This window comes from Electrona antarctica, assembly GCF_951216825.1.
Source record: "Electrona antarctica genome assembly, chromosome: 16".
Taxonomy (NCBI): domain Eukaryota; kingdom Metazoa; phylum Chordata; class Actinopteri; order Myctophiformes; family Myctophidae; genus Electrona; species Electrona antarctica.
In genome coordinates, this window is record NC_136797.1 from 6553251 (window position 1) to 6625339 (window position 72089).

The following is a 72089-nucleotide window of genomic DNA, read 5'->3' on the forward strand; positions in this document are numbered from 1 at the left end:
AAAAAAACATTCCCAAAAAAGCAAAAAAAAAACATTTTCAATTTTTTTTTCTCAGCAATGTCAAGAAGAAATAAAATCGATCTACAAGGTCACAATGTGGCGCTTCGCGCCACGTTGTGAGCCTGTAGATCTGCTATTTTCGCTAGTTTGGTTCCCGGTCGAATGTCTAATTCATGTTTTGGGTCACGGGCTGATCAAACAAACAAACATAAAAACAGCAAAGTTATGTTTTGATGTTGTCACAGTAGCCTCGTGTTCATTCATTGGCCGGTTCTTGGGAGGCGTGTCGTCAGTGCCTCAGGCTCATTGGCTGCTTCTCGGAGGCGTGTCGTCAAGTGTCTCGCGTTCATTGGCCACTTCTCTGAGGCGCGTGTCGTCAGTGCCTCGCGCTCATTGGCTCCTTCTTGGCGGCGTTGAAAATCCTCAGCTCCTGCTCGGTCTGTCTGCGAATCACCTGCAAAACGTCACAGTTCAGTGTTAGTGCTGTTGTTATTATTATTATTAGTAGTAGTAGTAGGCGGTTGCTCAGGGGTAGAGGCTGCCTGTTCGAACCCAGGCTCCCCCAGAGTTAGTGTTGAAGTGTCCTTGAGCAAGACTCTGAACCCCTAATTGTTCCCGATGTGCAGGTTGGTGCCTTGCATGGTTACCTCCGGCATCTGTGTGTGAATGCGTGGTCTCTGGTGATAGGGTAGTGGGTAGTGTATAGTGTATATAGGATAGTGTATATAGGGTAGTGGTAGTGTATACTATACACTGTATAGTGTATATAGGGTAGTGTATAGTGTGTAGTTACCTCCAGGTCTCTGGTGATAGAGTGGTTGGGACCATGTGACACCATGACGATGCCGTAGGCCTGGCAGATCAGGGCGTGGCCCGCCTCGATCAGCCCGGCGTGCCAGTGGGCGACACCCGCTCGCATGGCCGCCACAGCCAGCTGCCCGTTGTTGGGGTGATACAGCTTCCTGTCACGTGACACATGACACATGACACTTAAAGTCACAGCAATTTTGATTGACTGATTGATTTACATTTTTATTTCACAGTATGTAGAATGGGTACTTGTACATCAAGCTGCCTCACGCTACAGAAACAGGAGATAGGCTCCTGCCCTATGGGCCTCATGGCTACAGAAACAGGAGATAGGCCCTATGGGCCTCATGGCTACAGAAACAGGAGATAGGCTCCTGCCCTATGGGCCTCATGGCTACAGAAACAGGAGATAGGCTCCTGCCCTATGGGCCTCATGGCTACAGAAACAGGAGATAGGCTCCTGCCCTATGGGCCTCATGGCTACAGAAACAGGAGATAGGCTCCTGCCCTATGGGCCTCATGGCTACAGAAACAGGAGATAGGCTCCTGCCCTATGGGCCTCATGGCTACAGAAACAGGAGATAGGCTCCTGCCCTATGGGCCTCATGGCTACAGAAACAGGAGATAGGCTCCTGCCCTATGGGCCTCATGGCTACAGAAACAGGAGATAGGCTCCTGCCCTATGGGCCTCATGGCTACAGAAACAGGAGATAGGCTCCTGCCCTATGGGCCTTATGGCTACAGAAACAGGAGATAGGCTCCTGCCCTATGGGCCTCATGGCTACAGAAACAGGAGATAGGCTCCTGCCCTATGGGCCTTATGGCTACAGAAACAGGAGATAGGCTCCTGCCCTATGGGCAGGGCTCGACGCTTAGCATTTTTCCAAGTAGCACGTGTGCGACTAAGTTGAAAAATCTAGTAGCACACAAATTATTTTAGGAGCACGATGAAAAGTTATCAAATAATGTGTTTTTGAGGGGCGCTAGCCCCTCCTATATACAGCTGTAGTCCCCACACGTCTCAATATCTTGACAATGAAAGGAGAAATTAGGTCAAAATTCCGCTAAATATGACGTAAATTAAACATCAAAACATTAAACGCCATTGACATTGAAAGGACAATGTATGTCATATGTAAACGAGCAAATCAGCTAACCAATCACAGGCAACAGGCATTCTGATTGGCCAATATGAGATGATTCATGATGATGTATGATGATAAGAGCGCCCCTCACTTCACACAGGTGTGATTTTTCTTTAATACAGTGATATGAGGTAGGGGGTGGGCAATATGAAAAATCTTTCAGAAATGATCACAATATTGATATTCATCTGGATTTGTTTGTTTTTATATAATCTATATAATCAATTTGTTTTTATGCTGATAGTCTATTAGTTTTTTATGCAAATAGATAGAGGGATAGATGGATAGATAGATGGATAATCAATTCATTTTATGTTGCTCATGTATGGACAGACAGACAGACAGACTTTCTATCCGTTTTTATCCTGCTGTTCTATCGTGTGAGATTCGGTGCAGGGCGCAGGCTACTCGATGGTACTATTAGTATTGTAACATTCTCCTTGGCTTTGACTGCTTCAGTTCAGACCATCGTACATAGGCTATACACCTCGGCGTGGTGGAAGGAGGTAGTGGGGGGGATCTTTGCCTTTTTTCCGTCGCTCGTTATGCAGGCTACTGACTAATATGTACCCAGCCAAGTCGGTCATTCGTATTATCATTTGCGCTGCGCACACGATTTTGTAAGCGAGGTGCTGAGCGATGGTTGTTTTGGTAGAATCCGTGCACACGTGCACTCTTTGCGTGCACGGCCGCACGCTGTTTCACCCACGTTTGGTTAAAAGTTATAGAGTGATGTTTGAACATTAAACTTTCCAAATAACTTTAGTATTCAACGTGTCGGGGTCCTAGCAACTCCTTCTGTGCTATCATGCTATCCTGCTGCGTTCGCTGCTGACAGGGAAGAGAAGTACTGAACAGCAACACATGGAGGGGCGGGGCGGTGGGAGCAAAAGGGACAGATCTTCAAATGAACGCCGCATTGAGTCTCGACACGTTGTTAGCTTGTAGATCTGCTCTTTTTGGCGATCGACACCGCCGTACTATATAAATATAAATGTAGGTATAGAACCGTGACTATAGACTGTGCACTTGCTGTAGAGCCTTGTCTTTATCACGATTGAACGGTCAAATTCTGTAGTCGCACGGGTGCTACAAAGTGAATTTGACAACTCGCACGGTGATATTTTAACTCGCAAATGCGAGTACCTAGTCGCACTGTCGAGCCCTGCCTATGGGCCTCATGGCTACAGAAACAGGAGATAGGCTCCTGCCCTATGGGCCTCATGGCTACAGAAACAGGAGATAGGCTCCTGCCCTATGGGCCTCATGGCTACAGAAACAGGAGATAGGCTCCTGCCCTATGGGCCTCATGGCTACAGAAACAGGAGATAGGCTCCTGCCCTATGGGCCTCATGGCTACAGAAACAGGGGATAGGCTCCTGCCCTATGGGCCTCATGGCTCGGCAAGGCTACTACAGTATGTAGAATGGGTACATTTTCAAACGAAAGCACAAGTCAATACAAAAACTGCTACTTTGAGGAAGAAACCATGACGAGCACAAGATGTATTTACATCAGGGTTCTCCATTTTCAATTCATCATAACAAATAGACAATTCTATGAAAAACAGGAAATCATCATATAAAGAAAGTACGGTATGAGGGAAAAAAGGGGTGGTACACCTCTGAAAGTCACAGTACAGTGGTACCCCCCCCCCCCCCCGTAACTCTTACATACAAATTAAGAGATTCTCCCCCCGGCCATTACAGGGACAACGCTTTTTTCCTGCAGGAAATGCACAATTGTAACAATATAAAAAATAATGATATGATATATATAAGTTATATTTACGTGTATCCGGCCAGCATGCGGGCTGCGTACTCCGCAGCCTGGGGGAACACCCGCGTCAGGGCCGACCCCTCGAACCCCAGGGCCAGAGTACGGAGAACAAGGAGATGTGTGTCGTCCAGGACCCCAGCCTGTCTGGAGAGGACCTCCTCAGCCACATGGAGAACCTGTACATAAATACATATATAATATAAAATAGAGGAGATGTGTGTCGTCCAGGACCCCAGCCTGTCTGGAGAGGACCTCCTCCGCCACATGGAGAACCTGGACATAAATACATATATAATATAGAGGAGATGTGTGTCGTCCAGGACCCCAGCCTGTCTGGAGAGGACCTCCTCCGCCACATGGAGAACCTGTACATAAATACATATATTATATAATATAGAGGAGATGTGTGTCGTCCAAGACCCCAGCCTGTCTGGAGAGGACCTCCTCCGCCACATGGAGAACCTGTACATAAATACATATATAATATAATATAGAGGAGATGTGTGCACCTGGCTCGCTGATAACAAACTATCTTTACACCTGGGAAAAACTGAATCCATTCTCTTTGGATCTAATAGTAATCTCAGCAAGGCAAATGGCTTCTTGGTTAGAGTGGGTGACAATGTTATCACACGTAAAGATGAAATTACCTACCTAGGTTCCATCCTGGAGGCTAATCTTTCCGGTGATAAAATGGCCACCAACGTAATCAAAAAAGTCAACCAAAGAACAAGATTCCTTTACAGGATCTCCTCACTGGTCGACAAAAACACCTTGAAGACCTTAACAGGAGCCCTTGTACAAGGCTTCTTTGACTATGCATGCACCTCCTGGTACCACAGCACCTCAAAGGCCCTTAAAACTAGGCTCCAGACCTCCCAAAACAAACTGGTCAGGCTCCTACTTGGCCTCACCCCCCGAACCCACCTCACCCCTGCCCACTTTGACAGACTGGCATGGCTTAGGGTCGGCGACAGAGTACAGCATCTTGCAATGGGTCTGGTCCACAAGATTCGATACTCCACCAAGATACCCATGTACCTGTGTAGATACTTCCTTAATGTTAACGAAGTCCACACCCACAACACCAGAGGGAGTGCAACTAATCATGTTCAACCCAGATTCGGCACAAACAAGGGACTAAATTCTTTTCGCTCCTATGCCACCAAAATGTGGAACGCCCTACCAACAGTCATTAAGACATGCGAATCCCTTGACTCCTTCAAAACCGCTCTCAAAGGGCACCTACGGATGGCTGCAATTCGAAACTGGCCCCCGTAAAATCTGAATCCCCCCCCACCGCCCCCCCTTTTTTCCCCCTCACTGTATATGTTTCTTTTCCCTTTTTACCTCCATTATGATGAATTCCTGTACTGTTCTTTGTCTATATAGAAGTGTCTATTTGTACGTCTCTAAATGTTTTGATGAATTGAACATGGTGGACCCTGTTGTAAACAAGTGTAATGCTTAATTGGGTCGTCCACTCACAGTTAACAGCCTTTGTATTTGAGTTTGTGCTTGAAATGTACTGTAATTCTGCAAACTGTTAATAAAATCAATCAATCAATCAATCAATCAGTCGTCCAAGACCCCAGCCTGTCTGGAGAGGACCTCCTCCGCCACATGGAGAACCTGTACATAAATACATATATAATATAATATAGAGGAGATGTGTGTCGTCCAAGACCCCAGCCTGTCTGGAGAGGACCTCCTCCGCCACATGGAGAACCTGGACATAAATACATATATAATATAGAGGAGATGTGTGTCGTCCAGGACCCCAGCCTGTCTGGAGAGGACCTCCTCCGCCACATGGAGAACCTGTACATAAATACATATATTATATAATATAGAGGAGATGTGTGTCGTCCAAGACCCCAGCCTGTCTGGAGAGGACCTCCTCAGCCACATGGAGAACCTGGATTCATAATAATATAATTAGACCGAGGAGATGTGTGTCGTCCAGGACCCCAGCCTGTCTGGAGAGGACCTCCTCAGCCACATGGAGAACCTGGATTCATAATAATATAATAATAATATAGTGAATACATATATAATATAATCTAGAGGCCTCATCGCTGAGGGCCAGAGTACGCAGCACGTTCCCACTGAGCAATAATCGCCTATTAGACGTCTGTCTAAAACTGGGCTAAGCCTAAAACTCTAAAAGTGACTAAAACTAAATTAAACGTTTTCAAAAGACTGACTAAAACTAAAATCAAAATTTGCTGCTACAAACAACACTGATAGAGGGTATATACTACTAGGACAGTGGTTCCCAAACTGTGGTGCGTGCACCCCTTGTGGTGCGCAAGCGCCTTCTAGGGGGTGCGCGACATGAAAAGTCTAATGGTGGTGCTATGGTTTAATTTTAAAATATATTAACATATGCCAATATATGGCAAGTAATGCAGAATATAGCCTATGCTGCATATATTATGCCATATTCAGGTTCATATATGTGGATAAAAAGGAAATATGTCTCTAGATGGCTTATGCAATTTATATTTCCATGTGGGGGGTGCATCAGCTAGGTCAGGAGGTAACAGCGGTTGCAAGGCCAAAAAGGTTTGGGAACCGCTGTACTAGGGTATAGTAGGAAGGTACCTCATGGAAGTTCCCTTTAGAGCGGAAGGCGTCCATCTTGTCCAGACTGTCCTTGCTGAACGCCATCACCTCTGCCGCTGCCGCCTGAATATAAAACATGATGTATAAAATATAATCTGAATTAATAACACATCAACCAAACTGGGCAGCCTTGAAATTAAAATGGTTGAGAATCACTGCCAGCGAACAGCGAACCGCTTCTCTTATGGGGGGTCCTTGGCATATCTTTTCAAATGGGGGTCTGCGGGCTAATAAGTGTCAATTCCCTGATGAAGGCTTAACCACCGAAATGTTGGATTAATTTGTCTTAACCTATTTTGGGCGGTTTTACCCTTTTTGGTGTTTTAAACATTATGTTATACTTTAGATATTGAAAAATAGCAGATCTATAAGCTCATAGCGCGGCACCGAGTGCTGCGCTATGAACTTGTAGGTCTGCTATTTTTGAAAAAATCAAGATTCCCTCTGCCGTGGGCCGGCACCGCTAAAAGGACTTTGGTGTGCGTTAGCAGCATCTTTTGTACACAGAATTTGGGGGTCCTTGAAATGAGAAAGTTTGAGAAGCAGTGATTTACCTTGTCCAGTGCTGCCATCATCAGGTCATCCTTGGTATGGTCCGCACAGTGCTGACAGCCACATGTGAAGTGGTAGCGCTGCTGCAGCGCCACCTGGCGGTCGGCAGACAGATTGAGGAAATCCACGTAGCTCACAGTCAGCTCAGTGCCTTCTGCGATGTTCTCCAGAGCTCGCAGTTCCACCCTGGAACATGTATATCATTATAGTCCATACCCGCTCTCTCTCTCTCTCTCTCTCTCTCTCTCTCTCTCTCTCTCTCTCTCTCTCTCTCTCTCTCTCTCTCTCTCTCTCTCTCTCTCTCTCTCTCTCTCTCTCTCTCTCTCTCTCTCTCTCTCTCTCTCTCTCTCTCTTCTCTCTTCTCTCTTCTCTCTTCTCTCTCTCTCTCTCCAGACAGTGGCCTTGTGGTTAGAGTGTCTGCCCTGAAACTGGGAGGTCGGGAGGTTCGATCCCCGGCCAGGTCATACCAAAAAGACTGTAAAAATCACACCCATGTGAAGTAAGTGGTGCAACTCTGTGAACGCACCCAGGGTGCCAGCCCGATTCCGGCGAGCCGCCCCGCGTCCGAAACGGTTGAGAAATGACAGAGTTATCGTGTGGGGGTCCCTCTACTGTCCACTCTACTGTACTGTCACTGTACTGGCACACCCAAAATCACCATATATACAGTTAATATGTGCGTGTGTTTGTGTGTGTGTTAGGTTGCGCACAGGTGGTGAAAAACAACTATGCTGTTTTCGTGCTCAGACACACCCACCCAGCCAGCCACCCACCCACACACATAGTCACTTAAGGAAGTGTTTGCACCACTTAAAAATGGGACCCAATGCCTCCCTGCTTGGCACTCAGCATCAAAGGGTTCGATTGGGGCGGTCAAATCAACTAATCAAATGATTCCCGAGCGCGGCACGGCTGCGGCTCAACCGCTCCAAGAGATGGGTCAAATGCGGAGAACTTAATTTCACTGCGGTAACGTGTGTGACAAATCGTTTGACTTTGACTTTGTCTCTCTCTCTCCCCCCTCTCTCTCTCTCCCCATTCTCATGTGGCCCATTTAAACCCTCCTCTTATAGGGTTACATTTATACATACCTCCTCTTGGAGTGGAGAACAGAGTTCACCGCTGACTGGCTGCATGGAAAGAAGAATTTATTACACAATTTTATACAAAAAAACAAAAATCCAGCTCAAGTGGAGTTAGAAGCTTTTGGCTGAATACTTTTATACTAATACTTTTCATTGGTCCAATATTTTTGAGGGGCTCTAGCCCCTCCTATGCCCAGCTTTGGACGGTACAGTATATAGATTTATCGTGTATAAATACATATAGTACCTACTTCCCATGGTTCAGTGTGACGGTACGGGCATTAAGCAACTAGTCGACTAGTTTACTAGTCGACTAGTAAATCCACTAGTCGACCTTGTTGGTACTAGTTGACTAGTTGATAATAAAAAAGATTTATTTTTCCCCTGATTTTGTAGGCCTCAAGATCAGGTAGATTATAGTTATAGTCACCATGTACACAGTTTTTCAATGTACAAATATTTATTTCCAAAAAAAAGAATAGGTACTTTTACGTTTACTAGTCGACTAGTCGACTAGTAAACTAGGCAACTAGTAAAAATGACTAGAAGTAAATGCCCTACGGTACAGTTGTATTATTATGTATATAGATATAGTCATATAGTGTATAAATACATATATAGTTTTGTATATGATTTCTATAGATCATAGTGTATAGATATATCTAGATATAGTACTTACTTCCCGTGGTTCAGTGCGATGGTACAGTTGGGCCAACAGTTGTGGTTGACCAACGCCAGGTTAGGAAACAGACCCACACCGACACTCTGCTGCCCCCTCTGGTCACTGAGATTCACAGCGTTGCTTTTGATCTGTGGACACACCAGATATGGACATTTAATCTGTGCTGTTGTATTTTGTACTGTATATTTGATTGCAGGTTGTATTTTTGAGGGGTGATATTCAGCTATTGGTGTAGATTTTTGCCTTACACAAACATTAAATTCCCATTGACAATGAATGGAGAGTTTACGTCATGTGTGGACGAGCAAATCGACATGTTACGTCATGATGATGTACGATGATAAGAGCGCCCCTCACTTCACACTGGTGTGATTTTGTACTGTAAATTTGATTGCATTGTATTTTCTTATTTCTACTGTATGTGTGATTGTATATCTGAGGATTCCAGGTTTATACGTGTTTATCTGTGTTGCAGGGTACAGTCGCAGTACACACCCCATCATGATCAGGTGAGAGATGTTGACGTTATAGTATGAAAACATAAATTATTTTAGTGTTAGTCTTAGTCAACAACATCAACACTACGACCATCTCCCACAGTAACTTACACATTGTAACATGGATATGGACTCTGACAATAAGCCTGTCCGACCTCCCTACTCACTCACTCTCTCACTCACTCTCTCACTCATAAAAGCTGTCGTGTGAGGTCCTCAAAGTTCTCCGTTACAACAGCAATGTACATATTAGCAACAGCAGTTTCCCTGTAGGCGGGTTAGGGTTAAGCTTAAACAGCTGGTGGATGGAAATTACGCTAGTGCGTGGCTTCAACTTGTAGCTACAATTTACAATTTTGGCATTTAGCAGACGCTCTTAATCCAATGCGAATTATAGTAAGCAAGAACAAAAAGCATGGTCAAAACATAACAAATCACACCCGTGCGAACTGAGTGTAAGGTCTTATATAGACTGATCAGCTGTGGTCTGACGTAATGTCTGACGTAATGAAATCACACCCGTGTGAACTGGGTGACCATAGCAACCATGCTCATTTTTGAGTGGTGTAAACCACTCCTACAACTGGCTTTTGTGTGCAGAAAAAAATGAGCATGGTTGCTATGTTCAAAATAATTTCTGACGTAATTAAATCACACCCGGGTGAACTGGATGACCGTAGCAACCGTGGTCATTTTCTCTGCACAAAAAAAGCCAGTTGTGAAATCACATCCGGGTGTGATTTCATTACGTCAGATCAGAGCTGATCAGGCTATATAATACCTTATTACGTCAGACCACAGCTGATCATGCTATATAAAACCTTACACCACTCAGTTCACACGGGTGTGATTTTTTTTGGTACGAACAGACACGGGTACATTTTTGAGTGGTGTAAACCACTCCTACAACTGGCTTTGTTGAGTAGTGTAAACCACTCCTACAACTGGCTTTGTTAGTCTGTGCAGAAAAAATTAGCATGGTTGCTATGTTCACCCTGTTCACCCGGGTGTGATTTCATTACGTCAGACATGATTTAATTACGTCAGACAGGCTATATAAGACCTTACACCACTCAGTTCACACGGGTGTGATTCTTTTTGGTACGAACAGACACGGGTACAAAGCCAGTTGTTGGAGTGGTTTACACCACTCAAAAAATAGTCATCATGAATCCTACGTAAGCTTAAGAACAGTGGACATCTATCTAAGGGAAACGCACTATAGAGTGCTATGTCTACATAGAGAGCTGTATTTATTTAAGTTGCATAAATTGAGCCTATGCATACGCCTGCAGGAGGTCGAGGTTAGGGCAAATACTACTACAAGTTGAGTTGAAGCCGCGCACTGGCATCATTAAGGTTAGGGCCTGTAGGAGGTCGAGGTTAGGGCAAGTACTACTACAAGTTGAGTTGAAGCCGCGCACTGGCATCATTAAGGTTAGGGCCTGTAGGAGGTCGAGGTTAGGGCAAGTACTACAAGTTGAGTTGAAGCCGCGCACTAGCATCATTAAGGTTAGGGCGTGGTCGTACCATAGCGAACAGGTGAGACAACAGCTATTCAGGGGTTCGGGGTTTTAACGTAATTATACGTACCATAGCGAACAGGTGAGACGACAGCTGTTCAGGGGGCGGGGTTTTAACGTAATTATACGTACCATAGCGAACAGGTGTGACAGCAGCTGTTCAGGGGGCGGGGTTTTAACGTAATAAGACGTACCATAGCGAACAGGTGTGTCAGCAGCTGTTCAGGGGGCGGGGTTTTAACGTAATAAGACGTACCATAGCGAACAGGTGTGTCAGCAGCTGTTCAGGGGGCGGGGTTTTAACGTAATTATACGTACCATAGCGAACAGGTGCGTCAGCAGCTCGTCGGCCTGGGGTTTCCCGGGCCAGTACTGCAGGAAGTGTTTGATGTCGCTCTGCAGCTCGCCGAGCTCTGCAGCGCTCATGTCCGCCCGGTGGTCCTTCAGCGCGTCCACTGACACCAGCTGGCTGTCGTTGGTGATGCCCGTCTGTTTCTGCATGCGCCACACCACACGGGCCACCAGGCTGGAAGAAATAATATATAATAATTATAATTATAATTATAATAATACACCACACCACACGGGCCACCAGGCTGGAATAAATAATATATAATAATAATAATACACCACACCACACAGGCCACCAGGCTGGAATAAATATAATAATAATAATAATACGCCACACCACACAGGCCACCAGGCTGTAATGTGTGGCAGCGGTGGCCGAACGGTTTGCGGAGCGGTCTTGATACCGGAAGGTCGCCAGTTCGTATCCCCGGACCGGCACGTTAAAATTACCACCGCTGAAGTGCCCTTGAGCAAGGCATTGAACCACTACCATGAAATGTTCTATGAGCAGGGCCTGGCTGTAAACGAGTATCTGATGCTTAGTCCAGTTACCCTGGGTAAATATAGTAACTTTGCTTTGCTTTGAATAAATAATATATAATAATAATAATAATAATATATAATAATAATAATTATAATAATGCGCCACAGCACACGAGCCAACAGGCTGGAAGAAATAAATAATGATGATGATGGATGATGATGATAACTAACAATAACAACTAGAAAAAGTGCCCCTCTGGGCACAGATCTCCACCAGGATAGGACAGTTTTGGGAAAAATGTCAAGTGGGATTTCTTCCTCACCCAGTTTCACCGCAATCGGACGCTGTGTTAATGATTTGCAGAATTTTGTACAAAACGGGCCACTTTGGAAGCCAATCTTAACCAATTAGGATGGAATATGAGAAATCCAACACACCCGTCTTGATCACATTACTATAGAGATCATGTGTAAGTTTTACACAGTTTTGGTGCAGTTAGAGGCAAAAACAGGAATGACATTTTTCAAGTGGCATTTCTTCCTCGGTGTAGTGGGACTGTGCATGCAAAATGTCCCTCAAATTGCACAAATTGGCAATCTTAGCCAATGGGGATTGAATATGGGGAAGTGGACAGGTCCGTGTTGATGACATGACTATGGAGATAGTGTGTACCAATATTTGTGTGATGTATGGATACATTGTGTATGAGTAATGTAAAGAACTAATAGTGGCGCTATAACAGGCCGCTGTTGGCAAATTGGGGCAGAGGTTCGTCGTTGGCATCCTGGGAGTGTGTGTGCACAGTTAGGCATCGGCCAGGCCAACGGTGCCGGAGATTAGGGGCTCCATTTTCGTCACCGCTAAACCCCTTATCCCTAAACTTCTTTGCCTTTTTTTACTATTTTGAAAAACATTTTTGAATTCAACTAGCAAATCTACATTGACACATTGTGAGCTTGTAGACTGGCCATTTTAACTATTCAAAAATGTTTTGCAAAATAGTAAAAAAAGCAAAGAAGTTTAGGGATAAGGGGTTTAGCGGTGACGAAAATGGAGCCCTAGCTGTACACAGACGGACGGACACACACGGATGGACGGACGGAGTGTAAAACATTCTCTCCCCCTGCCTTCGGCCTGATGGAGACAATAATAATTGTTATTTACCGGACATTCGTGTTGGGCGCGGAGCTTCGCCTCTTGAGGGCGTCACACTCGTGCTTGTGCTCGTCCCAGCATGCAGTCTGGCAGGTGCGGTCGCAGTAGCGAGCGAAGTGACACACGGCGCAGGCGTGGAGGCTCGCCTGGCGTCGGAAACAGCTGTGGCACACCTGGGAGGTCACACTGGCACACGCACGCACGCACACACACAGTGAGAGAGAGGGTGTGGTGAAAATTTTTTTTTTTCACACTTTAAGAGCATAAAACAATAGTATTTAATGAAGCTCTATAGAGCTGATTGATTGATTGATTATTTCACAGTATGTAGAAGAAACAAAAGTACAGGTCACTTACAAAAACTTCTACTTGAGGATGGAACCACTAAAAGCACAAATTAAATTACATAAAAATATACACTTCTATGCAAAACAAAAAGGAAAAGTTAAAAAGGGTAAGGAAGGGAAAAAGCATGTACAGTATGTATGGATAAGGATAAAGCATGTACAGTATGTATGGATAAGGATAAAGCATGTACAGTATGTATGGATAAGGATAAAGCATGTACAGTATGTATGGATAAGGATAAAGCATGTACAGTATGTATGGATAAGGATAAAAGCATGTACAGTATGTATGGATAAGGATAAAGCATGTACAGTATGTATGGATAAGGATAAAGCATGTACAGTATGTATGGATAAGGATAAAAGCATGTACAGTATGTATGGATAAGGATAAAGCATGTACAGTATGTATGGATAAGGATAAAGCATGTACAGTATGTATGGATAAGGATAAAGCATGTACAGTATGTATGGATAAGGATAAAGCATGTACAGTATGGATGGATAAGGATAAGGATAAAATGACGGGGGAGGGAAAAGATTATGCTGGCTTTATGTAAAGGTTTGTTCATTATTTTTATTGGAAAGCAATTAAATCCCCCAAATAGACCATAATGGTAGTGCATTAAACAGCAGCAGATGCGTATAATCTGCTAAATGTACTTAGTAGTAATATGAGTACAACTATAAAACAAAACAAAGCAACCAAAGGTATGGCCCAACATATCTTGCACGTCTGATCGTTCCCTACAAACCCTCCCGCACGCTCAGATCAGCCAACGCAGGGAAGCTGGAAGAACATTCACAATAACATATATACATTTTTAAAGGAGTTCGGGATGACATGAGGAGCGTTGTCCACATGTCATCCTAAACTCTTCTCCCTTCTGGCTCCAAACATAGTTTTGGAGCCAGTGCATTCCATAGTGAATGCACTTCCCATTACAATCAGAACTGCAGACTCACTCCCAATCTTCCACCGTAGTCTGAAAACCCACCTCTTCAGACTCCATCTTAGCCCGTAGCACTTGCCCTAGCCTCAACAACCTTACAGGCTGTTAGATAGCATTTTATGTAGACATAGCAATGTTAGATGGATGTTAGGTTCTTAGCTCACGTATGATTGTTGATGACTATTTTTATTTTTTTATATATTACCATGCGTTGTTGTTGCTTACTGTAAATCGCTCTGGATTAAGAGCATCTGCTAAATGCCTAAATTATAATTGTAATTGTCTGTAGTGTCCACCATTTTTGTAATTTTCGTAACGTTGCTGATGTCTGTGGTGGCGGGTGGGTCTTTCAGTACCTTCATTGACATCATAGAAGGTATATGTTTTCTACAGGCAGGTGTTCGGGTGAATTTCACCCATGTTTAGTGATGAAGCGATAGAGGAAAAACCCCATACACCCACAATGGACTTTATTTTATTTGTATTTATTTTTTCTTCACACCAAACTGGACCGTTCTTTAATATAAATGTTGACTAAATGATCTTTGTTTTGTTACATCAACACTAAAGGATGGATCTCATACAGGATTCATTCAGGATTCTACAATGTAAATCTAAATTAAATTGAGCAGAGGATATTGTAGCCAATGTTTGACCCATTTAAGCCCAGTATTGTTTGTTGACTACTTGAGTAAAAGTACAAAAGTATTGGCATCAAAATGTACTTAAAGTACTAAAAGTACTAATTATGCAGTAATGTCCCATTTTAAGTTTTCAAATGTGTACTATAAACATATTTTCAAATGAATGTACATATTATAGGGCTGAAGTGGTTAATGTATGTTTTGTAATAATCAAACTAATAAAGTTTTCAAATAAGTAAGAGTGGAGAAAAAGTACAATACTACAATACTTCTACTAAGTAGTAGATGTATTAGAAATTGGAAGTCAATATTACAAATACCTCAAAATTGTACTTAAAGGACCACTTCACCACTTTTCAACATCTCTTCATATAATAGGTCCTCACTAATTTTCATGATAAAACACCACCATTTTTTCCTACTCAGTCTGTGTCTCATAGGAGGGCTTTGGGCAGTTCGGACACCCGTCCACCAGTGACATCATCACTAGGCAGATTTTTTTTTAAACAAGATTTGTTTTTAAATATATTTAGATTTTTATTATCGTGAGAACGATGGCTTCAACTTTTGCATTGCAACTTTTCAGGAAAAGAAAGCCTGCCGTTTCTATTAGCTTGGATTCACCATCGATGATGTCACTGGTGGACGGGTTTCTGAACTGCCCACAGCCTTCCTATGAGACACAGACTGAGTAGAAAACAATGGTGGTATTTTATCATGAACATTAGTTAGGACCAATTATAGGAAGAGAAGTTGAAAAGTGGTGAAGTGGTCCTTTAAGTACAGTACTTAAGTAAATGTACTTAGTTACTTTCCACCACTGTGTATGATGTCACGTGACTGTAGCTAAATAAAGCCTAAAGTTAGACATAGGTATGTCTAAATGAGACCCACAGGTCACCTGATGACACACGCATGCACGCACACACACACACACACACACACACTCTCACTCACACATGGAAATTGAATGCGCACACGCACGCACTGTCGCACACAATGATTAAGCATTGCAGCACGTTTACAATATATGATTCACCATTTTCAATTCATCACATGCACAGACACACACGCGTGTGCACACACACACACGCACGCACACTGTGCGGCACACACACACACCATCTGATCTAAAGTTATACTTAGGTAAATATGAGCCCCTCCGTCAGCTGATACCACACACGGCTGGGGCGTGTTGGCAACAGAGTGACCACATACAAAATGTTCATTTGAGGGACAGAAGTGGGACACTTCTTGTGAGGGACAAGTGGGAAAGTGGGGCTGGGTTAGCAACGTATTGTGGGACAAGTGGGACAGTGGGGCTGTGGTTAGCAACTTATTACTTAAACTAAAAAAGACATTTCACCACTGGAAGAAACTACAGTCACTCAATGTTAATAGTAGTAGGCTAGATAACAGTAGCACAAATTGAAATGTGCACGCTATGGCCAGAAAACTAATGAAGTCTTTGTGTTTGACCAGGGTTTGACTGGATTGCTGAGTTCCTATACAATGACCATAATAGTCCGGCAGCCGACAGGCTTCTTTTGTTTAAAGTGGGAAATGTGGTAGATAGTCTTTTTTATTGGCCTAACATATTGTCTATATACATACATTCGTGAATCCACTTGCTGACCGGCTGTCACTATTGGGCATTTTTTTTAGGGGTTTCTTGTGACCCTACCATTAACCTTCTATGGCATGAAGGCAAAAATATCAAACTTTCTTTTTGCTTTAAGTAGCATGTGACATGTCATGATTCTGAATCCATTCCAAGCATTAGTTTAGCACAAAATACACTCCTTGGGCTAAAAGAACGACCATAGACGTCATGACAAATGTGATGAGGTCAGCACATTTGGGTTGCTATGCCCCCCTAGTTTGACATGTCACATACTACTTAAAGCAAAAGGAAAGTTTGACATTTTTTACATTTTTGCCTGCCACATGATGTTAATGGTAGGATCACAAGAAACCCCTATAAATCAAATTGCCCAATACTAACAGCCGGTCAGCAAGTGGATTCATGAATATATGTATATTATATAGACAATATTTTAGGCAATTATATTTTCATAATGTTGCTGATGTCTGAGGTGGGCGGGTCTTTCAGTACCTTCATGATGCTCAGTGACATCATAGAAGGTAGGTTTGTTTACCTGCACACATCGATGTTTTTGAGTGGTGTAAACCACTCCTACAACTGGCTTTTTTGTGCAGAAAAAATGAGCATGGTTGCTATGTTCACCCTGTTGTAATGACGTAATGAAATCACACCCGGGTGAACAGGGTGAACATAGCAACCATGCTCATTTTTTCTGCACAAACAAAGCCAGGTAATGAAATCACACCCGGGTGTGATTTCATTACGTCAGACATGATTTCATTACGTCAGACAGACCTTACACCACTCAGTTCACACGGGTGTGATTTTTTTCTACAGGCAGGTGTTCGGGTGAATTTTTGTTTGATTTTTTTCTTCACTGCACCATTCTCACATGTCCCAGGAATGGGTGGACCAAAGGCTCAATTTATTTTTTGTATTCACATTGCTTTTTGAGTGGTGTAAACCACTCCTACAACTGGCTTTTTTTGTGCAGAAAAAATGAGCATGGTTGCTACGGTCATCCAGTTCACCCGGGTGTGATTTAATTACGTCAGAAATTATTTTGAACATAGCAACCATGCTCATTTTTTTCTGCACAAAAAAAGCCAGTTGTGAAATCACATCCGGGTGTGATTTCATTACGTCAGATCAGAGCTGATCAGGCTATATAATACCTTACCTTATATAATACCTCACATCGGACAAAAACTCCAGCTGAATCAACTTCATGGTCACAAATCATCACATCAGAAGACGACCCTACCTAGCCAAAGATCTTTAAAGACGGTGGGAAGCCCATTACGTCAGACCACAGCTGATCATGCTATATAAAACCTTACACCACTCAGTTCACACGGGTGTGATTTTTAATAATATGCATGTTTTTCACAGATGTTGCCCCCTATGATAGTTTTTTTTTGTTTTGTGAAAAGTCATGACATATTAAAGAAGAGTACTCAAGTTGCCATGTATTTGCTGTACTTCAATATATTTTGATGATAAATATTGTTGGAATATTTTACATTGGGAAAAATATACCTGCGGTGTTTGTTTAGTGATGGTGTAAAAACAAAAAATATGTTTAGTGTTCTAGTGTTAAAGACCACCTCATTAATACATGGTTACTCCTCATTCAAATGTGCACTTGCAGTTTGGGCAACTCCAAAGCAAACTCCACATGCCCCAACATTTTTAATAATCTAATCTTTACCTGTCCAGCACCACGGCAGCGTAGCCGGGCTCAGAGAAGACCATCTCATTAATACATGGTTCTAATCTTTACCTGTCCAGCACCACAGCAGCGTAGCCGGGCTCAGAGAAGACCATCTCCCCGGCTCTCAGGTCCTTGGTGCTCCTCAGACCACGTCCCTTCTTCTCCTCAGCCTCGAACAGCTCCGCGTTCTCCATTAATTAATGATGAGCGGCCTTCAAATCCACAGGGGAAAAATACAGACCTTCCAATGCAAGCCTCTTGGGGACAATGGTAGCTCTTTAGAGTAATGTGTCCTCCTAGACTGGAGGTCTGGTACGTTCCAAAAATACACCCCGCCCTCAGCGTTTCCAGACCTGAGCAGACAGGCGCGGCCAAAGGAAGCTGTCTGCCGGCGTCTCGTTGGGTTTTTAGACAGCTGGTGGATGGAAAAGAAGCTCCACCCATGCGGCTGAATGTCGCGACGGCCAGATTCCCGGAAACGCTTGCCCCCCGCGGCAGTCACCCGCCTGGGTGGAGCTTAATTTCCATCCACCAGCTGTCTTAAAAACCTGGAAAAGACGCTGGCAGACAGCAGAAAACGGCCGTGCCTGTCTGGTAGGTCTTGGGGGTCCCAGAGATAGAAATGCCATTAAATGGGAGTCCGTAGCCTGTTGCATATCAAACTGGGGGTCCTTGAAATGAAATGATAGTCACTGCTAGAGCTGTAAAACATCTTCTCTTATGGGGGTCCCTGGCATCTTTTCTAATGGGGGTCCATGGGCTAATGAGTGTCATTTTGGGGTGTCCTTGACATGAAAGAGTTTGGGAACCTGTCCTAAACTCCACCCTGCATGTCCTAAAAAACCACTGGTTCCCAAACAGTGGGTCGGGACCCATTTGTTGGTCACGGACACATTGTTATGGGTCCCCTTTACTTTTTATTTCCTATACTTTTGGTTTTAAATTATTGCAAAACATTTTCCCAAAAAATATTCCCCCCAAAAAACTAAACTTTTCATGAATTAAAAGACAAAATTCAATGATTTTTTCCCCCCCAGTAACGTCATGAACAAATAAAATAAAAACCTCCTCTCCTCTCCTCCCCTCCCCTCTCCTCCCTTCCCTCGGGGGTATTTTGGTGCTACAGCTGTGGTTGTCACTCTGTGAATGTGAGAGGTGTGACGACATCACAAGATTCACAACACGTCTTACAGAAGCAGATCTGTTACCGTGTGAAGTGAGGGGTGCTCTTATCGTCGTAACATCATCATACATACATCATCTCATTCCGGCCAATCACAATTTGCGTCCTCACTTTTGTCTTCAATGTTTGTGTTTGCACAAACATTCAATACTGGGGCCATTCATTGTCAATGGCATTCAATGTTTGTGTTTACACAAACACCCAAAGCTGGAAATAGGAGGGTCCCTAGTGCCCCTCAAAAATACATGTATGACAACACAACACAATGTATTATGTACGTATCTATGTACATAATTAATGATGTATGTATCTACTGTATACAGTATATTGGGGCTGGGACTGATAGCTAATATTAGAGGCTTTATCCCCCCAATGTTACAGCACAATCAATATCATGCACAGATGCGCTCTGTATCAGCTCAGAACCACAATGCAAAGTTTGTTATCAAGAGTATTGCGCACAGACGTCAACCCTGCCAGGTTGTGGGCACCCCTGGGCCCTGCCAGGGTGTGGGCACCCCTGGGCCCTGCCAGGGTGTGGGCACCTCTGGGCCCTGCCAGGGTGTGGGCACCCCTGGGCCCTGCCAGGGTGTGAGCACCCATGCCAGGGTGTGGGCACCCCTGGGCCCTGCCAGGGTGTGGGCACCCCTGGGCCCTGCCAGGGTGTGGGCACCACTGGGCCCTGCCAGGGTGTGAGCACCCATGCCAGGGTGTGAGCACCCCTGCTGTAGGTCAACAGCGTTGGTTACCCTTGCTTTTTGATGGAATAAATATTTGTTTTAGTTAATGAATTAATATTTTTTCTACTTGAACTGAACACAGAGCTGCATTGGACCTCCTTTTAGGTAATTTAAAAAGGCATTAGAACTTTTTTTTCCAAATCATTGTAATACAGAAATTGTAGATCTGCCATTTTCACGTTTGCCCCAGAATATGGGCCAATAATAGGGTTGACTTCAACAAGGCTAAAAAGTGACAGGCAATAAAACTGGTATTGAAACCTCTGTACTGAATCATATAGTTAGTAGGCACTGATTTGTTTTTGCCTGGTTGGTGCTCAACCCCAACCCAGAAATGAATTAAAGCCATTGCACCAACATTATGAAAGAGGGCATTTATTGATGATCTCACAAAAGATATGTGCTACAGGCACTAGCAGAACGCTTATATAACATGCTTTGCATATTTCAATTGTAGAGGAAAACATATCTCACTGTCACACCCGTCTCAGGGGAGGATAATGTAACCTACTACGACGACCAAACATAATGGCAAGGCACACAGTTGGCAGTTAACAGTTAAATTCAATGCAATAAAGTAACAAAACAAAGGATACCATCAGATATCATATCTGAACATAAAATATTCAAAACAAATACTTCAAATGTAAAATGAATCAAGTGTTATAAAATAAAATAAACAAATGATTAGGACAATCACAAAAAAATGCAACAAAAAAATGCAATTTAACCATGGGTTTAACTCAATATAATTACAAAATAACACCTGGAAACAGTGACAGCTCCTGAACACCCCAGTAGATGTGCTGTCACATTAATCAGCCCTCCCCGATACCCCACGGCCACTCCCACCAGACAACCAAATAATCAGGGTCATTTATATACCACTTCTGTTCACTAGCAATAAACCAACACAAAAATACATCATGTACATTAAGTAATCCGACACGTTGTGACAATTACGTAGGCCTATCTGACACTGTCATCGGTGTTATCGCCGTAAAAAGACTAAGGAAAACGTTTTTGAATGTAGCTGCTATAACAGTGCATAATAAAGTTAGACTTGTAGCCCCAAATGGTGGTTTGCTACAGGTGTGTTTCCTGGCAAACCTAAATGACCTGAAGCCCATTTTGACTTTTAGGTTCCACAGCAGAGCTAAGGTGGCACTGCTGGCAGAGTGATGAATGATGATTATGAATCGTTGGTGATTATTTTCTTAAGTAGCTGAAGTCTGTAGGCCTAGTTTGTATCCATACAATTCAATTCAAAGGGCTTTATTGGCATGAGAAAACATACGTTTACATTGCCAAAGCAGAAGACACCCCACACCACCCCACGAGTGTGCACTCTTGATGGGACATGTACAGCAGTTGGCATTGTCTCTTTTCGTGACAATGTGTGGTCACCTTGTTAGTTGTGTCTGTCTCTCTCTCTCTCTCTCACTCTCTCTCTCGTTGACTGCATGTGCCTTCGCTCCCTCGAGTCGGTGCTGCTATCTGCATCATGGATTACTAAAAAAAAATGAAGAAAGAAAATGGAAAGTAAGAAGAAATATTACAACCATGAAAGGGTGTTGACAGAACACATCAGAACTGACTGACTTTTTTTGTCTTTTCGATACAAACGCTATTGCTAATATACAGTAAATTATAGCCTATAAGACAAAGACACGTGAACAAAGCTTACGAGTACATGCAGTAAAAAACATTTGTATTTCACTTACCATTCACATCTTTATGAGGAAGGTGTTCTGTCTTGCAGCTGTGCGATTGATGAACTTATTGGCTATGACATCCAGGTCCAGCTCCCTTGTCAAATCACAGTGACAGTTTAACAGAGCAAGGTGATTGGGTCTTTCTCGCCTCATTCTGGCTAATGATTGCAGATACTCTCCAAGTCTCTCTAGGCCTGAAATGGACCTTTCTGAGCTGCATGATGTCACAGTTACAGGGACAGTCAGCACTTGTTTCACTAGTTTTGTGATCTCTGGTAACGTAGATCTGAAGTAGTCTCCCATGTCGCCTTTCAAGAACTCAACTACGTCGTGAAAAGTGGACAGGCCAACTCCTTTTCGCGTTGCCATGTCCATGCACATGTCACGATGCAGTGTCAGCCTGACTTCATCAAAATCGTTCCCATAGAACTGCACTATGCGTTTGCAATCGCCCTTTCCGACCACAAAGTCCTCGACATCTTGCATGTGTTTGAATACAGAAGCACTCAATCTGCAGTTCAGGGATGCAGATGCTGTGTCGATGACATCAACGTATTGCTGTCTGTACATTTCTTCTGGTGTTTGGACGGTGTGTGGAGGAGCAGCTCCATCTTTCAATCGACGGGGAAACTTTGGCACAGCTGGGCTCTCCAAGTTCAGGTCATTTGCTGCTGCAGTAGTGCTTTCCCAAAATGGTTGAAATCCTTCACAAAGAGACATGATGTATTCTCTGAGTGTGTCCACCATCTGTCCAGCTTTATGAAACTGCAAGGGGTGGTTTTGGAGTTCGGCATTGACCGTGTCCATGCGTGAGAACGTTTTGAGCATGAGTTGCAACGAGAAAAACGTGCTAAACTCCTCCAGTTGCGAAAGCAGACCACCGGCTTTATATCCTGCATTACCTCCATCTTCTTTATAAGACAGGTCCTCAAGATAATCCATTAGGTCACTGTAGTTGGAAGAAATGGATTGTAACAAGGCCGTGTCCATGGTTGTGTGGTGTGTGCGGAACAGGGGTCTCACAGAAGGCTTGTCTTCGCTTTGGTACTCCGCAAACCAGGCTGGTCGGTCTGGCAAATCTTTGGTCAGTGTTATAACTGCCTTCATGTCACGAACAACTGTCATGAATCTACAGTACTCAAGGCTGCTATGGGTGACGTCGTGAACAGCTAAATCCAGAACCTGTGCGGCGCAGTGCGTGTACAGTGCTCGGGGCTCCAGTTCCTGCGCGCGGGCTTGTAGACCGGTTTGGATACCAGAGAGATCCGAAAGGTAGCCGCCGTAAGCGTAACACTGTCCTCTGCATTTACCGATTGGCAGCGAGAATCTCATCAAGACGTCTTTTAACAGCTGGAAGAATGTGTCTGCTGTTGTTCCTGATGTCCGCTGAAATCCAACAAAACGTTCCTCCGTCTCCAGCTTTTCGGTCACAAAACGAATACAGACAGACACTTTTCTCCAGTCAGGGTCATCTACCTCCTCCATGATCACAGAGAAATGCTCAGCAGACCGTACCTCTTCAAGAAGTACTCTCAGCACATCATCAGCCATCATTTCTGTCATTTCGTTAAGGATGTCAGGAGCAACCCATTCACTGTCCTTACGGTCCAGCCATGCTCGCAGCTCTGGGGTATATTTTGCAAACAATTCTAGGAACGGGCTGAAATTGTCACCGTCACCATATTCAGTGTCATCTTCTGGTTCTCTGGTAATGGAAATTCCCTGGCCTGAAAGGAACTGAAGACCGTGTAGGATGGCCATCAAAACTCGTCTTGCATCAGTCATCTGCTTTTGTTCACCTGCAGCGCTGCTGGTGCTGTCCTGTACCGCCTCGGCAGGTCCTCCAGGCGCTGGGTTCTCCTGTAGCGTCTTCATGGTGGAGCTCTCCTTAGCTGGTGGTGCTGCCATCATGTAGTGTAGTACTGATGAGTGCTCAATGCTCCTAGTCCTCTCTGTGCACCTTTTCTACTCAACCTGCCCCATGAGGACACGGAGCCAATGGACGGGCGGCACAGGTATCTATTGTTGTCGGTGGGGGTGGGGGTGGGGGGGGGGGGGGTACTTGGACCCTGATGGCTCGGTTAGGGGTGCCACAAAGTGTAAACGGGCTCCACTAGTGCTGTCTTCAATATAACTCCGTCTCTACACAACTCGGTAGCTCTCACTGTTACTAGTTTCTGCTAGTTGGCTTAGCAACGCCGACTTGGACTTACTGTCTGAACAAACGTCCTTCTGAACTGGCTCCGACTATCACTGTGACTTCTGTTCTGATTGACACCATGTAACAGGCTCTATGACTGAGTACTGTAATATAATAATATATGAGACGGGCGGGGTATCCTTCCAGCGTGGTTTATAACTGTTATGAACGTAACACCGCATGAGTGCATCACATAATGTGTCCCCCGTAACTATACGCACATAGGTTCCTATCTTCACAAAAAGTGCTAGTAGATCACAAAGGCTGTACAGGTTAACATGACATGCCCCTACAGTAGCATTACAAAGTTATATAAAACAATACCCTACAAATTCCATTCCCCCGTCTATTTCCCATTACAGAAAATAGCTGAGTTTTTTTTGCTAATCATGTGTGTCTACAGTGTCTCATAAAGGCCTATCAGTCTCATAACTATCCAGTGATGAATCTTAATGCGGAATACATCCAAAGATTTTGACCCACCCTTAAATAAGTTCAATACAGGGAGAAACACTTCCTAGATAATTCCTTGATGTAAAAGAACAAACATACAGTGGCAATTATATCCATTTAAAATTTAAAATCTTTAGACTCAGTTGTAATAGCAGTCAGTGGGAATGTAGAATTAAACAAGAAGAGATCTGAGCACTCCAAAAATGTGGAGGAGAGGAAATAAAGTTGAAAGAAATGTAATTCTATAAAAGCCAACATGTTTTGATTGCATGGTCTTCCTGATGAAGACCGTAACCGCTCAGATATATTTTTTGTCCTCTTTTTTTTAAGTGTCGATACAGTGTTTTTATTAGTCCATTGTACAGTTACAGTAGGCTATATACAGTATATATATATATATGATCACATACCGGTATATTAAAGTTTTGCCTTCATGGAGTTAGTCGAACACACTTTTTACAAACATTGCAGGGGCTGGGTAAAATGGCATTAATTATAAGAGTTTATATACAACCATCCTAACATATTTGGTGTTTGTGGAGTCAATCTTCCCAATCAAATATATTCTAATGTCAGATTTCTGTATTTGTGGTAGGCAGCCTGGGCCCTGGCGTAGGTCAACAGCGTTGGTTTTTGATGGATTCAATATTTTTTTTAATTAATTAAGTATTGATTTTTCTACTTGAACTACACAGAGGTGCATTGGACCTCCTTTTAGGTCATTTAAAAAGGCATTAGAACTTTTTTTCCCCTTTTTTTTCAAATCATTGTAATACAGAGTCAGACATTGTAGATCTGCCATTTTCACATGTTTGCCCCAGAATATGGGACAATAATAGGGTTGACTTCAACAAGGCTAAAAAGTGACAGGCATTAAAACTGGTATTGAAACCTCTGTACTGAATCATATAGTTAGTAGGCAGTGGCATTGATTTGTTTTGCTTTTGCCTGTGGGTGCTCAACCCCAACCCACAAATTAATTAAAGCCATCGCACCAACATTATGAAAGAAGGCATTTATTGATCTCACAAAATATATGTGCTACAGGCACTAGCAGAACGCTTATATAACATGCTTTGCATATTTCAATTGTAGAGGAAAACATATCTCACTGTCACACCCCTGTTTCAGGTGAGGATAATGTAACCTACTATGACCATAATCAAGTGATATGGCAAGGCACACAGTTGGCAGATTTTAACAGTTAAATTCCCCCAAGTGTCAATGCAACAAAACAAAGGATACCATCGGATATCATATCTGAACATAAAACATATTCAAAACAAATACTTCGAATGATCAAATGTAAAATGAATCAAGTATTATAAAATAAAAAACAAATGATTAGGACAATCAAAATTCTATAATAGAAAAAAATGCAATTTAACCATGGTTTTAAGTTTAACTCAATATAATTACAAAATAACACCTGGAAACAGTGACAGCTCCTGAACACCCCAGTAGATGTGCTGTCACATTAATCAGCCCTCCCCGATACCCCACGGCCACTCCCACCAGACAACCAAATAATCAGGGTAATTTGTACCACTTCTGTTCACAAGCAAAAAAACACAAAAATACATCATGTACATTAAGTATTCCGACACGTTGTGACAATTACGTAGGCCTATCTGACACTGTCATCTGTGTTATAGCTGTAGAAAGACTAAGGAAAACATTTTTGAATGTAGCTGCTATAAGAGTGCATAATAAAGTTAGACTTGTAGCCCCAAATGGTGGTTTGCTACAGGTGTTTCCTGGCAAACCTATATAATGACCTGTCCTGAAGCCCATTTGGACTCTTTTAGGTTCCACAGCAGAGCGATGACTGATGATTGTGAATCGTTGGTGATTCTTTTCTTAAGTAACTGTAGGCCTAGTTTGTATCCATACACCACCCCACGAGTGTGCTCTCTTGATGGGACAATTGGTATTGTCCCTTTTCGTGACAATGTGTGGTCACCTTGTTAGTTGTCACTCTCTCTCTCTCTTGTTGACTGCATGTGCCTTCACACCCTCGAGTCGGTGTTGCTATCTGCATCATGGATTACTAAAAAAATGGAAAGAAAGAAAAAATATTACAACCATGAAAGGGTGTTGACAGAACACACCAGAACTGACTGACTTTTTTGTCTTTTCGATACAAACGCTATTGCTAATATACAGTAAATTATAGCCTAAAAAAAGACAGACACGTGAACAAAGCATACAAGTACTTAGTACATGCAGTCAAAAAAGATTTGTATTTCACTTACTACTATTCACATTCTTTATGAGGAAGGTGTTCTGTCTTGCAGCTGTGCGATTGATGAACTTATTGGCTATGACATCCATGTCCAGCTTGTGTGTCACATCGCAGTGGCATCTTAACAGAGCAAGGTGATTGGGTCTTTCTCGCCTCATTCTGGATAATGACTGCAGATACTCTCTGAGTCTCTCTAGGCCGAAAATAGACCTTTCTGAGCTGCATGATGTCACAGTTACAGGGACAGTCAGCGCTTGTTTCACTAGTTTTGTGATCTCTGGTAACGTAGATCTGAAGTAGTCTCCCATGTCGCCTTTCAAGAACTCAACTACGTCGTGAAAAGTGGACAGGCCAACTCCTTTTCGCGTTGCCATGTCCATGCACATGTCACGATGCAGTGTCAACCTGACTTCATCAAACTCATTCCCATAGAACTGCACTATGCGTTTGCAATCGCCTTTTCCGACCACAAAGTCCTCGACATCTTGCATGTGTTTGAATACAGAAGCACTCAATCTGCAGTTCAGGGATGCTGATGCTGTGTCGATGACATCAACGTATTGCTGTCTGTACATTTCTTCTGGTGTTGGACGGTGTGTGCAGGAGCAGCTCCATCTTCCAATCGGCGGGGAAACTTTGGCACAGCTGGGCTCTCCAAGTTCAGGTCATTTGCTGCTGCAGTAGTGCTCTCCCAAAATGGTTGAAATCCTTCACGAAGAGACATGATGTCTTCTCTGAGGGTGTCCACCATCTGTCCAGCTTTCTGAAACTGCAAGGGGTGGTCTTGGAGTTCGGCATTGACCGTGTCCATGCGTGAGAATGTTTTGAGCAGGAGTTGCAACGAGAAAAATGTGCAAAACTCCTCCAGTTGCGAAAGCAGACCTCTGGCTTTACATGCTGCGCGACCTGACACGTCCTCGAGAAAATCCATTAGGTCACTGTAGTTGGAAGACATGGATTGTAACAAGGCCGTGTCCATGGTTGTGTGGTGTGTGCGAAACAGGGGTCTCACAGAAGGTGCGTCTTCGCCTTGGTAATCCTCAAACCAGGCGGGTCGGTCTGATGAATCTTTGGTCAGTGTTATAACTGCCTTCATGTCACGAACAACTCCCATGAAGCACAAGTACTCAAGGATGCTATAGGCGACGTCGTAAACAGCTAAATCCAGAACCTGTGCGGCGCAGTGCGTGTACAGTGCTCGGGGCTCCAGTTCCTGCACGCGGGCTTGTAGACCGGTTTGGATGCCAGAGAGATCTGTAACTTGGCCGTCATAACATTGTCCTCTGCATTTACTGATTGGCAGTGAGAATCTCGTCAAGACGTCTTTTAACAGCTGGAAGAACGAGTCTGCTGTTCTTCCTGATGTCCGCTGAAATCCAACAAAACGTTCCTCCGTCTCCAGCTTTTCGGTCACAAAACGAATACAGACGGACACTTTTCTCCAGTCAGGGTCATCTACCTCCTCCATGATCACAGAGAAATGCTCAGCAGACCGTACCTCTTCAAGAAGTACTCTCAGCACATCATCAGCCATCATTTCTGTCATTTCGTTAAGGATGTCAGGAGAAACCCATTCACTGTCCTTATGGTCCAGCCATGCTCGCAGCTCTGGGGTATATGTTGCAAGCAATTCTAGGACCGGGCTGAAATTGTCACCGTCGATGTCACCATCTTCATAGTAATCTTCTGATTCTTTGGTAATGGAAATTCCCTGGCCTGAAATGAACTTTAGAGTGTGTAGGATGGCCGTTAAAACTCGTCTTGCATCGGTCATCTGCTTTTGTTCACCTGCAGCGCTGCTGGTGCTGTCCTGTACCGCCTCGGCAGGTCCTCCTGGCGCTGGGTTCTCCTGTAGCGTCTTCATGGTGTTGCTCTTCTTAGCTGGTGGTGCCATCATGTAGTGTGGTACTGATGAGTGCTCAATGCTCCTCTCTGTGCACCTTTTCTACTCTACCTGCCCCATGAGGACACGGAGCCAATGGACGGGCGGCACAGGTATCTATTGTTGTCGGGGGGGGGGGGGGTACTTGGACCCTGATGGCTCGGTTAGGGGTGCCACAAACTTTGTGCCACAAACTTTGTGGCCACAAACTTTGTGGCACAAAGTGTAAATCGGGCTCCACTAGTGCTGTCTTCAATATAACTCAGTCTCTATACAACTCGGTAGCTCTCACTGCTACTAGTTTCTGCTAGTTAGCTTAGCAACGCCGACTTTACGCCGACTTGGACTTACTGTCTGAACAAACGTCCGTTTCTGCTGCTAACAAACGTCTTTCTGAACTGGCTCCGACTGTCACTGTGACTTCTGGTTGACACCATGTAACAGGCTCTATGAGTAGAGTACTGCCATGTAACAGGCTCTATGACTCATAGACTATGAGTACTGCAATATAATAATATGAGAGACGGGCGTGTATCCTTCCAGCGTGGTTTACTTGTTTACAACTGTTATGAACGTAACACCGCATGAGTGCATCACATAATGTGTCCCCCGTAACTATACGCACATAGGTTCCTATCTCCACAAAAAGTGTTAGTAGATCACAAAGGCTGACATGCCCCTAAAAATAATAATAATAAATACTATAAAACTATAACACTATTTTGGCATCTGCCACTTTAATTAATGATAGCCTACTTTATTGATTGACGCCAAAAAAGGGCCTGTCAGCTCAAACCCATAGGCCTACTGCAATATATAGGAGGAAAAAAGAGGAAGAGTACATTTTTGTCCAGAGTTAGAATGCAATATATATGACACAAACGTCAGTACTACAGTAGCATTACAACGTTATATAAAACGTTTTTGCTAATCATGTGTGTCTCATAACTATCCAGGGATGAATCTTAATGCAGAATACATCCAAAGATTTGGACCCATCCGTATAAGTTCAATACAGGGAGAAACACTTCCTAGATAATTCCTTGATGTAAAAGAAAAAATCACACCCGTGTGAACTGAGTGGTGTAAGGTCTTATATAGACTGATCAGCTGTGGTCTGACGTAATGTCTGACGTAATGAAATCACACCCGTGTGAACTGGGTGACCGTAGCAACCATGCTCATTTTTTGAGCACAGACAGACAGACTAACAAAGCCAGTTGTAGGAGTGGTTTACACCACTCAAAAAATAAGAGATCTGAGCACTCCAAAAATGTGGAGGATAGGAAATAAAGTTGAAACAAATTTAATTCTATAAAAGCCAACATGTTTTGATTGCATGGTCTTCCTGATGAAGACTGTAACCGCTCGGATCTCAGATTCTTTTCCCTCTTTCTTTTAAGTGTCTCAGTGTTTTTATTAGTCCATTGTACAGTTACAGTAGGCCTATATACAGTATATATATATATATATGATCACATACCGGTATATTAAAGTTTGCCTTCATGAAGTTAGTCGAACACACTTTTTACAAACAGTGCAGGGTCTGGGTAAAATGGCATTAATTATAAGTTTATATACAACTATTTGGTATTTGTGGAGTCTATATCTTCCCAATCAAATGTATTCTAATGTCAGATTTCTGTATTTGTGGTAGGCTACGGCTTACAGCTCTGTTCTTTTTCCTTTTATTTTTTGCCAGATTTGTGCTTACAGTTTGTGTCCTCCATATGCCAAGTTATGAAATTGCTAAATCTGTCCCACTGACCAACCCAGTTCCCCTTTGGACCAATTTCAAAGATTACCCATGTAAGTACTTGACCCATAGCAGTTATCCCCTCATTTTAACACACTGATTGAATGTATTGCCTTTTTATTAAGGTGCAAAGTACAAATTAAAGTAATCTTTGTCAGGTCCTGGTCATGTAAAGACTTGCCAGAGGAACTAGCAGAAATCTCATGTCTGTATGACGGTGATATGACCACAGCATTGAGTTACACAGTGAATGCATGACACATATTCTACCTACGTAAGATCCCGCTGAGATCCCAGCACATGGGTGCAGAAACACCTTCCTGGAGATTATCATTCAAGTTCATCAAGTACCTTGATGCCCTGACAGACATGCTGTCTCCTCCCGATATATAACTTGTATGGTAAATCATTGAGCATATACACCTTCAGAAAATGCACCAATTATTAGAGTTAAAAACAAAAACTTGTTTTTAACTAATAATTGCATGCACTTTTGTTTTGAATACTTCAGTATCATGTAGAACTTAAAAATGTAAGTGCTTAACTTCAATCTGGTAAAATTAGACTTTTCCACAATATAGTAGCCTAAATACAGTCTACAGTCTAAATACAGTCAATCTAAGCTAAAATGTCCCAACCCCGGAGAAATTGTAATAGCAATGTCTGTTTTTTGCAGAAGAAATGACCTCAAAGTATTGCTATGTTGGTACATTTCTTCTAAAGAAAGAAAGAAAGAAAAAGAGCTTAGTGAGAAAAAAAAAGAGTAATAAAAGGAGGAATCTACCAGTGTTCATTTTGACAGCCCATTTTGATTTAGTTTCATCTTCTGAATACATTTTCATTTCGTTTAGTCATATTTTAGCACTTCAAATAAGCACATTTTCTGAAATCCAGCCTATAGTCATCACAGCTGACTGAATACAATGTTTAACTGTATATATACACTGCTACAACCTGTCATAAAGGACTCTGCTTCCATCTAGTGGAGACAGAAGTACAGTAGCAGACCAATATCTCATTAACCTAGACTAAACCCTGGCTTACACAGTTGACTGGAGTCCCACGGCCACCAGGGTCTATATTATTATTGTCTGGATACCCTCCTTTGACTGGAGTCCCACAGGGGTCTATATTGTCTACTCTAGAGCAGTAGTTTAACCCTTTGTTATTCTGCATTTGAGCCACAGATTTGATGAGGTTTAGCCTTGCAGACCCAAAACTAAAGAATATGTACACATTTCCATGCTGATGTTGGTACCATTAGGAGAGATAACATAGGCAAACGTTGATCAGAATAATAATTCTTCTACATTCTCTAATTGTGTAGACTTCTTATAAATGTACTTAAGTAATGCAGATGTTTAACAATAATTGACAGGTCCATTTGGTTACATTTTTTTGAAAGAGTTAAAGATCTAATAACTCTCCATCATTTAGCTGGGGACTACCTGGAACCTCCTCAAGGACCACTGGTGGTCCCTGGACCACTGTTTGAAAACCACTGGTCTAGAGATACCCTCATGTTATACCTTTAGCTATTGAAAAATAGCAGATCTGCTATTTTTGAAGGAACATGAAAATGTGGCGCACATCTTTGAATATATATTCTTTCAGAGCGAGCGTTTTTAACTCAAATATTTCCTTCTGAGGGGGTCCCTGGAACAACATATTTTCAGATGGGGGTCGGTGGCCAATTACATATATTTTCTGGGGTCCTTGACATGGAATATTGAGCACCACTGATAATAGAAACATAGGTATTTCAGAAAACTGTCAGAATTTAGAAGCCACACTTAGTCACACTAGCCTGTGACACATTGCAATTACACTGTTAACTTCAGTGTATTGCGATGCAAATCATTGCAATACAGAGATTTGCAGATCTGCCATTTTCATGTAATGTTTGCCCCAGAATATGGGACAATAATCGGGTTGAAGTGAGTGGTTGGTTAACAAGGCTAAAAGCAGTGACAGGCAATTCAACTGGTATTGAAACCTCGGAATTGACTCATAATAGTTAGTAGGCTTTTTCTTTTTTGGCTTTTGCACAACTCCAACCCACAAAGTAATTAATTAAAGTCATTGCACCGACATTATGAAAGAAGGCATTTATTGATGATCTCACAAAAGAAACAAATACTTCAAATGATCAAATGTAAAATGAACCAAGTGTTGTGAAATAAAAACAACATTCTATAATAAAATCAAAATACAATTTAACCATGGGTATAACTCAATATAATTACAAAAAACACTTGGAGACAGTGACAGCTCCTGAACACCCCAGTAGCAGACTGTCATATTAATCACCCCTCCCTGATACCCCATGTGGCCCATCCCATCCGACAACCAAATAATCAGGGTGATTTATATCACTTATTTTTACTAGCAGTAAACCAGCACAAAAATACATCATGTACATTTAATTTAGACTTGTAGCCCCAAATGGTGGTTTGCTACAGGTGTGTTTCCTGTTTTAGTTTCCACAGCCGAGCTAAGGTGGCACTGCTGGCAGAGTGATGATGATTGTGAGTCGTTGGTGATTCTTTTCTTAAGTAACTGAAGTCTGTAGGCCTAGTTTGTATCCATACACCACCCCACGAGTGTGCACTCTTGATGGGAAATGTACAGAACTTGGCATTGTCCCTTTCCGTGACAATGTGTGGTCACCTTGTTAGTTGTGTCTCTCTCTCTCGTTGACTGCATGTGCCTTCACTCCCTCGAGTCGGTGCTGCTATCTGCATCATGCATTACTAAAAAAAAAATGAAGAAAGAAAATGGAAAGAAAGAGAAAATATTACAACCATGAAAGGGTGTTGACAGAACACATCAGAACTGACTTGACTTTTTTTTGTCTCTATCCATCTCACATTATCACAAACAACAAAGTGTGCTCCATGGTTCTGATACAAACGCTATTGCTAATATACAGTACATTATAGCCTATAAGACAAAGACACGTGAACAAAGCATACAAGTAGTACATACATGCAGTACTTATTCACTTACTACTATTCACATCTTCTTTACGAGGAAGGTTTTCCGTCTTGCAGCTGTGCGATTGATGAACTTATTGGCTATGACATCCAGGTCCAGCTCCCATGTCACATCCTTGTGACAGTTTAACAGAGCATGGTGATTGGGTCTTTTTAGCCTCATTCTGGATAATGATTGCAGATACTCTCTGAGTCTCTCTAGACCTGCAATGGACTTTTCTGAGCTGCATGATGTTACAGTTACAGGGATAGTCAGCACTTGTTTCACTAGTTTTGTGATCTCTGGTAACGTAGATCTTAAGTAGCCTCCCTGGTCGCCTTTCAAGAACTCAACTACGTTGTGAAAAGTGGACAGGCAAAGTCCTTTTCGCGTTGCCATGTCCATGCACATGTCGCGATGCAGTGTCAACCTGACTTCATCAAAATCATTCCCATAGAACTGCACTATGCGTTTGCAATCGCCCTTTCCGACCACAAAGTCCTCGACATCTTGCATGTGTTTGAATACAGAAGCACTCAATCTGCAGTTCAGGGATGCTGATGCTGTGTCGATGACCTCCATGTATTTGTGTCTGTACATTTCTTCTGGTGTTTGGAAGGTGTGTGGAGGAGCACCTCCATCTTCCATTTTTTGGCGAATCGTTCTTGGTATATGGGGCAAAGCGGGGCTCCCCAAGTTCAGGTCATTTGCTGCTGCAGTAGTGCTTTCCCAAAATGGTTGAAATCCTTCACGAAGAGACATGATGTCTTCTCTGAGGGTGTCCACCATCTGTCCAGCTTTCCGAAACTGCAAGGGGTGGTCTTGGAGTTCGGCATTGACCGTGTCCATGTGTGAGAACGTTTTGAGCATGAGTTGCAACGAGAAAAATGTGCTAAACTCCATCAGTTGCGAAACCAGACCACAGGCTTTATATCCTGCGTCACCTCTGTCTTCTTTAAATTTAAAAGACAGGTCCTCGAGAAAATCCATTAGCTCACTGAAGTTGGAAGAAATGGATTGTAACAAGGCCGTGTCCATGGGCGTCTGTGTGCGGAACAGGGGTCTCAAAGAAGGTGTGTCTTTGCCTTGGTACTCCTCAAACCAGGCAGGTCGGTCTGGCGAATCTTTGGTCAGTGTCATAACTGTCTTTAAGTCACAAACAACTCCCAAAATACTGCACGCATCGCGGCAGCGGTAGTCACGATGGACGTCCCGAACAACTAAATTCAGAACCTGTGCGGTGCAGTGCATGTACAGTGCTCGGGGCTCCAGTTCCTGCACGCGGGCTTTAAGACCGGTTTGGATCCAAGAGGGATCCGCAACGTGGTCATAACATTCTAACAGTCCTCTGCATTTACTGATTGGCAGTGAGAATCTCATCAAGATGTCTTTTAACAGCTGAAACAGTGTGTCTGCTGTTGTTTCTGATGTCTGCTGAAAGCCAACAAAAAGTTCCTCCGTCTCCAGCTGTTCGGTCACAAAACGAATACAGACAGACAATTTGTTCTTGAACCAGTCAATGTCATCTACCTCCTCTATGATCACAGAGAAATGCTCAGCAGACCGTACCTCTTCAAGAAGTATTCTCAGCACATCATCAGCCAAAATTTCTGTCATTTCGTTAAGGATGTCAGGAGAAACCCATTCACTGTCCTTACTGTCCAGCCATGCTTGCAGCTCTGGGATATCCGCCGCAATCATTTCTAGAAACGGGCTCAAATAATCTTCTGATTCTCCGGTAATGGAAATTCCCGGACCCTGGCATGAAAGAAACCTGACAGAGGATAGGATGGCCGTCAAAACTCGTCTTGCATCAGCCATCTGCTTTTGTTCACGTGCAGCGCTGCTGGTGCTGTCCTGTTCCGCCTCGGCAGGTCCTCCTGGCGCTGGGTTCTCCTGTAGAGTCTTCATGGTGGATCTCTTCCTAGCTGGTAGTGCCATCATGTAGTGTAGTACTGATGAGTGCTCAATGCTCCTCTCTGTGCACCTTTTCTACTCTACCTGCCCCATGAGGACACGGAGCCAATGGACGGGCGGCACAGGTATCTATTGTTGTCGGGGGGGGGGGGGGTACTTGGACCCTGATGGCTCGGTTAGGGGTGCCACAAACTTTGTGCCACAAACTTTGTGGCCACAAAGTGTAAATCGGGCTCCACTAGTGCTGTCTTCAATATAACTCCGTCTCTATACAACTCGGTAGCTCTCACTGCTACTAGTTTCTGCTAGTTAGCTTAGCAACGCCGACTTTACGCCGACTTGGACTTACTGTCTGAACAAACGTCCGTTTCTGCTGCTAACAAACGCCTTTCTGAACTGGCTCCGACTGTCACTGTGACTTCTGGTTGACACCATGTAACAGGCTCTACGAGTAGAGTACTGCCATGTAACAGGCTCTATGACTCATAGACTATGAGTACTGCAATATAATAATATGAGAGACGGGCGTGTATCCTTCCAGCGTGGTTTACTTGTTTACAACTGTTATGAACGTAACACCGCATGAGTGCATCACATAATGTGTCCCCCGTAACTATACGCACATAGGTTCCTATCTCCACAAAAAGTGTTAGTAGATCACAAAGGCCGACATGCCCCTAAAAATAATAATAATAATAATAAATACTATAAAACTATAACACTATTTTGGCATCTGCCACTTTAATTAATGATAGCCTACTTTATTGATTGACGCCAAAAAAGGGCCTGTCAGCTCAAACCCATAGGCCTACTGCAATATATAGGAGGAAAAAAGAGGAAGAGTACATTTTTGTCCAGAGTTAGAATGTAATATATATGACACAAACGTCAGTACTACAGTAGCATTACAACATTATATAAAACGTTTTTGCTAATAATGTGTGTCTCATAACTATCCAGTGATGAATCTTAATGCAGAATACATCCAAAGATTTGGACCCATCCGTATAAGTTCAATACAGGGAGAAACACTTCCTAGATAATTCCTTGATGTAAAAGAAAAAACATACAGTGGCAATTATATCCATTTAAAATCTTTAGACTCAGTTGTAATAGCAGTCAGTGGGAATGTAGAATTAAAAAATAAGAGATCTGAGCACTCCAAAAATGTGGAGGATAGGAAATAAAGTTGAAACCAATTTAATTCTATAAAAGCCAACATGTTTTGATTGCATGGTCTTCCTGATGAAGACTGTAACCGCTCGGATCTCAGATTATTTTCCCTCTTTTTTTTTTTAAGTGTCTGTGTTTTTATTAGTCCATTGTACAGTTACAGTAGGCCTTACAGTATATATATGATCACATACCGGTATATTAAAGTTTGCCTTCATGAAGTTAGTCGAACACACTTTTTACAAACAGTGCAGGGTCTGGGTAAAATGGCATTAATTATAAGAGTTTATATACAACTATTTGGTATTTGTGGAGTCTATATCTTCCCAATCAAATGTATTCTAATGTCAGATTTCTGTATTTGTGGTAGGCTACGGCTTACAGCTCTGTTCTTTTTCCTTTTATTTTTTCTGCACTGACCAACCCAGTTCCCCTTTGGAACAATTTAAAAGATTACCCATGTAAGTACTTGACCCATAGCAGTTATCCCCTCATTTTAAAGATATTTAATGATAGAAAACTTTCATCGTCATACAAGAAAAACATATAACACACTGATTGAATGTATTGCCTTTTTATTAAGGTGCAAAGTACAAATTAAAGTAATCTTTGTCAGGTCCTGGTCATGTAAAGACTTGCCAGAGAGGAACTAGCAGAAATCTCAGGTCTGTATGACGGTGATATATGACCACAACATTGAGTTACACAGTGAATGCATGACACATATTCTACCTACGTAAGATCCCGCTGAGATCCCAGCACATGGGTGCAGAAACACCTTCCTGGAGATTATCATTCAAGTTCATCAAGTACCTTGATGACCTTATAGACATGCTTGTCTCCTCCCGATATATAACTTGTATGGCAAATCATTGAGCATATACACCTTCAGAAAATGCACCAATTATTAGAGTTAAAAACAAACTTGTTTTTAACTCTAATAATTGCATGCACTTTTGTTTTGAATACTTGAAATGAAATGATTACTATATTTACCCAGGGTATCTGGGCTAAGCTCAAGAACTTGTTTCCAGCCAGGCCCTGCTCATAGAACATTTCATCGTAGTGGTTCAATGCCTTGTTCAAGGGCACTTCAGCGGTGGTAATTTTAACGTGTCGGACCGCTGATTCGAACTGGCGACCTTCCGGTATCAAGACCGCTCCGCAATCCGTTCGGCCACCGCTGCCACTTAAAAATGTAAGTGCTTAATTACAATCTGGTAAAATTAGACTTTTCCACAATATAGTAGCCTAAATACAGTCTAAATACAGTCAATCTAAGCTAAAATGTCCCAACCCCGGAGAAATTGTAATAGCAATGTCCGTTTTTTGCAGAAAAAATGACCTCAAAGTATTGCTATGTTGGTACATTTCTTCTAAAGAAAGAAAGAAAGAAAAAGAGCTTAGTGATAAAAAAAAGAGTAATAAAAGGAGGAATCTACCAGTGTTCATTTTGACAGCCCATTTTGATTTAGTTTCGTCTTCTGAATAAATTTTCATTTCGTTTAGTCATATTTTAGCACTTCAAATAAGCACATTTTCTGAAATCCAGCCTATAATCATCACAGCTGACTGAATACAATGTTTAACTGTATATATACACTGCTACAACCTGTCATAAAGGACTCTGCTGCCATCTAGTGGAGACAGAAGTACAGTAGCAGACCAATATCTCATGAACCAGACTAGACTAAACCCAGGCTTACACATGTTGACTGGAGTCCACCAGGGTCTATATTATTGTCTGGATACCCTCCTTTGATTGGAGTCCCACAGGGGTCTATATTGTCTACTCTAGAGCAGTGGTTTTCAACCATTTTCATGTTATTCTGCATTTGAGCCACAGATTTGATGAGATTTAGCCTTGCAGACCCAAAACTTAAGAATATGTACACATTTCCATGCTGTATTGATGTGGTACCATAGGCAAACAAACATTGATCAAAATAATTCTTCTACATTCTCTAATTGTGTAGACTGTGGCTCAAGAGGTAGAGCAGGTCGTCCAATGATCCATGGGTCGGCGGTTCGAATCCCGGCTCCTCCTGTCTACATGTCGAAGTGTCCTTTGGCAAGACACTGAACCCCAAATTGCTCCTGATGTGCTGGTTGGTACCTTGCATGGCTTCCGCTGCAATCGGTGTATGAATGTGTGTGTGAATGGGTGAATGTAATGCACAATCTATGTAAAGCGCCTTGGATAAAGGCGCTATATAAATGCACCATTTACCATTTAGACTTATTTTAAATGTACTTAAGTAATGCAGATGTTTAACATTAATTGACAGGTCCATTTGGTTAAATGTTTTTGAAAGAGTTAAAGATCTAATAACAATCCATCATTTAGCTGGGGACCACCTGGAACCTCCTCAAGGACCACTGGTGGTCCCTGGACCACTGTTTGAAAAACCACTGGTCTAGACTCTAGATATAACATGGGGGTCTCATGAGGGTATCTCTAGACTCTAGAGATACCCTCATGAGACCCCCATGTTATACCTTTAGCTATTGAAAAATAGCAGATCTGCTATTTTTGAAGAAACGTGAAAATGTGGCGCACATCTTTGAATATAAATTCTTTCAGAGTGAGCGTTTTTAACTCAAATCTTTGCTTCTGAGGGGGTCCCTGGAACAACATATTTTCAGATGGAGGTCGGTGGCCAATTACATATAGTTTCTGGGGTCCTTGACATGGAATATTGAGCACCACTGATAATAGAAACAGAAAATTCTGACAGAAAACTGTCAGAATTTAGAAGCCATTTTTTTTAATTTCGACGTCAGGTCTAATGGCATTGCCAAAAAAGGTCACACTAGCCTGACACATTGCAATAACACTGAGTGTTAACTTCAGTGTATTGCGATGCAAATCATTGCAATGCAGAGATTTGCAGATCTGCCATTTTCACGTAATGTTTGCCCCAGAATATGGGACAATAATCGGGTTGAAGTGAGTGGTTAACATGGCTAAAAGCAGTGACCAGCAATACAACTGGTATTTAAACCTAGGAACTGACTCATAGTTAGGCTTTTTTTGTTTTGCTTTTGCTCAACCCCAACCCAAAGTAATAAATTAAAGTCATTGCACCGGCATTATGAAAGAAGGCATTTATTGATGATCTCACAAAAGAAACAAATATAAAATGAATCAAGTGTTATAAAAAAACAACAACAAATGATTAGGACACTCAAAATTCCACAATAAAAAAAAATGCAATTTAACCATGGTTTTAACTCAATTAATTTTCTTAAGTAACTGAAGTCTGTAGGCCTAGTTTGTATCCATACACCACCCCACGAGTGTGCACTCTTGATGGGACATGTACAGCACTTGGCATTGTCCCTTTTCGTGACAATGTGTGGTCACCTTGTTAGTTGTCTCTCTCTCTCTCGTTGACTGCATGTGCCTTCGCTCCCTCGAGTCTGTGCTGCTATCTGCATCATGGATTGCTAAAAAAAAATGAAGAAAGAAAATGGAAAGAAAGAAAATATTACAACCATGAAAGGGTGTTGACAGAACACATCAGAACTGACTTGACCTTTTTTTGTATTTTCTATCGATCTCACATTATCGCAAACAAAGAGTGCTCCATGGTTCTGATACAAACGCTATTGCTAATATACAGTGAATTATAGCCTATAAGACAAAGACACGTGAACAAAGCATACAAGTAGTACATACATGCAGTACTTATTCACTTACCGTTCACATCTTCTTTACGAGGAAGGTTTTCCGTCTTGCAGCTGTGCGATTGATGAACTTATTGGCTATGACATCCAGGTCCAGCTCCCATGTCACATCCGTGTGACAGTTTAACAGAGCAAGGTGATTGGGTCTTTTTAGCCTCATTCTGGATAATGATTGCAGATACTCTCTGAGTCTCTCTAGACCTGCAATGGACTTTTCTGAGCTGCATGATGTTACAGTTACAGGGATAGTCAGCACTTGTTTCACTAGTTTTGTGATCTCTGGTAACGTAGATCTTAAGTAGCCTCCCTGGTCGCCTTTCAAGAACTCAACTACGTCGTGAAAAGTGGACAGGCCAACTCCTTTTCGCGTTGCCATGTCCATGCACATGTCGCGATGCAGTGTCAACCTGACTTCATCAAAATCGTTCCCATAGAACTGCACTATGCGTTTGCAATCGCCCTTTCCGACCACAAAGTCCTCGACATCTTGCATGTGTTTGAATACAGAAGCACTCAATCTGCAGTTCAGGGATGCTGATGCTGTGTCGATGACCTCCATGTATTTGTGTCTGTACATTTCTTCTGGTGTTTGGAAGGTGTGTGGAGGAGCACCTCCATCTTCCAATTTTTGGCGAATCGTTCTTGGTATATGGGGCAAAGCGGGGCTCCCCAAGTTCAGGTCATTTGCTGCTGCAGTAGTGCTTTCCCAAAATGGTTGAAATCCTTCACGAAGAGACATGATGTCTTCTCTGAGGGTGTCCACCATCTGTCCAGCTTTCCGAAACTGCAAGGGGTGGTCTTGGAGTTCGGCATTGACCGTGTCCATGTGTGAGAACGTTTTGAGCATGAGTTGCAACGAGAAAAATGTGCTAAACTCCATCAGTTGCGAAACCAGACCACAGGCTTTATATCCTGCGTCACCTCTGTCTTCTTTAAATTTAAAAGACAGGTCCTCGAGAAAATCCATTAGCTCACTGAAGTTGGAAGAAATGGATTGTAACAAGGCCGTGTCCATGGTCGTCTGTGTGCGGAACAGGGGTCTCAAAGAAGGTGTGTCTTTGCCTTGGTACTCCTCAAACCAGGCAGGTCGGTCTGGCGAATCTTTGGTCAGTGTCATAACTGTCTTTAAGTCACAAACAACTCCCAAAATACTGCACGCATCGCGGCAGCGGTAGTCACGATGGACGTCCCGAACAACTAAATTCAGAACCTGTGCGGTGCAGTGCATGTACAGTACTCGGGGCTCCAGTTCCTGCACGCGGGCTTGTAGACCGGTTTGGATCCAAGAGGGATCCGCAACGTGGTCATAACATTGTCCTCTGCATTTACTGATTGGCAGTGAGAATCTCATCAAGATGTCTTTTAACAGCTGAAACAGTATGTCTGCTGTTGTTTCTGATGTCTGCTGAAAGCCAACAAAAAGTTCCTCCGTCTCCAGCTGTTCGGTCACAAAACGAATACAGACAGACAATTTGTTCTTGAACCAGTCAATGTCATCTACCTCCTCTATGATCACAGAGAAATGCTCAGCAGACCGTACCTCTTCAAGAAGTATTCTCAGCACATCATCAGCCATCATTTCTGTAATTTCGTTAAGGATGTCAGGAGAAACCCATTCACTGTCCTTACTGTCCAGCCATGCTTGCAGCTCTGGGATACCCGCGGCAATCATTTCTAGAAACGGGCTCAAATTGTCACCATCATCTTCTGATTCTCCGGTAATGGAAATTCCCGGACCCTGGCATGAAAGAAACCTGACAGAGGATAGGATGGCCGTCAAAACTCGTCTTGCATCAGCCATCTGCTTTTGTTCACGTGCAGCGCTGCTGGTGCTGTCCTGTGCCGCCTCGGCAGGTCCTCCTGGCGCTGGGTTCTCCTGTAGCGTCTTCATGGTGGATCTCTTCCTAGCTGGTGGTGCCATCATGTAGTGTAGTACTCATGAGTACTCAATGCTCCTCTCTGTGCACCTTTTCTACTCTACCTGCTCCATGATGACAAAGCCATACATTTTCATGCCTAATGGGAGAGAATGGACACGGAGGGCGGCACAGGTATCTATTGTTGGGGTGCCAGTGTACTAGCGCTGTATGCTGTCTTCAATAGAACTCAGTCTCCACAACTCGGTAGCTCTCACTGATACTAATTTCTACTCTGCTAGTTAGCTTAGCAACGCCGACTTGGACTTACTGAACAAACGCCCGTTTCTGCTCTTAACCAGCGCCCTTCTAACTGGCTCCGACTGTCACTGTGACTTCTGACACCAGACTCTATGAGTACTGTAATTGAATAATATAGATGAGACAGGGCAGGCGTGTATCCTTTCAGCGTGGTCTGTTCACAGGGGTCTGTTATGAACGTAACACTGCATGAGTGCATCATCTAATGTGTCCCCGGCCGTAACTATACGCACATATGTTCCTATGTATATCTCCATAAAAAAGTGCTAGCTCACAAAGGCTGTGCAGCCTGCAGGTAGACATGACATGCCCTGATGCCCATCAAAATATATATCATTTAAATATAAAAACTATTTTTGGCATCTGCCACTTGGATTAAGGATACTTTATTGATTAACACCAAAAAGGACCTGTCAGTTAGTTTGGCCAGAGTAGAATGCAGTAACTTTGTTATAAAAGAATATACAGCTGCAATAATATCAATTTGTAAAATGTAAAATCTTTAGTCTCAGTTGTCATAACAGCATGTAAAAGCACTCTAATCCCACACTTGGGTGTTAATTGGTGAATTTATCAGAGCAAAGCCGTCTATATTCTTGCATCCACTTAGAGGAGGTTATGTTAAAGCCACCAATCTGCTCCATTGTGGACAAGATGCAGGCATCTTTATTTACATTCATGCTGCATGCATCAAGTCCATTGTTGACTGAATCTCGTGCAAGCAGGCCTGGCTTTACCAGACACATAGGCCTATAGGGCTACACACTCACGCCTCTATGAGGAGGCGTGAGTGTATCCACGCTATGTGTCTGGCTGCTCTGGCACTGGGTCATTTTATCATTGCACACAGTGCTTAATTTAAATCTGGTCAAATTAGACTTTTCCACAATATAGTAAATAAATCCATCTAAGTGAAATGGCCCAATAAATTACAATAGTAATGTGTCATAGTTTTTCTTTTTTGCAGACAGAAAACACAACCGTGGGTGCTCACATGAGATTAAAAATGTCTTGAAAGTGGGAATGTAGACTTGACGTAAAACAAAAAATAGACAATTTGCTCGTCCACATATGCATTTTCCCTTCATTGTCAATGGCATTTAATGTTTGTGTTAGGACAAGAATCTACACTAGACTATAGCTGAATATAGGAGGGTATTTGCGCCCCTCAAAATAAGAGATGTTTTGATTGTATGGTCTTCCTGATGAAGACCATCACCGCTCAGATCTCAGATTCTTTTTTTAAAGTGTCATAGTTAGTCTCTTGTACGGTATATAGTATCACATACCGGTATATTAAAATGTTGCTGGGTCATGGGTAAGATGGTATTAATTATAAGAGCTTATAGCCTATAGGCTACAACTATTCTAAAATATTTGTTTGTGGAGTCAATCTTCCCAATCAAATATATTCTAATGTCAGATTTCTGTAGGCCTATTTGTGGCACACTCACCCTCTCTGTTCTTTCTTCTTCTTTGCCAGATTTGTGCTTACAGTTTGTGTCCTCCATGCCACGTTATGAAATGGCTACATCTGTCCCACTGACTAGGGGCGACTGTGGCTCAATATGGGGCGACTGTGGCTCAAGAGGTAGAGCAGGTCGTCCAATGATCCATGGGTCGGCGGTTCGAATCCCGGCTCCTCCTGTCTACATGTCGAAGTGTCCTTGGGCAAGACACTGAACCCCAAAATTGCTCCCGATGTGCTGGTTGGTACCTTGCATGGCTTCCGCCGCAATCGGTGTATGAATGTGTGTGTGAATGGGTGAATGTAATGCACAATCTATGTAAAGCGCCTTGGATAAAGGCGCTATATAAATGCACCATTTACCATTTACTGACCACCCAGTTCTCTCTTGGACCAAATTCAAAGACTTCCCATGTAAGTACTTGACCTTGAAATTTTAATTCACAGTGTGTAGAATGGCATTGGGTATACAGGTCCATACAAAAACTGCTACCAGGATTAAAACCAGAAAAGGCTCAAATATACACTTCTATGAAAAAAGGGAAATCATCATATACAGTTAAAGAAAGGGAAAAAAGGGAAAAACATGTACAGTATGGACAAGTAGGGGGGACCTTTTTTTTTTTTTTACATGGGAGGGGGGTTTTGAAGGAGTCTAGGGTTTCACATTTCTTAAAGGCTGATGGTAGGGCGTTCCACATTTTAGTGGCATAGGAAGGAAATTAATTTAACCCCTTGTTTGAGCTGAATGAATCTGGGTTTGCATGTGGTTTGTTGAACTCCCTCTGGACTTTGTTGACATTAAGGAAGTATTTTGACGGGTATACATACATACAGTACATGGGTATCTTAGTGGTGTAGTGACCCATTGCAAGTTGCTTCAGATTCAGATGCCTTTATTTGCCATTGTGTAAAACACATAGGAATTTGTTTTGACATTAGCGTGTTTTGATTGATTGATTGAAGAATTTATTAACAGTTTGCAGAATTACAGTACATTTCAAGCACAAACTCAATACAAAGGCTGTTAACTGTGAGTGGACGACCCAATTAAGCATTACACTTGTTTCCAATAGGGTCCACCATGTTCAAATCATCAAAACATTTAGAGACGTACAAATAGACACTTCTACAGACAGAACAGGAATTCATCATAAAGGAGGTAAAAAGGGAAAAGAAACATATACAGTGAGGGGGAAAAAAAGGGGTGGGCGGTGGGGGGGATTCACATTCAGCTCCGTTAATTTGTTTGTTTTCCTTGGAGGAGCTGCGTTGGGTCCCCAAGTCGGCTCCGTGGCCGTACCTTGAGTTGGCTGTGTGGCCGTGACCGTCTCTTGTGTTGTCCTTGTGTTGGGTCCCCAAGTCGGCTCCGTGGCCGTACCTTGAGTTGGCTGTGTGGCCGTGACCGTCTCTTGTGTTGTCCTTGTGTTGGGTCCCCAATTCGGCTCAGTGGCCATACCTTGAGTTGGCTGTGTGGCCGCGACCGTCTCTTGTGTTGTCCTTGCGTTCGTGTTTGAGGGATTCCGATTTTACAGGGGCCAGTTTCGAATTGCAGCCGTCCATAGGTGCCCTTTGAGAGCGGTTTTGAAAGAGTCAAGGGATTCGCATGTCTTAATGACAGTTGGTAGGGCGTTCCACATTTTGGTGGCATAGGAGCGAAAATAATTTAGTCCCTTGTTTGTGCCGAATCTGGGTTGTACATGGTTCGTTGCACTCCCTCTGGTGTTGTGGGTGTGGACTTCAATTCCTGTGTGTGCATTCCTTATTCCTTTTTTCACATATAACAAAAATAACAACAACACAAATGCAACACTGTGCAGGAAGTATAAATATAAAGTGCAGAGTTTATGGAGCATAGTGCAAACATGTCCGGTGACACTCCCTAGGGGGCCGGGGTGGGAGGGAAACCAGAGTCATTTAGCAGCCTGGCGGCTGAGGGGAAAAAGCTCAGTCTGTGGCGGACTTTTGTAGCCTTCGGCAGCCGCAACCGTCTCCCAGAGGGGAGCAGGGTGAGGAGGCCGTGGCCAGGGTGGGAGGGGTCAGCCATGATCTTTCTCCCTCTCTTCAATCCTGTACTCTGTCGTCAACCCTGAGCCATTCCAGCCTATCAAAATGGGCAGGGGTGAGGTGGGTTCTGAGAGTAAGGCCACATTTGTTTTGGGATGTCTGGAGCCTTGTTTTAATGGCCTTTGATGTGCTGTGTGGTACCATATGGTGCATACTATAGTCGAAGAAACCGTGTATTTGAGGGCTCCTGGGTCTTCAAGGTATTTTTGTATTTGAGTTGATTTTTTGTATTTGAGGGATCCTAGGGTATTTCCCCCAGGATGGAGCCTAGGTAGGTAATTTCATATTTTCTTGTGATAATATTGTCACTTATAGGCGGCGGTGGCTCAGGGGTATAGTGCCTGGATGGTAACCGCAAGGTTGCCAGTTCGAACCCGGGCTCCCCCAGATTTACTGTCGAAGTGTCCTTGAGCAAGACACTGAACCCCTAATTGCTCCCGATGTGCTAGTTGGTGCCTTGCATGGTTTCCGCTGCCATCGGTGTATGAAGTGTGTGTGAATGGGTGAATGTAATGCACAATCTCTGTAAAGCGCCTTGGATAAAGGCACCATTTACCATTTACCCATTATATTGCTGAGATTACTATTCGATCCAAAGAGAATGGATTCAGTTTATCCAGGTGTAGTGAAAGTTAGTTATCATCGAGCCAGGTGCAGATTCTACCGAGTTCAGAGCTGAGGGCCTTTTCAATCTGCAATAAAAAAGAATACAAAAATACAATTTGCCTCTGAGATGTAGTAGTGGAGTAAACATATAAAGTATTGGACATTTTAAAAACTAAAGTGTAGTGAAAGCGCCTGGACCCCACTTTGAAAACCACTGCTATGGGGACTGGTTGCTCTCTTCTGGATTCAACCACTATGGGGACTGGTTGCTCTCTTCTGGATTCAAATTCCAAAAATAGTAGAATATTTACACGCTCGAAACTGTTGGCTTGCAGATATTCTACTTTTGATTTGGGACAGAATATGGGACAATAATCGGGTTGAAGTGAGTCAGTGGTTAACAAGGCTAAAAGCAGTGACAGGCAATACAACTGGTATTGAAACCTCAGAACTGACTCAAAATAGTTAGTAGGCACTGATCTTTTTTGCATTTGCTCAACCCCAACCCACAAAGTAATTTAAGCCAATGCACCAACATTATGAAAGAAGGCATGTATTGATGATCTCACAAAATACATGTGCTACAAGCACTAGCAGAACGCTTATATAACATGCTTTTCATATTTCAATTGTCTCACTGTCACACCCCTGTCAGTGAGAGTAGTATGTAACCTACTACGACCAAACATAATCAAGTGATATGGCAAGGCACACAGTTGGCAGATTTTAACAGTTTATTTCCCCTGAAGTGTCAATGCAATAAAGTAGCAAAACAATGAGAACATAAAATATTCAAAACAAATACTTAAAAATGATCAAATGTAAAATGAAGTGTTATAAAATAAAAACAAATTATTAGGCCAATCAAAATGTTATAATAAAAATAAATGAATTTTAAATTCAAATAATCAGGGTGATTTATATCACTTCTGTTCACTAGCAATAAACCAGCACAAAAATACATCATGCGTATTTAGGTGCGTTTCCTGGCAAACCTAAATGATGACCTGAATTTTGATTATTTTCGGTTGAACAGCAGAGCAGTGGCACTATCCGCAGAGTGACGATTGTGAATCGCTGCTGATTGTTTCCTTGAATGAAGTAACTGAAGTCTGTAGGCCTAGTTTGCATCCATACACCACCCCACAAGTGTGCACTCTTGGTGGGGCATGTACAGCAATTGGCATTGTCCCTTTTTGTGACGTGTGGCCACCTTGTCAGTTGTCACTCTCTCCCTCTCGTTGACTGTGCCTTCACTCCCTCGAGTCGGTGCTGCTATCTGGATCATGGATTGCTAAAAAATGAAGATAGAAAATGGAAAGAAGGAAAAATATTACAACCATGAAAGGACAACAACTTGTCTCCATGGTTCTGATACAAACGCTATTGCTATATACAGTGAATTACAGCCTATAAGACAAAGACACTTGAACAAAGCATACAAGTACATGCAGTAAAAATCAAAGATTTGTATTTCACTTACCATTCACATCTTCTTTATGAGGAAGGTGTTCCGTCTTGCAGCTGTGCGATTGATGAACTTATTGGCTATGACATCCAGGTCCAGCTCCTTTGCCACATCCTTGTGACATCTTAACAGAGCAAGGTGATTGGGTCTTGCTTCCCCCATTCTGGCTAATGACTGCAGATACTCTCCGAGTCTCTCTAGGCCTGAAATGGACCTTTCTGAGCTGCATGATGTTACAGTTACAGGGACAGTCAGCACTTGTTTCACTAGTTTTGTGATCTCTGGTAACGTAGATCTGAAGTAGTCTCCCATGTCGCCTTTCAAGAACTCAACTATGTCGTGAAAAGTGGACAGGCCAACTCCTTTTCGCGTTGCCATGTCCATGCACATGTCACGATGCAGTGTCAGCCTGACTTCATCAAAATCGTTCCCATAGAACTGCACTATGCGTTTGCAATCGCCCTTTCCGACCACAAAGTCCTCGACATCTTGCATGTGTTTGAATACAGAAGCACTCAATCTGCAGTTCAGGGATGCTGATGCTGTGTCGATGACATCAACGTATTGCTGTCTGTACATTTCTTCTGGTGTTTGGACGGTGTGTGGAGGAGCACCTCCATCTTCCACAGCTGGGCTCTCCAAGTTCAGGTCATTTGCTGCTGCAGTAGTGCTTTCCCAAAATGGTTGAAATCCTTCACGAAGAGACATGATGTCTTCTCTGAGTGTGTCCACCATCTGTCCAGCTTTCTGAAACTGCAAGGGGTGGTCTTGGAGTTCGGCATTGACTGTGTCCATGCGTGAGAACGTTTTGAGCATGAGTTGCAACGAGAAAAATGTGCTAAACTCCATCAGTTGCGAAACCAGACAACCGGCTTTATATCCTGCGTCACCTCCATCTTCTTTACAAGACAGGTCCTCAAGAAAATCCATTAGCTCACTGTAGTTGGAAGAAATGGATTGTAACAAGGCCGTGTCCATGGTTGTGTGTGCGCGGAACAGGGGTCTCAAAGAAGGTGAGTCTTTGCCTTGGTGCTCCTCAAACCAGGCAGGTCGCTCTGGCAAATCTTTGGTCAGTGTTATAACTGTCATTAAGTCACGAACAACTCCCAAAATACTCCACGCATTGCCGCAGCGATGATGGGCAACGTCCTGAACAACTAAATTCAGAACCTGTGCGGTGCAGTGCATGTACAGTGCTCTGGGCTCCAGTTCCTGCACGCGGGCTTGTAGACCGGTTTGGATACCAGAGAGATCCGCAACTCCGTCATAACATTGTCCTCTGCATTTGCTGATTGGCAGTGAGAATCTCATCAAGACGTCTTTTAACAGCTGGAAGAATGAGTCTGCTGTTGTTTCTGATGTCTGCTGAAATCCAACAAAAGGTTCCTCTGTCTCCATCTTTTCGGTCACAAAACGAATACAGACAGACAATTTTCTCTTTTCCCAGTCATTGTCATCTACCTCCTCCATGATCACAGAGAAATGCTCAGCAGACCGTACTTCTTCAAGAAGTATTCTCAGCACATCATCAGCCATCATTTCTGTCATTTCGTTAAGGATGTCAGGAGAAACCCATTCACTGTCCTTACGATCCAGCCATGCTTGCAGCTCTGGGATATCTCTCGATCTCAATCTTATAAACGGGCTGAAATTGTCACCATCATCTTCTGATTCTCCGGTAATGGACATTCCCTGGAATGAAAGTAACCTAACAGTGGATAGGATGGCCGTCAAAACTCGTCTTGCATCAGCCATCTGCTTTTGTTCACCTGCAGCGCTGCTGTCCTGTACCGCCTCGGTAGGTCCTCCTGGCGCTGGGCTCTGCTGTAGCGTCTTCATGGTGGAGCTCTTCCTAGCTGGTGGTGTCATCGTGTAGTGTAGTACGGATGAGTGCTCAATGCTCCCCTCTGTGCACCTTTTCTACCTGCCCAATGAGGACAAAGCCAGACATTTGCATGCCTAATGGGAGAGAATGGACACGGAGCCAATGGACGGGCGGCACAGGTATCTATTGTTGTCGGGGGACTTGAATAAATTATTCAAAGTCCATTGTTGACTGCCTTGTTACTCTTGTGCAAGCAGGCCTGGCTTTACCAGACATACACACTCATGCCTCTTCCCTGCTAAGAGGAGGCGTGAGTGAATCCACACTATGTGTCTGGCTGCTCTGACACTGGGTCATTGCATACAGTGCTTAATTTAAATCTGGTAAAATTAGACTTTTCCACAATAGGCTATAGTAAATACGTCCATCTAAGTTAAATGGCCCAATTACCCAGGAGAAATTACAATAGTAATGTGTCGTAGTTTTTATTTTTTGCAGAGAGAAAACACAGAGGTCAAGTAACCATGAGATTAAACATGTCTTGAATCTTCTAGGATCAGTGGGAATGTAGACGTAGTAAATAAAAATCACACCCGGTATCTAGACTCAGTTGTCATAACAGCATGTAAAAGCTGTCTAATTCCACAGCCAGGGACATGGCTTGGATGTGGTGTATTAAATGGTCAATTTATCGGAGCAAAGTTGCTTGTAAACCTTTGTGGTTTACATTCTTGCATCCACTTGGGTATGTTAATGTCACCAATCTGCTCCTTATGTGGACAAGATGCAGGCATCTTTATTTACATTAATGTTGTAGGTCAATGATTCAAAGTCCATTGTTGACTGAATTGTTTCTGGTGCTAGTCTGTCGATGCGTACACGCACGCACGCGCGTGTGCGCGCGCACACACACACACACACACACACACACACACACACACACACACACACACACACACACACACACACACACACACACACTCTCACACACACAAATATGGAGGAGAGGAAATAAAGTTGAAACAAATCCTGATGAACGTAACCGCTCAAATCTCAGATTTGTGTGTGTTTTTATTAGTCCCTTGTACGGTATATATTATCACATATTAAAAGTTTGCCTTCATGGAGTTTATAGTCAAACACACTTTTTACAAAGAGTGCAGGGTCTGGGTACAATGGTGTACAAATATTTGTGGGGTTTGTGGAGTCAATCTTCCCAATCAAATATATTCTAATGTCAGATTTCTGTAGGCCTATTTGTGGTACACCCCCCCCCCCCCCAACCACCCTCTCTGATATTTCTTCTTTCTTTATTTTTTGCCAGATTTGTGCTTACAGTTTGTCCTCCATGCCAAGTTATGAAATGGCTACATCTGTCCCACTGACCACCCTGCAGTTCTCTCTTGGACCAATTTCAAAGACTTCCCATGTAAGTACTTGACCCGTTTAATTGAAATTTGTATTCACAGTTTGACTGAATGGCAGTTCATACCAGAAAATGCACTACTTGTTTACATCAGGCTCAAATATACACTTCTATGAAAAAAGGGAAATCATCATATACAGTTAAAGAAAGGAAAAAAGGGAAAAACATGTACAGTATGGACAAGTAGGGGGGACTTTTTTACATGGGCCTGTTTTGAATTGCAGCCGCCCCTAAATGCTGTTTGAGAGCGAGAGAGAGACAGATACTTAATGATAACAATAGACAAGACCACACCCAACCATTTGCATTATAAGGCCTTCAACGACCCTCTCTCGCATATATAGGTGGTGCCTCAGTCTTCAGCCGTGATGACCACATTTCCTCTCACATTTATTTGTGGAAGTGAGTGAGTGCAGACGTCCTGTGGCAGCCACTGCCTGCAGCCAGCTTGATACCTGCTTTACCAGAACAGGTTTATGTGTGTGTGTGTGGTAGGCCTATATAATTATAGTGTAGTGTACGTGTGTGTTTGTAACTGTTTTTTTAACCATGCAACAAGTGAAATGGGAACATTCGTCCACTCATCTTACGATGGACGGTGGTGTTCTGACCTTCCCACATCCGTCCACGCTACACACATGGGAGGAATCGGACGACAGGACCGAATGGCCCGACGTGACCACAGAGAAAATGTTTTTATACTACTCTGAAATGGCGGCCAAGGTGGACGGCAACGCCATGAGAAACGCAGAGGCCGGGTTACATCATCTTGTCCAAGGCAAAGTCGGCACCGTGCTGATGCACACGCACGGCAGCTTTGTGTATCTGGAGGCGAGCGTTGGACCGACCCAGATGGACGAGTCCTCCTGGTCCTCCACTGCCTGGGCTCTGCTGACGAAGGGCGGAGATGTTGAGACGACAGGATGCAGTTGTGTTGGCGCAGGGCAGGGTCCATCGTGCTGCGTTCACGCTGCTGCAATCCTATGGATGGTATGTACCGGTATACGGTTTATATAGGCCTACATGTGTCTCTGGTTCAATCCTATGGATGGTATGTACCGGTATACGGTTTATATAGGCCTACATGTGTCTCTGGTTCAATCCTATGGATGGTATGTACCGGTATACGGTTTATATAGGCCTACATGTGTCTCTGGTTCAATCCTATGGATGGTATGTACCGGTATACGGTTTATATAGGCCTACATGTGTCTCTGGTTCAATCCTATGGATGGTATGTACCGGTATACGGTTTATATAGGCCTACATGTGTCTCTGGTTCAATCAATTAATACCCTACCCCCTTAGACAGTATTTTAGACTTAGGTCACATTCCCACCTAATACTTCGGTAGACTCGATGCGAATGGGAGGAGAATTGGGACTTCTTGCATATTTAATTTACTGCGTTTTGCCTTCACACTGTCATCCGCAGCTATGGAAACGCAGCAGGGGGACCTTTATCAATGCGTTCCATTCATAAACTATAGCCTACACAGTGAAATATATGGTGATCAAAATTGATTCAAATTATACTCATAACGTGCATGTGTCGTGCCGTCTGGGACTGGACCCCCCCCCCCCCCTCTCTCTCTCTCTCTCGCTCTCTCTCTATACGCACGCAGCCACGCACTGTTCTTTTGGGCATGGGAGGAACAGCGCTGAGCGCACTGATATAACAGACAGCAGCGCAAAATGTTTACAAGTTTATCGAGATGAAAGTCCCTACTCCCCACACAGTGACAGCACTCCATGTTTACGGCACGCACAGACAGACAGAATATTCTCTAGGCTATAATACACTGCAGTGTTTTTATGTGTTTCCTTAAGCAATTGATTAATGTACTCGTCCTCATTTCGATCAGGGCTTCAGTGCTCATTCGACCACGTCTATCCACGGTAACGGGACATCTTTGCGCTGCGTAAAATATGCCTTCTCCGTCTCCAACTGTGTTCAGCTCCTCACCCGCCACATTGTTTGCTTCATTTCCTTTATTTACTGCGGATTGCATTCACACCTGCACTGGTGTGAATGTCACCTTAGGTGACATTCACACCAGAAAGCTTTGCTGCGATTAAAACGAATCCTGCTGCGCATTGTCAGAAAGTGCACTTCGTTTGGCAGGTGTGAAGGCTCATTCGAATCCTAATGCGTATCAAAGAACCGCATTCTACTCCGAGCAAAAACGGGGGTTTCACTTCGCTTCCAATCGCACTAGATTACGATTCGGTGCAGGTGTGAATGCAATCCGCAGTAAATAAAGGAAATGAAGCAAACAATGTGGCGGGTGAGGAGCTGAACACAGTTGGAGACGGAGAAGGCATATTTTACGCAGCGCAAAGATGTCCCGTTACCGTGGATAGACGTGGAGGAATGAGTCTGAAGCCCTGATCGAAATTAGGACGAGTACATTAATCAATTGCTTAAGGAAACACATAAAAACACTGCTGTGTATTATAGCCTACAGAATATTCTGTCTGTATGTCTGTCTGTGCGTGCCGTAAACATGGAGTGCTGTCACTGTGTGGGGACTGGGGAGTAGGGACTTTTATCTCGATAAACTTGTAAACATTTTGCGCTGCTGTCTGTTATATCAGTGCGCTCAGCGCTGTGCCTCCATGCCCAAAAGAACAGTGCGTGGCTGCGTGCGTATAGTGTGAGAGAGAGAGAGAGAGAGAGAGAGGGGGGGGGGGGGGGGGGGGGGGTCCAGTCCCAGACGGCACGACACATGCACGTTATGAGTATAATTGTATCACCATAGATTTCACTGTGTAGGCTATAGTTTATGAATGGAACACATTGATAAAGGTCCCCCTGCTGCGTTTCCAATAGCTGCGGATGACAGTGTGAAGGCAACCCGCAGCAAATTAAATATGCAAGAAGTCCCAATTCTCCTCCCATTCGCATCGAGTCTACCGAAGTATTAGGTGGGAATGTGACCTTAGATAGCATTTGAAACAGACTTATAGCATGTCATGTAGACAGCACAATAACAGTACAGCATAGTATAATATATATGTATAGCTTATATGTATAGTGTCATTATATATATAGATATGTTCTAGTTACGTTCTTAGCTTACGCATGTTTCTTGATAAATGCTGTTTATATATGTGATGTATTCCCATGCTTTTTGTTCTTGCTTAATGTAAATCGCTCTGGATTAAGAGCGTCTGCTAAATGCCTAAATTGTAAATTGTAATTAATTAATTAGGACCTGAGGCCGATTCTACAAATGCCTTCTAAATCAGTAATCCTCAAACTTTTTCATGCCGTTGATTGACCCCCAAAACATAGTATGATTATGTAGGCTACTACTATACCTCCACCAGCTTAGTGGCAGGAACCAAAGACCGGAACCCCCTAGAGATGATTTGTATTAGCCCAAACATTTTTATTTGATTTATATTTTTTTTTAAATCCCCAAAATTGATGGGTGGTCTAGGGACCACCCTGGCCCACCCATAGCTGCGCCCTTGGCACACATGTGACTAACCTTTTTGTGAACCCCAACCCTTTTTTACATGTCTAGAATCTGATGCTGTGTGTTTTAACTGTTATGCTTAATGGGATGTCTTATTTATCATTGTATTTTTATAGGTGGAAAATGCTGTGAGGCGTAACGCTGCGTCCAAAGTGAAGAGTGGTGGTCAGCAGCAGCACAGCGTCAGCAGCGGCATCCGCTTCAAAGTGAAACGCCACAAGAGGAAGACGGTCTGCAAGAAATCATCATCAGTGCCCTCTATCAGAGCTGCCTGCAGGCCCCCTGCTGGTGAGGTCACACACTACACCTCACATGAAGAGTGGAGGCAGAGCAGGCTTCGCACCAGCATGGCACCGTTCTACAGCGGCATCAGCGACAGCCTTGTGTCCACCCACTTCCACTGTGTACCCTAGTCTACTCAATGTGACAGCCTTGGGACCACCCACTACCACTCTGTACCCTAGTCTACTCAATGTGACAGCCTTGGGACCACCCACTACCACTCTGTACCCTAGTCTACTCAATGTGAGCGCCTTGTGTCCACCCACTACCACTCTGTACCCTAGTCCAGTGGTTCCCAAACCTTTTCATGTCAAGGACCCCCAAATTGACACTAATTAGCCCGTGGAACCCCCATTTGAAAAGATACGCCAGGGACCCCAATAAAAGAAGATTGTTATGTTATGATTTTCAACCCGTTTAATTTCAAGGACCCCCAGTTTGACATGCATTAGTCTCGTGACCCCCATTTAATAGCATTTCTGTCTCTGGGACCCCCAATTTATATTGTAAAATCAATGCTAATTCAACTCTGAGAGCGTACAAATGGAACCAAATGGACCCGTTAGGGTTCATTTGGTTCCATTTGTACACTCTCTGAGTTACAGACCCATAATGGTCCATTTGGTTCCAAATTGTACCATTAAGCTCGGTCCCCCCTGGAACTCCCTCAAGGACCCCTTGGGGGTCCCCGGATCCCACTTTGGGAACCACTGCCCTGGTCTACTCAATGTGACAGCCTTGTGTCTGCACCCACTTCCACTCTGAACCCTCTGCTCAATGTGACAGCCTTGTGTCTGCACCCACTTCCACTCTGAACCCTCTGCTCAATGTGACAGCCTTGTGTCTGCACCCACTACCACTCTGAACCCTCTGCTCAATGTGAGCAAGTGATGGAAGAAAGTCACTGAACTTGCTCAAGTATACATATATACCAGCCGGTAGCGTTGATTCAAATGTTGACTGGGACGAAACGGGACGATTTAAAACAAAGGGGGCTTGCTGTGGTTGGTGTAATTTTGGACACGTTGGCTACAACAGAAATTTGCATGCAGACAGAGTGAGAGGCTGCCAATGTCACTCCGAGGTGAGATAGGAGGAGTCTGGTGATGCGAGGTTACTGCCAATGTAGGCTATCTTTTGTTGATTTTTGTTGTTTTTTTCACCCCCGTATTTTAGAAGCTAGACTGGACAAGCTCTCAATTGACTGGGCCTGTGTGCCCGAGTGGTCCAATGGATGCTATACGCTTCTGTACTGTATGTAACAAATAAAATACAAATAAAAAACAAATAAAAAAAACGTATTTTCTATCAATTAGTGACAATTACACACCCCATTAAACCTTGAAAATCTGAGCCAATAATTTGATGAGCTCATTGACTCAAATTATGCAGGTGATCACTTGAGTCTCCTACAGGAGAGGCTGCCATGCAGTCATCAAATTATTGGCTTGGTAAAAACAAAATGATTGGCAATATTAGGCCTATATGGTTGAATACATAGTATATATGTATAGTTAATATGTATAGTGTCATTATATAGATATGTTCTAGTTACGTTCTTAGCTTACGCATGTTTCTTGATAAATGCATGTTATATATGTGATGTATTCCCATACTTTTGTTCTTGCCTAATGTAAATCGCTCTGGATTAAGAGCGTCTGCTAAATGCCTAAATTGTAAATTGTAATATTCAACATCAGGGACGTGCACACATAGACAGCTTCAGCTTTCCAGACCATGAATGCAGCATTTACTATGGTGAGAGAAATGCAAATGCCCTCCTCTCCTTTCCTTGCCATGCCAGAAGGCAGCATTCAGGAGAATATACAAGCTCACAACGTTGTGAGCTTGTATATCAGCTATTTTTTGTCCAAAAGTGCCCTCTTATGGGATTTTAATAAGGCATTAATTCATCCTTTAACCCCCCAACCACACACACACACACACACACACACACACACACACACACACACACACACACACACACACACACACACACACACACACACACACACACACACACACACACACACACACACACACCACATTTTCATCGCTGGAAGAAACTGCAGTCACTCAATATTAATAGTATTTGTAGTAGGCCTAGATAACAGTAGCCTATAGGCTATAGCACAATTTGGAAATTTGCACCCTATGGCCTCATTGGCCTGTGTATCTGTCTAGGGTTTGACTGGACTGTTGAATGCCTACAATGACCATAATGCTTTGTAGTGACTTGTAGTCCAGGAAGGAAGTGAGACCACATTTTCATGACACATTTTGGTCATGAATATGGCGCCATGACTAAAATCTAAAAACACATATTGCACACCGAAAACCCCCAGGAAAGTGTTTCTTGTGTCATTTCTTGTGTCATCAACAAACATCAATCAGTGCAGGGATGAATGCAATCCACTAGGGGGCACAATCGCACAGGAGAAAACGTTAAATTAATTGTTAATAGAGAAAGCCAAGCTGTTGTGCTGATAAATGTATTATTTTCTATCAGTGGTTCCCAAACGAGTCTCCTCAGGACCCAAACCCAGTTCAAATGTGATTATTTTGGTGAAATGCTGCATTAGTATATATATATATATATATATATATATTTTTTTTTGCTGGGGTCCCCGGAGTCGACGCCACTCTGAGAACCCAATGCTCGCTCTACTGACCTCCAATCAGTTCATTAGATTTCATTACATTACAGAGAGAACACAGAACCATCACTGTTTTCTGTCAGATCGATACTAGCAGCTGTGATGACAACACTGAGCTGGCTTTCGTGTAGTGTTTTCAGAGTGTACGTCACCCTGTTGCTATATGTGAGAACCGCAGGCTCCCACATGTGAGCATGTGGTGGAAGAATGTGTCATTCCAATCATGCATTAAAGCCCAATAATATGATATTGTTGATGGAAAACTCAATTATGCCGGTGTATGTTTCGTGTCCTCCTTCACTGCCTGTGTGTCATTAAGTATGTTTCGTGTCCTCCTTCACTGCCTGTGTGTCATTAAGTATGTTTCGTGTCCTCCTTCACTGCCTGTGTGTCATTAAGTATGTTTCGTGTCCTCCTTCACTGCCTGTGTGTCATTAAGCAGCAGATCTCGGTGCACCTGCACTGTGTCAGCTAATGGAATCTGGCATCAGCTGATTCACTAGCATGGACTAGCATGGACCGTTTTTCTTTTTCCAAGAAAAAGGATGAGGGCACAGTGTTTTTTAAAAGTACAAACAGTAATAATCAGGAAAACAATCCAATATCTTTTCCAAATAGTTTCAGAAACAAATGAAAATGTGAAAATATATATGCGTTGCAAAACTTGTAGTCGTAGATGGGCTCCTATTTTTTTCATAACACAGGGCTTCATAACATATTGTACTATTTTTGTAAACCTACAAGAAACTGTAGCTCAGTGCTGTCAGCACAACTGCTTGTATTCATCTGATAGAAAACAGTGAGACTTTAAAAACATGGTTCTCTTCTCTCTGTCTTCTTCTTTTGTGTTTCATCCTCAAATGTCTTATATCCGCTGACTGTTCATACTGTATATTTTTCTTTGTGTGTGTCTAATAAACTAGACTGTACAGTATGTGCAATGCTCTGGTTCTCTGCGAGCACGACGTCACTCAGCTCACCCACCACCCCTTTGGTTTAGATGGAGACTCATGAGGTCAAACTAAATCACAACACTGAGATTATGTTTTCACCCCTCTCTCTCTCGGTGTGTGTGTGTGTGTGTGTGTGTGTGTGTGTGTGTGTGTGTGTGTGTGTGTGTGTGTGTGTGTGTGTGTGTGTGTGTGTGTGTGTGTGTGTGTGTGTGTGTGTGTGTGTGTGTGTGTGTGTGTGTGTGTGTGTGTGTGTGTGCGTGCGTGCGTGCGTGCGTGCGTGCGTGCGTGCGTGCGTGCGTGCGTGCGTGCGTGCGTGCGTGCGTGCGTGCGTGCGTGCGTGCGTGCGTGCGTGCGTGCGTGCGTGCGTGCGTGCGTGCGTGCGTGCGTGCGTGCGTGCGTGCGTGCGTGCGTGCGTGCGTGCGTGCGTGCGTGCGTGCGTGCGTGCGTGCGTGCGTGCGTGCGTGCGTGCGTGCGTGCGTGCGTGCGTGCGTGCGTGCGTGCGTGCGTGCGTGCGTGCGTGCGTGCGTGCGTGCGTGCGTGCGTGCGCGTGCGTGTCTCCACTCCAGGCCTCAACCTAGAAGCATATATTTGAGAACCCATACAACAGTGTGTAGGAGAGTATAGGCTGTGAACTATGAGCCCAAATCCAGCTCAACTGGAGTTAGGAGGTGTTGAACATGAATGTGGAGTTGTTTTGTCCATCATTGATCAGAGCAGTGGCGTGCACAGATAGACACGAGGGGGTGCTAGAGCACCCCCTGCCCTTTTTCCTCTGGACAAATGTGCCCATTTGAAAAAGAAAAAAAAAGCTTTTTAATTTATTTTTTACAGTGTACAGTATGTGGACCATGGTGACATTGATCAATTATTGATAAAAAAGCTTCTAATATATTATTTAGGTCCCAAAATCTATAAATCTCACACTATTAAGGCAACCGGCCGGTTCCACACGCTGCACAAGGTGCCCTTTTTTCACTTGAGCACCCGCCCCTCTAAATGTCTGTGCACGCCACTGGATCAGAGTAGGAAGTCAGACAGGTGAAACAAAATCACACATGTGATGTGAACTTGAGGGGCGCTCTTATCATCATACATCACATTCCGTGCTCAGCCGAGCAGAGGCATTCCATGTTCATATACACACAAACACACAAAGCTGTGCATGGGAGGGGTTGGAGACCCTCATAAAACCTGAATTGGAGTTAAATGTGGTTTTGACCGATCGAGGACCAATGGTTTAGTCAGAAGCGCCTTTTAATTCCCCACACACAGACATAACAAAGAGTGTTCAGACAAACAATAGCACTGATTTATTGAAGAAAAGGTGCTTTCTTGACCCATGCTTTACAACTTGAGTGGTGTGTTTTTTTCGTGCCCGCCCACCCAACTGTCCTTTCTGGGTACCGTGTGGGTGGCCCCTGAAAAATATCACTGGCCAGGGGCCTCCATGAGGTCTTAATCGTCCCTGGATGAAATATAAATCAGGCTTTAATGTCACAGTGAGTGATATAACGGACTTGTACCACCAGTCTGAGCTTGTAGATGAGACAGGAGGCAGGAACTAAATCCTCTGCTGCAGCAATGCTTCACAAACATTTCAGCTTTGAGATCCAAAAGATGAATATCAACAAATTGCAAATAGTACGTATACAGACAATTACACAAGTAATGCTAAAAATAATACCACAAAAAGCCCTGAGGGCTTGTTTCCGTTGTGGTCCCTCACCCCCTGTACGCCGCCACTTTGAGAATTACGTTCATTATTGGCTTACATCACACTACGAATTCCCACCCAAGCCCTGGTCTATCTCTGCAGCTGAATACTGTGCCCCAGTCTGGTGTAGGAGCGCCTCACATGTCAAAAAAGGTAGATACTGTAATCAACAACTCTCTTCGAATCATAACTGGCTGGCTGCCTGAAACCCATTTACTGTGTCCTATACCTGCCAGTCCTGGCATGGGAATTGTCCTGGCCGGCCTCCCGACTTGTCCAGAAGTGGCTATAGCGACAACCTGGAAGTCTGCCCGTATCCACCGCACCGCTACATGTGTGACCCAGGTGATGGCGTTGAAGAAGGGAACCTACAACGCTGGCAAAGGTACAATCAGTTATGAAGAAGTGAGGCTTGACAGACAGAGCAGTCTGCCGAACACATAACACCTGACCTGCCCCCTTGTACAGAGTACCTTCGGAGGCCGGCCTCGTCCAATTGGAACCAGATACAAGGGCGTGGCTACATGATACTGAGTTTGGACATTTGAGGATGAAACACGAAAGAAGAAGACAGAGAGAAAGAACACAGAGAAGAGAACCATGTTTTAAAGTCTCACTGTTTTCTATCAGATGAATACAAGCAGTTGTGCTGACAGCACTGCCACTGAGCTATAGTTTCTTGTAGGTTTACAAAAATAGTACAATACGTTATTGAAGCCCTATTGAAAAAATAGTCCATCTACAAGTTTTGCAACGCATATATATTTTCACATTTGTTTCGGAAAAAAATATTGGATTGTTTTCCTGATTATTACTGTTTGTACTTTTAAATGGGTCCTGACGTTGGACCAAGGAAGGACCCCCAATTTAAAAGACTTGGGGCCAATGTATGCACCCCATAAGTGCAAAGATTTGTGCTGGTGTTAAATATTTTAATAATAGCCCTACAAATAAAAAATGTTTTTCCCCAAAACGACAGATCTACAGGTCGTCAATGTGGGCTTTAGGCCTAGAGATCGTCTCTATTTTGAGTGGTGCAACCACTCCTATAGACAGCTATGTGTGTGGCTGTGTCTCTGTCCCTGTGTCCGAGCACGAAAATAGCGTTTGTTCACCACCAAGTGTCACTGTTTCACAGCCTAACACACAGACACACACAGACCAGGGAGGAGGGATTGTACAGTACAGTACAGTACAGTACAGTACAGTACAGTACAGTACAGTACAGCACCACTCACTTCAGACAGGTCTGATTTTTCTAATTTACGCAGCAGATAAACTGATTTAATAATAGACCTATTAAGTCATTTTGAAGATGACCACCTGGCTGGCTATAGGCCTGGGACCCCTCGATGACCACTTTGGTCATGACCTAAAAGACCTCAAGAAAGACCATCCATAAAATACAGCTAGCCTATAGGACAGGCACTGCAACTGCACTGCACTTTACTGCACTGTGCACTGCACTGTGCTGCGCTGCACTGCACTGCACTGCAACTGCACTGCACTGCACTGCACTGTACTGTGTTGCGCTGCAACTGCACTGCACTGGTCTGTACTGTCTGTACTTTCCGCACTGCACTGTGCACTGCACTGGACTGTACTGTACTGTCTGCACTTTCTGTACTGCACTGCACTGCACTGGCACTGCGCCCCATTTTGTGTTGCACAAAAAATGTAGGCTGCTGCTAGGCTATACTAGTGTATTGTCTTGCTTGGACAGATCCAAGTGTTTACATGCAGCGCCCACACACACACACACACACACACACACACACACAGTCACACACACACACACACACACACACACACACACACACACACACACACACACACACACACACACACACACACACACACACACACACACACACACACAGTCACACACACACACACACACACACAGTCACACACACACACACACACACACACACACACAGAGAGAGAGAGACGGGAGCCTGGAGGAGGGGGGTGTAGCCTACTGTACGCGTTTCGAGGGGGCGGAGATCGCATGCAGCGCCCCCCCCCCCCCACACACACACACACACACAGCACCATTCCAACCACCACCACCACACCACAGCAGCCAACGTCGTCCTCCTCCGCACGGAAAAAAAGAACGCATTTCTACTAGGAGCTGCTGCTAAGAGATCTGCGGCATCATCATCATCACCACCACCATCCATAATGGCAACGACCACATGCACGCGTTTTACAGACGAATTCCAAGTCTACGAAGAACTTGGCAAGTAAGAAAATAAGACGTTTGTTTTCGCTGCATTATAAATGTCTGTATATCGGCTGGGCTGGCTGGCTGCTGTGTGTCGGGTTGTTGTGGGACTGTGGTGGTGGTTGGTGGTTTTTCATAATGTGTGGTGTGGTTGGTTGGCTGCACATGCACTTTCTTATTTCTTTTTACGCAGGCTGGCACAACATCTGCATGCTGGAGGATGCTAAAATACACGGAGGAGTTTTAATAGCTCTGGTCCATAGCCCTAACGCGTGATTCTGCGGGGCTAGAATCAAGCATTATAGGGCTATGGATCAGAGCTAATACGGATCGAGGAGTTCCATCCATCCATCCTTCCTCCCCTTCAAAACCCCAACGCGCGCCGCCGCAGCGCAGCGCGCATCTCTCTCTCTCTCTCTCTCTCTCTCTCTCCCCCATCCTCTCTCTCTGTCTCTGTATTATTTTCTCTAGAACAATTAAAATGCGATCCGGTCTCATTTGAATAATTAAGCTGCTTTGGATTGTATGTGATCAATAATATCCTCGCCGGTGATGATAAATAATCCCCGATTCGATTTACGCAGCAGGACAGTCACGATGCATTAGCGTTACATACAGCACCCCCGCCCCGCCCCCCGCATCTCTCCTCTCTACTGTTCCGAACGACAGTCCGACTCGGGGCAGATTTTTTATTTGGGGGGGAAAGGGTTCGTGGACGGTGGTTTAATAGCATTTTGCCCACATAGAACAGAAGGTCACGCACTAAAATAAATCATTGCTATAAAAGCTTCAATTCAATTAATTTAATTCGATGTTTAATTTTTACCATCGTCGTTTTATTAGTATTACATCATGGGGGATTCGAACCCCGAGCTCCCGCGTGGGAGACCAATCACCAACCCGCTCACGGAGAGGAGAGGGGAGGAGGAGACGGGAAACCCCCTGCTCGCCTGCTTGGGGAGGGAGGGGGGATTTGCGCATATGAGGCAGCAGGTACTGAGTACTGACACCACCAGGGTCTCTTCTCAGGGGAAGAGAGTATAGACACATGATAGATGTAATGACCACCACCACCTCCTCCACCCACTGTCTGCATGTAGGCTATATAGTTAGTATTTTGTAACACAGCAGGCTGCCATGCACTCTGACATAATGGTACGTTTTATATAGCTTCAATTGAACTATATAACTCTTACTCAGGTGATTCTACTGTGCACAGAAGGTGTGTGTGAAATGAAATGAAATGAAATGAAATCTATATTTACCCAGGGTATCTGGGCTAAGCTCAAGAACTTGTTTCCAGCCAGGCCCTGCTCATAGAACACATTTCATCGTAGTGGTTGATGCCTTGTTCAAGGGCATTTCAGCGGTGGTAATTTTAACGTGTCGGACGGCTGATTCGAACTGGGAACCTTCCGGTATCTAGACCGCGCCGCTATCCGTTCGGCCACCGCTGCCACCGCTGTGTGTGTGTGTGTGTGTGTGTGTGTGTGCGTGCGTGCGTGTGTGTGCGTGTGTGCATGCGTGTGTGTGTGTGGGTCTGTGCTTGCGTGCGTGCGTCTGTGCGTGTGTGTGTGATAAATGGGAGAGCGAGGAAGAGGTTGGCATCGTTGGCAACAGCCTACATTGTTGAGCCTCTCTAAATTCTCAGAGCCACAGCAGCTAGACGCTAAGTGGGGTCTGAGACAGGCTGTTCTCACTTACGGGAGAACCCATACCACTTACGGGAGAACCCATACCCACCTCCCTCCCCATCAAGAAATCTCTGTGCACATTAACAGCTGCTGCCAACAGTCATTTGAGAACGTAAACATTCCGACAACACCTGCTATACGCCCGTAATGCTTTTACTATATATAGGCATCCACCTAACTGCGTATAATCTAAAATGATATTATGATCATGCCTGATGTGCTGCTGTTCCATTCTGGACGGGAACCCCTTTTGGTGTTTTAAACATTATGTTATAGTTTAGCTATTGAAAAATAGCAGATCTACAAGCTCGTAGCGCGCCACCGAGTGGCGCGCTACGAGCTTGTAGGTCTGCTATTTTTGAAAAATCGTGAAAATATTTATTTCAGAAAACTGGAGGATTTAGAAGATTTTTTTTGTAATTTCGATGTCAGGCCAAAATGGTTTAAGATTTCCTCTCCTCCGGTATGTAGGATATCCATTTGTAACTATGAGAGTGAGAAAGGGGGGAGTACAGCCTAATGCCAGCAATGCCCACTTTCACCTTCGATGCCAGATGAAGGTCAGAGTGACCATGCAAGACATTGCATCTCCTTTAATGCATCCAGACCTGAGGCCGATTGTAAAAAAAAAAGCTTCTAAATCCTGACAGTTTTCTGAAAAACCTATGTTTCTATGTCAGTGGTGCTCAACCTTTTCCATGTCAAGGACCCCCAGAATTATCTGTATTTGGCTGTGGACCCCCATACACTGACACCACGCTAGACAGGAACGCCCAAAAACGTCACATCCGGTTTTAGCCTGGGGTAAGAATTTTCTATGGCTGCCAATGCAACTTGGTCCAATCCTTAATCACATACGGACAAACATCTATGCCGATGCTATCTAACTTGCGGAGGTAGCGTGCCTTGTCCACGGGCAACAGATCTTTCAACGTATGGCATTGCAAATACGTTTGATAATCGCTACTCTGCTCAATATTGTTTTGAAAATGCCGCAAATTGCATTGCAGTGAACGAGCGCAAATCACAACTTCCCCCGTTGGTGGGCGGAGTCACCGTTTGAGGCGCTGATTACGCGCCGTGGTGTAAGTGTATCTGAAAATATGTTGTTCCAGGGACCCCCTCCCAGAAGCAAAGATTTGAGTTAAAAACATTCACTCTGAAAGAATATACATTTTATTCAAATGATTTGCGCCACATTTTCACGATTTTTCAAAAATAGCAGATCTACAAGTTTGTAGTGCGTCACTTTTTTTAGTTTTTTTTGGGTTAACACATCTTTCATACACTACACCAGTGGGTTTTAACCAAGGGGCCAGTGAGGCTATTCAACGTTGAGGCGCTCGGCCCTAGTGGTAGGAGGAGGGACTACAGGCGGACCCGTGGATTCATGACCGGGAAACCCCGTGCAGCTGGGCTTTAACATTGAGCGCTCGGTTGCACTTCCGCATTTGACCACCAAAATTTGGTGGTCAAATGCGGAAGTAGACGTTCTGAGAAGGTACTTCCGGCAGTCTTCCGGGTGCTTCAAAACGCCACTGAGCAACTTCCACTGACATGAATAGCTGGGGGGGCGGAGCTTCGCGCCAGTTCAGTCTCTATCCTTTTATATAGAGCGTCGCAGTCCCGCCTCCTACCCTGGACCAGGAAATGAAACCCAATGCATTATTCTCATAGACATTTCTTAAAGTATTTATTTAAAGACGGTTACGCCGCGGACAAAGCCAACTCGAGTCGTGACAACTCATGACAACACAAACAATATTTTGGACCAAACAAATAATTACAAAGAAGAAAAACAACAAAAAAAAGTGTTGTAACCTGCCGTTTTTTTCTTCTTTCTAATTATTTGTTTGGTCCAAAATATTGTTTGTGTTGTCATGAGTTGTCACGACTCGAGTTGGCTTTGTCCGCGGCGTAACCGTCTTTAAATAAATACTTTAAGAAATGTCTATGAGAATAATGCATTGGGTTTCATTTCCTGGTCCAGGGTAGGAGGCGGGACTGCGACGCTCTATACTCTATGGTTTTAACCAGTGGTCCTTGAGGGGGTTCCAGGTGGTCCCCAGCTAAATGATGAGAACTTAAGTTTGTAACCAAATGGACCCTTATAGAATATGTGGGTCCACTCCATTTGGTTTCATTTTACACTCAAGAGTTGTTGTCATTGTTAAACATCTGCATTACTTAATAATTTACAAGAAGCTTCTACACAATTAGCACACATTTTGATCAACGTTTGCCTGTTGTCTCCTAATGGTACCATAACATCAATACAGCATGGAATTGTGGACAAAATCTTATCCAACGGCAACAAAACGTTCTAAGATTTGCGTCTGAGAGTCTAAATGTCATCAAATGGTTCCGTGGCTCAAATGTCGAATAAATAATGGACCCACCTTGATACGAAAATGGTTGAAAAACACTACACCATACAGGCCCTGTTTCCAGTGGGGTTGACACTGATTGGCCTAACATTGAACCAGTTCAGAGTGTTTCCAGTGGGGTTGACACTGGTTGGCCTAACATTGAACCAGTTCAGAGTGTTTCCAGTGGGGTTGACACTGGTTGGTCTAACATTGAACCAGTTCAGAGTGTTTCCACTGGGGTTGACACTGATTGGCCTAACATTGAACCAGTTCAGAGTGTTTCCAGTGGGGTTGACACTGGTTGGCCTAACATTGAACCAGTTCAGAGTGTTTCCAGTGGGGTTGACACTGGTTGGCCTAACATTGAACCAGTTCAGAGTGTTTCCAGTGGGGTTGACACTGGTTGGCCTAACATTGAACCAGTTCAGAGTGTTTCCAGTGGGGTTGACACTGATTGGCCTAACATTGAACCAGTTCAGAGTGTTTCCAGTGGGGTTGACACTGGTTGGCCTAACATTGAACCAGTTCAGAGTGTTTCCAGTGGGGTTGACACTGGTTGGCCTAACATTGAACCAGTTCAGAGTGTTTACAGTGGGGTTGACACTGATTGGCCTAACATTGAACCAGTTCAGAGTGTTTCCAGTGCGGTTGACACTGATTGGCCTAACATTGAACCAGTTCAGAGTGTTTCCACTGGGGTTGACACTGGTTGGCCTAACATTGAACCAGTTCAGAGTGTTTCCACTGGGGTTGACACTGATTGGCCTAACATTGAACCAGTTCAGAGTGTTTCCAGTGGGGTTGACACTGGTTGGCCTAACATTGAACCAGTTCAGAGTGTTTCCAGTGGGGTTGACACTGATTGGCCTAACATTGAACCAGTTCAGAGTGTTTCCACTGGGGTTGACACTGGTTGGCCTAACATTGAACCAGTTCAGAGTGTTTCCAGTGGGGTTGACACTGGTTGGCCTAACATTGAACCAGTTCAGAGTGTTTCCACTGGGGTTGACACTGGTTGGCCTAACATTGAACCAGTTCAGAGTGTTTCCAGTGGGGTTGACACTGGTTGGCCTAACATTGAACCAGTTCAGAGTGTTTCCACTGGGGTTGACACTGGTTGGCCTAACATTGAACCAGTTCAGAGTGTTTCCACTGGGGTTAACACTGGTTGGCCTAACATTGAACCAGTTCAGAGTGTTTCCAGTGGGGTTGACACTGGTTGGCCTAACATTGAACCAGTTCAGAGTGTTTCCAGTGGGGTTGACACTGGTTGGCCTAACATTGAACCAGTTCAGAGTGTTTCCAGTGGGGTTGACACTGGTTGGCCTAACATTGAACCAGTTCAGAGTGTTTCCACTGGGGTTAACACTGGTTGGCCTAACATTGAACCAGTTCAGAGTGTTTCCAGTGGGGTTGACACTGGTTGGCCTAACATTGAACCAGTTCAGAGTGTTTCCAGTGGGGTTGACACTGGTTGGCCTAACATTGAACCAGTTCAGAGTGTTTCCAGTGGGGTTGACACTGGTTGGCCTAACATTGAACCAGTTCAGAGTGTTTCCACTGACAATTAATTGGTTCAGAACCCTAATAGTTGGTTCAGAACTGGACTTAAGAACTTTTTACCTCAGATCAGATTCTAAAAATGTCTTCTACATCCCGACAGTTTTCTGAAAAATCTATGTTTCTGTCAGTGGTTCTTCGATTTTTCAAAAATAGCAGATCTACAAGCTCGTAGCGCGCCACTCAGTGGCGTGCTATGACCTTGTAGATCTGCTATTTTTCAATAGCTAAAGCATAACATAATGCTAACACCAAAAGGGGTTCCCGCCCCAAAATGGGTTAAGAACTTTTGGTGGAAAAGTGGCCACATACGCCCATGCAGACATGCATGGGTGTATGGAGAGCATTGGCTGGCTCCGGGTAGAAGACAGAAAATGGGTCTGACATTCAAAATTGTACATGTATGCGTCATGCAGCTATGTATGCCCTCCATGCCCTCAGTCCCCATTTAAAAAGTGAGCGACAGCCACAAATCTAGAGGTAGCGTAAACAATGATCTGGTGCCGCCCACTTACAAAACAAATAGGGTAAATTCACCTTCTGCAGCACTGCTATTCACGTGTGGAATGCCCTGACCCCTTCCCTTAAAACAAGAAAATCACTGGCCTCCTTTAAAACAGACCTAAAATGTCACCTGTCGTGTCAGCAGGTCAGAGGGAGAGGAGGTGACTAATTGCTCTTTTAGATTCTTGTTCATGACTATGTGTGTGAGTGCATGGGACCCGAATGGAAACAAGAGCGCAAGGTCTTCCTTCGAAAATCCTTTTGGACCAAAATGCCTGACTGTACATTGTGCTGTTTGCATTTTTCTTTTGTCTAATAAAATATTCAATCAATCAATTAATGCACTAGGCCTACTACATTATTGATTTCACTGATCCTCACAACCCATCAATTTAGTTTACAAGTGTTAGGTTTGCTCGTTTTTGGTAAATTGATAAAATATTCATTTTGGCTTTTTTAACTTTGTATTTTTGTTGTGGCTGTGGTAGGCCTACCCCTAAGTCAGGGTCGTAATAAATAATACATACAGTACGTACACACACACACACACACACACACACACACACACACACACACACACACACACACACACACACACACACACACACACACACACACACACACACACACACACACACTCTCTCTCTAATGTAATATTGCTCTATCAGCCATTCAGATCAGATCAGAGAGGGTTCAGGAGACTACAGAATGTGCTGAGTCGTCGTCTGTGTGTGTGATGATGTTAATTGACCCCATGGATCCTCCTGCTTCCTGTCTTTGTTTCCTAGGGGAGCCTTTTCAGTGGTGCGCCGCTGTGTCAAGAAATGCTCAGGCCAAGAGTATGCTGCCAAAATCATCAACACCAAAAAGCTGGCAGCCAGAGGTGAGACATACACACGGATATAAGACCAAAAACAGTACTTTGGCAACTACTGGTTATCTTATTAGCGATTATTCTATTGATTCATTCTTTCAATTTGACAGTGTTTGGTTAAAGCAAAACCTTTTTTTATTTCTGAACATGTTTGAGGGGCGCTAGCACCTCCTATGTCCAGCTCTGAGGGTGTGTGTAAACACACATTGTCCCATACAACACAAACATTAAATGCCATTGACAATGAATGGCCAGTTTTACGTCATTGTCCCAACACAAACATTAAATGCCATTGACAATGAATGGCCAGTTTTACGTCATTGTCCTAACACAAACATTAAATGCCATTGACAATGAATGGCCAGTTTTACGTCATTGTCCTAACACAAACATTAAATGCCATTGACAATGAATGGCCAGTTTTACGTCATTGTCCTAACACAAACATTAAATGCCATTGACAATGAATGGCCAGTTTTACGTCATTGTCCCAACACAAACATTAAATGCCATTGACAATGAATGGCCAGTTTTACGTCATTGTCCTAACACAAACATTAAATGCCATTGACAATGAATGGCCAGTTTTACGTCATTGTCCTAACACAAACATTAAATGCCATTGACAATGAATGGCCAGTTTTACGTCATTGTCCCAACACAAACATTAAATGCCATTGACAATGAATGGCCAGTTTTACGTCATTGTCCTAACACAAACATTACATGCCATTGACAATGAATGGCCAGGTTTGAGTGTTTGTGTAAACACAATCATTGAAGGCGAAGGTGAGGACGCAAATTCTAATTGGCCGGAAAATGAGACGATGTATTATGAATCTGTATGATGATAAGAGCGGCCCTCACTTCACGCGGGTGTGATTTTTAAAACATCGTGAAAGTGTGAGTATACCACCGATGTAGAAGAATCGACCTCAGGTCTTAATGGGTTAACCCCTTATGTACGGGAACCCCTTTTGGTGTTTTAAGCATTATGTTATGCTTTAGCGATTGAAAAAAATAGCAGATCTACAAGCTCATAGCGCGGCACTGAGTGCCGCGCTATGAGCTTGTAGATCTGCTATTTTTGAAAAATCTTGAAAAGTCTTTGAATATATATTCTTTCAGAGCGAACGTTTTTAACTCAAATCTTTGCTTCTGGGGGAGGTCCCTGGAACAACATATTTTCAGATGGGGGTCGGCGGCCAATTACATATATTTTTGGGGGTCCTTGACATAATATAGTTTGAGCACCACTGACATAGAAACATAAGGGTCAGGATTTAGAAGGCATTTGTAGAATCTGCTCTCAGCTCTTAATGGGTTAAGACTGACCACTCTTCCTTAGTGGCCACTCGCTCTACCCTTCCTGTTAGCGGTCCACAGCGCAGCGTTGTACATGCAGACAAAGTGCAGAAGTGTCAACCTATTGTCAGGTTTCAACCTCACAGAAGAGAAGAGCCAGTGAATCGATGACTTTTATTCCATTAGTTCAATTAGCTGGGTGGGTGTGTTTGGAAATGTGAGCTCTGAGAGTGCTGGAGTGCTCTCTCTCTGCCTGCTCGTTTGGACCTTCAGATCCGCGGTCGGTTGACGTTCAAAATAATAATAATGAACACACTGCAGTTTTGTTTTTGGCAGCGAATTTAGATTTTAGTTTTAGTCATAGTCTCTTGAATTATAGCTTTCATTTAGTCTAGTCACATCTTAATCACCCGGACCGTTTTAGTGTTTTTAGTTTTAGTCGACTAAATATCACATAAATCTACAGTTGATTTAGTCGAACAAAATATATTTTGGCGGGCCTTGATGCCGTCGTAATGTTTTTTTCACTTGCTGAAAATTGCCGATCTACAAGCCCACAACGCGCTGCGCCGCGTTGTGAGCTTGTAGATCGGCTATTTTCAGCATGCAACCAAGTGTTAAATGTGATGTAGATCGGCTGTGATTGGCCACAGCATGTCTGTGTGTGGTACATGTGTCTATGTGGTGGGCACAGTACTGTGTGTGTGTGTGTGTGTGTGTGTGTGTGTGTGTGTGTGTGTGTGTGTGTGTGTGTGTGTGTGTGTGTGTGTGTGTGTGTGTGCGTGTGCGCGTGCACATGTGTGTGGGCTACAGCAAGTGGAGGTGTGTGTGGGCTGTATGCTCTCATCCATCCAAGAGGGATTATGATTTAGAAGACATTTGTATTTAGAAGACTTGGTGATTTGTTACCAGTTCCTCCCCCGCTATAGAGCACCGCTAGAGGGCGCTATAAGTCCACATGTTCATGTACTTTTTTATTGTCATTGTAATCCCCATAGGGGGGTTTTAGATCGCCTCATATAAGAACTGTGATTGAAAAACAACTAAGCAAATCATCCCGAACCGTATAGGGATAGAAAGAATCAAATTAATGACTGTGAGAAAACGCTAATGTTACTGCTGCTGAATTAGTTACATTTTCGCTAGAAACAGACTGTATCAAAATGATGAGGGACTGACTGTCATAAACGATACAGAAACACCTCCCCGACAATATCGGCAGGATTGTTTTTGGACCACAATGCTTATATGAGACGATTTTAAGACGACCCCATCATGTTATTCTCCATAGAGAAAATCTTCCATGAACCAGGGGATGAGGAGCGAGGGATGTCAGGACTTCGGCGCTCTATGAGGCATTTCAAATATGACTGTGAATGATAATATGTCATCATGTGATAAATGATGAGGTATCGGAATGGAATAGGCTGGCGTACCGAGCATTTAGGCAGTATGATCGTATCGGCAGCATTTTAGGCAGTATGATCGTAATGGCATAGGTATCGTAATGGCATAGGTATCGTAATGGCATAGGCTGACGT

General features: G+C 43.6%; 5 protein-coding genes and 1 long non-coding RNA gene across 7 annotated transcripts in view; 2 read left to right on the forward strand and 4 right to left on the reverse strand.

The window, feature by feature from the left end:
• Positions 1 to 203: 203 nt before the first annotated feature.
• LOC306939181 (histone-lysine N-methyltransferase SMYD1-like) lies at positions 204 to 18253 on the reverse strand. Its single transcript, XM_079523711.1, has 10 exons — positions 18025 to 18253; positions 12701 to 12877; positions 11020 to 11227; positions 8679 to 8809; positions 8006 to 8044; positions 6917 to 7100; positions 6342 to 6425; positions 3747 to 3910; positions 794 to 962; positions 204 to 454 (listed from the first exon to the last, which is right to left on the reverse strand). The coding sequence occupies exons 1-10, from the start codon at positions 18147 to 18149 to the stop codon at positions 377 to 379; spliced, it is 1359 nt and encodes a 452-aa protein (XP_079379837.1). The 5' UTR covers positions 18150 to 18253; the 3' UTR covers positions 204 to 376.
• A 2013-nt stretch (positions 18254 to 20266) lies between these two features.
• LOC306939883 (zinc finger MYM-type protein 1-like) lies at positions 20267 to 28734 on the reverse strand. The gene is made up of 3 exons (XM_079524670.1): positions 28594 to 28734; positions 21603 to 23701; positions 20267 to 21390 (listed from the first exon to the last, which is right to left on the reverse strand). Exon 2 carries the CDS (start codon positions 23502 to 23504, stop codon positions 21606 to 21608), a length of 1899 nt encoding a protein of 632 aa, XP_079380796.1. The 5' UTR covers positions 23505 to 23701; positions 28594 to 28734; the 3' UTR covers positions 20267 to 21390; positions 21603 to 21605.
• On the reverse strand, positions 26080 to 28795 carry LOC306939884 (zinc finger MYM-type protein 1-like). The gene is made up of 3 exons (XM_079524671.1): positions 28725 to 28795; positions 26502 to 28490; positions 26080 to 26296 (listed from the first exon to the last, which is right to left on the reverse strand). Exon 2 carries the CDS (start codon positions 28386 to 28388, stop codon positions 27015 to 27017), a length of 1374 nt encoding a protein of 457 aa, XP_079380797.1. The 5' UTR covers positions 28389 to 28490; positions 28725 to 28795; the 3' UTR covers positions 26080 to 26296; positions 26502 to 27014.
• Positions 28796 to 39288: 10493 nt separating this feature from the next.
• Positions 39289 to 42267, reverse strand: LOC306939236. The gene is made up of 2 exons (XR_013791858.1): positions 39899 to 42267; positions 39289 to 39645 (listed from the first exon to the last, which is right to left on the reverse strand). It is a non-coding gene; the product is annotated as an uncharacterized lncRNA (long non-coding RNA).
• Positions 42268 to 50817: 8550 nt separating this feature from the next.
• LOC306939146 (uncharacterized protein) lies at positions 50818 to 55219 on the forward strand. 2 transcript variants are annotated; one of them, XM_079523659.1, is made up of 3 exons: positions 50818 to 50925; positions 51267 to 51912; positions 54523 to 55219. In XM_079523659.1, exons 2-3 carry the CDS (start codon positions 51472 to 51474, stop codon positions 54817 to 54819), a joined length of 738 nt encoding a protein of 245 aa, XP_079379785.1. In that variant the 5' UTR covers positions 50818 to 50925; positions 51267 to 51471; the 3' UTR covers positions 54820 to 55219. The 2 variants fall into 2 exon arrangements, with proteins under 2 accessions (XP_079379785.1, XP_079379786.1); XM_079523660.1 differs by having other exon boundaries at positions 50893 to 50925; positions 51482 to 51912.
• A 5036-nt stretch (positions 55220 to 60255) lies between these two features.
• Positions 60256 to 72089, forward strand: part of LOC306940223 (calcium/calmodulin-dependent protein kinase type II subunit beta-like) — a gene marked incomplete at its 5' end in the record, with an annotated part of 73066 nt that continues 61232 nt past the window's right edge. The window contains 3 exons of the mRNA XM_079525246.1: positions 60256 to 60397; positions 64024 to 64048; positions 69158 to 69252. Coding sequence (XP_079381372.1) covers positions 60256 to 60397; positions 64024 to 64048; positions 69158 to 69252 — 262 coding nt within the window. The remainder of the gene's footprint in view (positions 60398 to 64023; positions 64049 to 69157; positions 69253 to 72089) is intronic.

Coding starts and splice junctions, on each gene's coding strand:
- LOC306939146 (XM_079523659.1), top strand. CDS start 51,472: ATGCAACAAGTGAAATGGGAACATTCGTCCACTCATCTTACGATGGAC. Junction 51,913..54,522: donor CTGCTGCAATCCTATGGATG/GTATGTACCGGT, acceptor GTATTTTTATAG/GTGGAAAATGCTGTGAGGCG.
- LOC306939884 (XM_079524671.1), bottom strand. CDS start 28,388: ATGATGGCACCACCAGCTAAGAAGAGCAACACCATGAAGACGCTACAG.
- LOC306939181 (XM_079523711.1), bottom strand. CDS start 18,149: ATGGAGAACGCGGAGCTGTTCGAGGCTGAGGAGAAGAAGGGACGTGGT. Junction 3,911..6,341: donor CTAAAGGGAACTTCCATGAG/GTACCTTCCTAC, acceptor ATTTATGTACAG/GTTCTCCATGTGGCTGAGGA. Junction 963..3,746: donor CGCATGCTGGCCGGATACAC/GTAAATATAACT, acceptor GTCACGTGACAG/GAAGCTGTATCACCCCAACA.
- LOC306939883 (XM_079524670.1), bottom strand. CDS start 23,504: ATGATGGCAGCACCACCAGCTAAGGAGAGCTCCACCATGAAGACGCTA.